This window comes from Quercus robur, chromosome 2 (assembly GCF_932294415.1).
Source record: "Quercus robur chromosome 2, dhQueRobu3.1, whole genome shotgun sequence".
Classification (NCBI taxonomy): Eukaryota; Viridiplantae; Streptophyta; class Magnoliopsida; order Fagales; family Fagaceae; genus Quercus; species Quercus robur.
The window spans coordinates 86,584,950-86,643,332 of record NC_065535.1 but is presented as its reverse complement, the minus strand read 5'-3'; the positions used below and the strand labels follow the sequence as shown (position 1 = coordinate 86,643,332).

General features: G+C 34.2%; 3 protein-coding genes and 2 long non-coding RNA genes across 6 annotated transcripts; 4 read left to right on the top strand and 1 right to left on the bottom strand.

Annotated features, from left to right (window-relative positions):
* The first annotated feature begins 8,427 nt into the window (after window positions 1–8,427).
* On the top strand, window positions 8,428–10,277 carry LOC126704809 (uncharacterized). The gene is made up of 2 exons (XM_050403812.1): window positions 8,428–8,530; window positions 9,799–10,277. The coding sequence occupies exons 1-2, from the start codon at window positions 8,428–8,430 to the stop codon at window positions 10,275–10,277; spliced, it is 582 nt and encodes a 193-aa protein (XP_050259769.1).
* An 11,955-nt stretch (window positions 10,278–22,232) lies between these two features.
* Window positions 22,233–24,759, top strand: LOC126715571 (uncharacterized). Its single transcript, XR_007651875.1, has 3 exons — window positions 22,233–22,498; window positions 23,436–23,502; window positions 24,467–24,759. It is a non-coding gene; the product is annotated as an uncharacterized LOC126715571 (long non-coding RNA).
* Window positions 24,760–36,459: 11,700 nt separating this feature from the next.
* Window positions 36,460–36,915, top strand: LOC126704801 (class V chitinase-like). The gene has a single exon (XM_050403805.1). The coding sequence runs from the start codon at window positions 36,460–36,462 to the stop codon at window positions 36,913–36,915; it is 456 nt and encodes a 151-aa protein (XP_050259762.1).
* A 121-nt stretch (window positions 36,916–37,036) lies between these two features.
* LOC126704793 (cysteine-rich receptor-like protein kinase 34) lies at window positions 37,037–50,345 on the top strand. Its single transcript, XM_050403797.1, has 5 exons — window positions 37,037–37,525; window positions 37,584–37,587; window positions 49,614–49,851; window positions 49,937–50,087; window positions 50,205–50,345. Exons 1-5 carry the CDS (start codon window positions 37,037–37,039, stop codon window positions 50,343–50,345), a joined length of 1,023 nt encoding a protein of 340 aa, XP_050259754.1.
* Window positions 50,346–55,279: 4,934 nt separating this feature from the next.
* On the bottom strand, window positions 55,280–58,197 carry LOC126715565 (uncharacterized). Of its 2 annotated transcripts, none has more exons than XR_007651873.1 (3): window positions 57,865–58,197; window positions 56,731–56,792; window positions 55,280–55,490 (listed from the first exon to the last, which is right to left on the bottom strand). It is a non-coding gene; the product is annotated as an uncharacterized LOC126715565 (long non-coding RNA). The 2 variants fall into 2 exon arrangements; XR_007651874.1 differs by having other exon boundaries at window positions 56,704–56,792; window positions 57,865–58,179.
* Window positions 58,198–58,383: the final 186 nt, after the last annotated feature.

Here is a 58,383-nt window from a genome sequence, read left to right as displayed (position 1 = left end):
ATTTATTATGCAATTAGTTTTTAGTTTTGTTGATATTCTTTTTTTTTTCTTTTTTTCTTTTTTTTTTTTTTTTTTTTTTTTTTATAAAGACTTACAATACTTAAACCTTCAAAATGATCTAACTCTTGAAGGCTTAAGCAAGGCTTTTTAAACTCACACACACAACTGAAACTAAACGATGTGGGACAAGAGCCCCATAGGAGACTCCTGGATTAACTCACCACTAGTTGTTCACAGCCATTTGTTTTTTTTATTATAAAGACTTACAATACTTAAACCTTCAAAAGGACCTAACTCTTGAAGGTTTAAGCAAGGCTTACAATACTTAAGCCATTTGTTGATATTCTATTCATGCATTACAGTAGTAACAGTACTAGTGTCCCACAATATCACTACTACTACCACAGTAGTTTTAAGTTTTATCAACTGTCCTCTTTAATATTTTATATTAGATTTAAAATTGATAACAATGGTTTATGTAGGGTCACAATTTGGGGCCCAAGCCCAAAAAGTATGGGGTCTTAGTCTAAGAAGGCCAGAAACAATGAATTTGTAAAAAATGGGCTATAGAACTAGGTCTTAGCGAAGTGGACAGTGGTTAATATTGGGCTATACAACAGTTGAACACAAGTGAAGCACGTTAATATCCATAGATTCTCAGTCCGAAGGAATAAGATGAATATATGCTGGTCCATGTTCGAAGATTACGGTTGTTTGTACTGTTCCTCTATTCTCCTTACTTTTTTCTATCCTCCTTTCCTCATGGGGACTTCCTTTCTTATATAGTCTTCTTGAAGCCATCGTGACCTTACACTTGTCGATCATCTGGACTCTTACTTGAGTGCTTGTCCCATCGGACACTCCCTTTCAACCTTTTGTGAGTTGTGGTGGTCAAGACAACACTGTTCACAGGTCCTCTCCACATTAATGTGGCTAGAAAAGTAGCTGCAACGCATTTAATGCAACAGCAACAGCCTCTCCTTGGACATCTTATGTTTCCTTCTTTCCTACGGGTCTGTGAGACTCATCCTTACTACTAATGTCTGTTGGGGTGGGTCCTTCTAGTAGACAAAGTGCATATTTGAGTCATACTCATCACGACCGAGGATGCATTTCTCCTCGGACCGTCCTTTAAATGTCTCCCTATCCACGAGAGCTGGGTTGGGAGCCCTTTTGGCATCCACTTCCTCTCTTCGGGCATAGCTAATCTTCTCATATGGGGCGCAAGGCCCATTTCACGATTTTGGGCCTTTGTCCCTACAGTTTACTATATAGTTTGCTTAGTGATTTAAGTAAATCAACTACGTTTTTTTAAATCAGTAAATCAACTTTGACATTGTTATGCATTTAATTACAAATTTGTTTATTTATTATGTTTTCTTTGAATTGAATTTTTATTATTTATCTTATGAAAGTTATGATATAAAAAATGCATTTGAAATATAGATTTTTATATTTATTTAGGGTCAATTTTAGTCAAATTTTGTATTTACATTAATTTAATATATTTAAATAAATATTAAATTAATTATGACATCATCACGGTTCAATTTCAAGACCTTGATCTGATCTTAAAAACCAGAAACCTTTCTTTTACAATTCATTAAACGGATCGAATCTAAAAATTATGACATTAGTTAGTTCTGGTGATTAACCCAATCGTACTATATATGAAATCAAATGCATTAATAGTCTTTCTATATTATTATCACAGAGAGTTGTTGTTTTTATTTATTGGAACTAAAAAATGTCAGCATAATGGGCTCTTTGATTCTCATCTCTTTATTAGGGCTAGGTCAAGGCCTTGGCCACTTTGGCCCTGGCCACTTTGACCCAGGCTTAAGGTCCCTTATACTCCCAAAAAAATTAGAATGATCCCAAAATATTGTAAGATGATAATTAAATTCTTTTATTTTTATTTTTTAAAAGTTGGTTTTGGATTCTTTCTCACACCTCCAAGATGGCTCCCAAAATAGTGTACAAATGTAATTCTAAACTTTTTTTTTTTTTTTTTTTTGAGAAAGAATTCTAAACCAATTGAAACGCATAAATTGTTTCATTTAAAGAGAATTATTATAAATGTGTTGATTAAGTGGATTAGTTATTATTAAATGTAAAAGAGATGTTAATAAAATCTAAATACAAAAACTAAATTAGTAATCTTTCATCTAAAAAAGAAAAGGAATGGTTTTTAAACAAAAAAAAAAACGATAATAATATAAAATAAAATAAATATCATTTGATTTATATTTAAATATTTTAAAAAATTCCACTTATAATCATTGCCTGTAAGCCTTAAATTGTATTAAGCCGACATTGTCTATCATGTTGACGGCTGTCTCATGTCTCATTTTGTCGCTAATTGTCGTGAATAATGTTGAAGGAGACAATGGAAATGCATAAGAATAGTAGGATAAGTAAAATAAGGAGAAATATTTAAAATTGTAGCAACTAGCATGTAGGGTTGTTTACGTGGCAATTAGCTTTAAGAGGAGAATTGGGAAATGGCCACTGCTGAACACCTTTTACCAACACATATACATGGGCTCCATTAAGGTTAGCTCAATGGCTGACTCAGTATATAATGTTGCGTTGGAGTGAGGAGAAGGAGATTGAAACTTGCGAAGGCACAACAATTACATGGAAGAGTGTACCTACGGACATGTTTATAGACGAGTGAATCATACATAGTGAATTTTGTGGAAAATCCTCCATTAGATTCACATGAGCAAAATACGACATGTGCATGATACGTGAAAGAAATTCCACATACAATATCTCATGTAACCCATTTTCTTTGTCAACCACCAACATTATCCATAATGGTGGTGGATCCAAACAAGTAGACCTACATCTAACTTTCTATAAAATGAGTGAATTCCATTTACTCAAGGTAAGTTCTAACCATTTCACCATTCTCTTTCCTTGTGTCCTAGAGAGAAAATTGACTTAACTTTCAAAGGGTCCTTGGCCGGGTCATACCAGTCACTTTTGACAGTACTTTCCTTCTTTTCAGGATTCACAACCATTACCGTAGTTCGAAGTATTTCAAGCTATTGATTTTCGTGCATCATGATAGGCCAAGAATGTATTGACCCATTGTGATGAATTAATTAATTAATTAGCCAAGTTTATTAATTAATCAAATTAATATGCAAGATGCGTGGTAGCACAAACAAATCACCAATTAAACTAAATATGCAACGGAAAATAAATTTACATGGTGATTTGTTTACTAATAGGGAAAACCTACATAGCAAAAACCTCACTAGGTGATTTTAAGGTCACTACTCCCGAGAATTCACTATTATCAAAACAAGTGGTTACAAGTAAAGGAATCACAGTACTTTATACCAACTTACAGTTGAACCCTTACCCCAATACCTAATTGGACTTATTCTGTAGTGACAATCTCTTCTTTTCAATGCATGGCTCCCAGTACGTGACTAACCAATTGCACGGATCCCAGTACGCGACTTAATCACCAACTTGATAATAATGTTGGCTGCAAAGTTCTTCAGTTCATCACACGATGAAGATCAAGAAGCTCATTGATCACAAAATCCTACGGTGTACAAACAAAATAGCTTCTTCAAGAGAAAGATGAATTAGGACAAACTAGGTTTCTGGTCACACTTTTCTTCACACTTGTGGAATTGTACTCTAGTGCAACTTGTGTAACCTTTGACGGCCCTCAAAATAATCCTTATATATGTTTAGGATTGTGGAAAAAGAAAGCCTAAACATATACCCACGGATTGGATGAAAAACTGAGTTTCATAAATCTCGATAGATAGCCATCTATCAAGATAACTGTCAAGCCACGGGCTTCAGCAGCTTTTAAATCTCGATAGATACTAGCTGTCGAGTTTTAAAATCTAGCACTTCATTACTTGATTCTTGGACAGACTTACATGACTTTAACACTTGAACTTGAAACTTTATTTCTTGAAGTATTAAACACATCCTAAATCTACCCAATTACAAGTAAAGTGCGTTTTGTCAAAGGATTAATCAATTACATAAAATGTTGACATATGTTCCTAACATTGAATCACATATGTCCTAACACATCATCAGTTGGCGCCGTCTGTGGGAAAAAGATAAGAAAAAGTTTCTAAGTATTAACTTATCTGATTTCCAAGATGTTAGGACATACGTGATTTGATATTAGGAACATATGTCAACTTAGAATTAGTTAATTATTTAACAAAATGCACGTTACTTGTAATTGGGTAAATCTAAGATGTGTTTAATACTTCAAAGAACAAGAGTTCAAGTCTAGTATTGAAGTCATGCAAATATGTCCAAGAAACAAGTAAAAAAGAGCTGTTCATTAAAGTTGGACAGATTCTTGATAGATAGCTATCTATCGAGGTCTTGACAGCTGCTCGACAAATAGTATCTATCAAGGTTTAATGAATCTCAACAGCTGCTCGACAAATACTATCTATAGAGAATTACGAAATTCAAATTTCCAAATCTGATTTTTAGCCCATACTTATGTATTTGTGTAGGGTTTCTTTTCTCACAACCCTAAACATATATAAGGCTTATTTTAAAGGTCGTCACATAAGAGAATACAAGGAAAACACATGCAAAAGGTGACCAATGCCTTATTCTCTCTGAAAGAAGCTATTGCGTCTTTGTACCTTAGGGTTTTATAACCAAGTGCTTCTTGATATTCATTGTTGATGAAGTGAAGAACTTTGTAGCCAACAATCTTCTTCAAGTTGGTGTGTTAGTCACGTACTGAGAGTCATGCATCATTGGTTAGTCACGTACTTGGATCCGTGCAAAAAGGTTGGCGTTCATATATTGAAGAGTTCAGAGGTTCTGAAGCGGTAGAAGGTTTCTACTGTAAGTTCATCTAAGGGGATTGTAGAGTCTAGGGACAAAGGTTTTGTACTAGATGTGAAACTTCTCTTTACTATAGTGGATTGCTTTTCGGGAAGGTTTTCCCCCAGGTTTTTTTTTACTGTGAAACTAGTTTGTTTCATTGGTTTTTTTAGGTTATCATATCTTGTCTTATTTACTTTTTCACTGCATGATTTTGACATGATATTGATGTTTGTTTGTTTTAACAAGTTTTATTAATAATAAAGCTGATTAACAATTTGAGTTTAAAACTTGTTAATTATATCAACTAGGGTCTAAATTTCCCAACACAAGACAAAAAGGCTACATGGTTCGATCTAGGTCAATGGCTACTAGTCCAGGGCACCAGGAGAGTGGAAATGCCTCTAGTCTCCCAAATTGCACACCACCACCCCCCATGACCGTCCAGCAACAATTGCAATCTATGGCAGCATTAATGGCAAAACTGACGCAATAGAACCGAGAGTTAACTAGAGAAGTTAACAGGCAACATCAACAGCATAGTGGAGAACGAGGCCAAAATTCAAGATACGAAGGTGATGAGAACAATGCTGAAGGGGACCAGTCCAAAGGTACTGTCACTTGTATGGTACCACACTTGGAAAAAGAAATGGACCAGATGAAGAAAATTATGGAAGAAATGAAAGACTCCATAAGAAGAGTTAACCATGTGGATGATCTCTTCCATAAGACAGATTCCCCATTTACTGCGTCCATCACTACTCTTCCCTTGCCTTCCAAGTTCAAAACGCCCACTCTAGATTCATATGATGGGACGCGTGACCCCTATGATCACGTTGCCACATTCAAGACAAACCATGCATCTAAAAGGTGTTTTAGATGAAATTATGTACAAAGCCTTTTCTACAACCTTGAAAGGACCGGCCATAGTGTGGTTCGGAAAGTTACCACTGAACACCATAACTTCGTTCCAGGAGTTAAGTAAGTTGTTTGTTAATAACTTTGTAGGTAGACAAAGGCAGAAAAGTTCCTTGTCCAATCTATTGAGCATAGAGTAAGGAGAGAATAAGAGTCTGCGCTCATTTATCATCCGCTTCAACAGAGAAGCCTTATTAGTAAATAATGGACGACAAGATCCTCTTGGAAACTTTCTACAATGGATTTAGTTCGGACTTGTTCATTCATAAGCTGTATGATCAAGAGCCATAGACAATGGCTGAGTTGATACATTCAGCCCAAAACTTCATGAACGTAGAGGAAACCATTATTGCCAAGAAGAAAAAGAAAGGTGAACAACTAGAGAACAGTTATATGCACCACTCGGAGCAAGGTCCTTGTCCAAAGAAAGTCAAAGTGGGGGAGAAAAGAGAGCAGGACAGGAAAAAGGCAAGGTTGTCCTCAAGACGGTATTCCAACTACACTCTTCTGAACACTTCACTTGATCAAATGTTGATGCAGATAAAAGATGATCCATCCTTGAAGTGGCTAGAAAGAATGAAGGGAGATCCCAGCAAGAGGAATAAAAGCAAGTATTGTCGCTTTCATTGTAACCATGAGCATGATACAGGCGAGTGTTATGACTTGAAGCAACAGATTGAAGTTCTCATCAAATAAGGGAAATTGGAAATTTCCTTGGACGAGATCATAAGGACGAGAGACAACCAATGAAGGGTAAAGTGGAGGAATCAGTACGTCCACCATTTGTAGAAATAAAGATGATTGTAAAGGGCAGTTCTACAAGAAGCTCATCCAAAGCTAAGAAAACCTACTTACAGGTCATCCAAAATGTTCAACTGTCTGGACGACCACCAAGGATGATTAGAGAAGACAAGCTGGACATTGTTTTCATGGACAAAAATGCCAGATGATTGCGCCATCCTCATGACGATGCGATTGTCATCACCTTGGTGATTGCAAATTATACAACTAGAAAGGTGTTAATAGACAATGAGAGTTTAGCAAACACCCTTTATTATCCAACCTTTCAACAAATGAGGATGAACAAGGAGTCACTTCGTCTAGTGAATGTGCCATTGATTGGGTTTGGAGGAATGAAGGTTCTACCATTAGATACAATCTCCCTACCAGTTGTGGTTGGCTCTTATCCATGACAAATCAATAAGAAAGTAAATTTCCTTGTTGTGGATTGTTCGTCTTCATATAATGCCATCATTGGACGACCAACTCTAAATAGTTAGAGAGCTGCAACGTCCACTTACCACTTGTCTGTTAAGTTCTCAACAGAGTATGGCATCAGAGAAGTACAAGGAGATCAGTTAGCTGCTAGAGAGTGTTACTTAGCAATGCTTGCCACGGATGAGCAAATACAGACAATGAACATTGAAGAAATAAGAGTGCTAGCTGAACCAATTGAAGTGTTAGAAGATATGCCACTAGACGAGTCCAACCCGAAGAAGTTTACTAGGATTAGGACAATTATGAAGGAAGAGACCAAGCAAGATCTTGTTAAATTTCTTAGACGAAGCATAGATGTATTCGCTTGGAGTCATGAAGACATGCCTGTGATTGACCCAAGTGTGATTACTCATCATCTAAATGTATCTCCATCTTACAAGCCTATTCGTCAGAAGAAGAGAGTGTTTGCCCCAGAACGTGATAATGCCATCAAAGAAGAAGTCCAAAAGTTAATCACTGTAGAATTTATTCGCGAAGTATACTACCCTGATTGGCTAGCTAATGTAGTGATGGTCAAGAATGCTAATAGCAAGTGGAGGATGTGTGTAGATTTCACAAATTTAAACAAGACATGCCCCAAAGAAAGTTATTCTCTTCCACGCATTGATTAGTTGGTAGATTTAATAGCTGGACCTCAACTGTTGAGTTTTATGGATGCATTCTCGGGGTATAACCAAATCAAGATGAACTAGGCGGACCAGGAGAAAACATCCTTCATCAAAAGCCAAGGTTTTTTTTGTTATAAAGTTATGTCGTTCAAGTTGAAAAATGCAAGAGCTACCTACTAGAGGTTGGTTAACCACATGTTTCGTCCACAGATTGGACGAAATGTTGATTATATATGGATGATATACTGGTGAAGAGTACGAAGGATAGCAGCATTTGGATGAACTTCAAGAGACCTTCGATACACTTAGATGGTATAAAATGAAACTGAACCCAAGCAAGTGTGCGTTTGGAGTTACATCAGGGAAATTCCTCAATTTTATGGTCTCATAGAGAGGGATTGAGGCAAATCCTGATAAGATCCAAGCAATCTTGAACATGGAACCTTCGAAGAATATTAAAGACGCCCAGAGCCTCACTGGACAAGTGGCAGCCCTTAATAGGTTTGTTTCAAAAGCCACTGACAAGTGTTTACCATTTTTCAGAATATTAAGGAAGGCATTCGAATGGACGGACGAGTGTCAATGAGCCTTTGAAGACTTGAAGACTTATCTCACTTCAACCCCGTTGCTAAGCCCATCCAAACCAGGAGAGGAGTTGTATCTCTACCTAGCAGTGTCTCCCCATGCAGTAAGCTTATCCTTGATTAGAGAAGAAGGAAAGATATAGAAGCTCGTCTACTATACTAACAAAGCCTTAAGAGGAGCTGAAGGATGGTATCCACCAATGGAAAAGCTAGCGTTTTCACTGGTAACAGCAACAAGAAAGCTCATACCTTATTTCCAAGCTCATGTAATCAACGTCCTGATAGATCACCCATTAAAGAAAGGTATGAATAAGTTAGAGGCCGCTAGACGATTGATCCAGTAGGTAGTGGAACTTAGTGAGTTCGATGTGCAATACCAGCCAAGAGAAGCAGTAAAAGTACAAGTCCTTGCAGACTTCATTGCTGAATTTACTCCTACTAACGATCAGCAAGATGGAGACCAGGGGGCAAAGTAGTGGGTCGTCCATGTTGATAGGTCATCCACACAACATGAAGGAGGAATTGGGATCATCTTCCAATCACCAGAAGGAGATCATTTAGAGTACGCCGTCCGTCTACAATTCCAAACAACGAATAATGAAACTGAGTATAAAGCCTTCCTTCAGGATTTGGAATTGGCGAAATCACTTAGGGCGGAATCAATCCTCGTCTAGGGAGATTCACAGCTAGTGATAGGACAAGTAAATGGGATGTGTGAAGCCAAAGAAGAGCGAATGAAGAAATACATGGAGAAAGTTAAGCAATGCATCAAAGGCTTTACAACAACCCAATTTCAACAAATACCAAGGGAAGAGAATACAGAAGCTGACGTCTTAGCCAAAATGGCGTCTTTGGACGAGATGGTAGGTGATCAAGTTAAAGTCTAATATGTTCCGAGCATAGATGTTATGAAAATAAATCAAGTGGATGGAGTTGTCAACTGGACCACCCTAATTGTGTCTTATCTCAAAGACAAACTACTCCCTAAAGACATAGAAGAAGCAAGGAAGTTAAGAATAAGAGCTGCGAAGTTTGTCCTCATGGTCGAGGTGTTATATAAAAGACGTTTTTCTCAACCTTACCTGAGGTGTTTGATTCCAGACGAGTCCCATTAGGGCCTGAAGGACGTCTAGGAAAGAGCTTGTGGAAATCATTCGAGGGCTAGATCACTAGTCCATAAGATAGTCCGTGTAGAATATTACTGGCTGACCATGCAAGTAGATGCCAAAGCTTATGTCAAAGTGTGTGATAAATGCCAACGCTACAACAACATCCCTAGACGACCATCAGAGTATCTTACCCCAATGGTGGCTCCATGGCCTTTTGCCAAGTGGAGACTCGATATCCTTAGTCCTTTTCCCAGGGGGACGAGACAAATGAAGTTCTTAGTGGTAGGGATTGATTATTTCACCAAATGGGTAGAAGTAGAGCCCTTGACAAAAATCACTCAGTAAAACATCAAAAGCTTCGTCTGAAAGAATATCATTTGCTGTTTTGGGATCCCTAGGGTACTCGTCTCAGATAATGGATGACAATTTGACAACACACCTCTCAGGGAATTCTGTGAGCAGTTAGGAATCAAAAATCATTACTCCTCGCCCGCCCACCCACACAGGCCAACGGAAAAGTTGAAGTTGCAAACCGATCCTTGCTAAAGATCATCAAAACTCGGCTTGAGGGGGCAAAAGGGATATGGCCAGATGAATTGCCTAGTGTCCTTTGGACATATAGGACGACTGTAAGGACTCCTACTGGTGAGATTCCCTTTAAACTAGCGTATAGAAGTGATGCAGTGATACCAGCGAAGGTTGGATTAACTAGCCATAGGGTAGCCCATTATAAGGAGGAGGAAAATGCAAAACATCTCCGTCTAAACCTTGATCTCATTGATGAGGTTAGAATGGACGTAGAGCAGAGGGTGGTGTGTTATAAGAACCTGATGACTAAGTACCATGATGCGTTGGTAAAGCCAAGACAGTTCAATATTGGGGACCTAATCCTAAAAAGGGTATCCTTAGCCATTAAGGACCTTGCTCATGGAAAGTTCTGACCTAACTAGGAAGGACCATACAGAGTTATCAACTCCAAAAGGTGAGGATCATACTACTTAGAGGCTCTAGATAAATGGAAGCTAGAACACCCATGGAATGTGGAGCATTTGAGGAAGTACTACCAATGAAAGCAACTTGTGAAGAAGGTCAGCATGGACGAGATTAAGAAGTTTGTTTATATTATGTTTTCAATGTTTATATTTTAGAACAGTGTGTTATGTTTTCAAGTATTTGAATTCCCTAAAAAGCACTAGCTAATGGCATGTGTTATGGACGGTGCCATGAACTAAGTCCCTTTGTACATAAAGTAATTTAAATTCCCTAAAAAAGGACTAAGTATTAGCATGGACAAGCTATTTGGACGATGTTATATACTGTCCTTAATGTCCATGGACGATGCTGTGTACAGATGTTGTAAGTCCACAAACAATGTTGTGTATAGATGTTGTATATAAAGCAACTTTAATTTCCTAATTTAAGTGTTTATGATTCTATAAAATCAACATCCAAATGAAATGATAGACGTTTAAAATCTCTGGATGTAGAGGATGTCTCATCATAAGCTATCATTTATAAAAAGGAAGTAAATTGTCATAAAAGACAATAAACAAGGGAAAGAATAGATTTCCCAATGAAACTTGTCCAAAATAGATCAAAGACAACATTTCTCATGGATGACATGTCCAACCAATCTAAATCATGGATAACATAACCAAGTTAATTTCCAAAGATGAGTCTAAAGACGAGAAGAATAGATGGAAAATACTTGGAAATCAACAGTACAGATAAAACATTCATAAATTAAAGGTAGACGACTATCATCCAAAAACCCTTAAGTTAAGCCTAAGAAGGCAATTGTATCAAGACTCATCTAAGAGCAAGGACGAGATAAATGTAATTAAACAAATTCAAATGATCCAAAAAAATGGACCATACACATAAAATAAATATTAAAAAAAAAAATACTACAACAAGATAAATAAAAGCTCCAAAATCCTTTCATCAACTACTGGGGGGGGGGGGGATTTTCTCCAGAGGTAGGGTCATCTTGAGCAGGCTGAGTTGTGACATCGTCCTAAATATTAACATCCTCAGAACTCGTCTAGAGGAGAGAGCTTGTAGTGCCAATGTTAAGCTTAATAGAGCTAAAGGCAACCCTAGGGAAGCGTTCCATGGCGTCCATACGAAAGTCCTCAAAACTAGCAGCGTAGTTCTTATCCAAAAGATTAGTGAACTCGCTAGATGCCCTAAATTCTTTGATGGCTTCTCCCTTGGCTTTCTCAAGAAGGATGCAAAGCTCGTTACTCCTCTTTTGCAGGTGATCAAGACGAGTGTCCTTTTCTATAGCATCCGCCTTAAGCTCTTCGACGAGGTTCTTTATCTCCTTCACCTCATCCATGGCATTAGCCACTATCTCAGCTCTACCCCTACAGTCAGCCTGCACTTCACAAACCCTTGCTTCTAGACTAATTCTTTCTTGGTCCATCTTAGTAGCTTTCCTGGACGTTGCCATGAACTTTGACATAGCCTGTATAAACAAATAAGTTGCAAAAGGTGATTAGACAAATAAATGAGAAATATGATAAAAAAAAAATAACAAAGCATACCCTGAAGAGATCAAGAACAGTAGAGTGTTCAAATTCTTTCAAGGACATGTCATAACACGTAGCAGTGTCCTCGTCAGTCACAACCTGTTGAAACATTTCCCAAGTAAGATCCTCAGTCTCAAGTAGGTTCATAGGAACTCTTTTGGAAGGTTGGGATAAGCTGGTTACAACAAGCTTGGACCGAGTGACTCCAACAGGGATGGACGAATCCAAGTCATGTATTTGAATAGACGGCTGTTGAAAAGCAAGAGGGACAAGAAGACCTAGCTTGGAGACCCTAGATTTGGACAACCCATGCTTCGCCTTCTTGTGACCTCAACAACTTGGAAGATCTCCCAAGTCAATTTTCTTGGACAAGGTCTTTCTCTTATCTCCAGTAACTGGACGAGGCTGAGATTGGGTCTCTAGCATGGTCTCCTCATATGCCGGGCCCTTTCCTTTGTTTTCTTTCATAGTTTCTATCCCTGCAAAGAAAAAGAATGTTAGAACTTGGTTCAAACAAATAAGAAAAAAGTTTCAAGTAAAAAGCTTATGTCTACGCGTAGTGAGCTCGTGAGCTAAAGCTTTAGTAGACGGTTTAGGCCCGAGTCCCTAAGTGGTAAGACGCTGAAGAGTAACTAAAGAATGAAAACTTCTATCAGCGAATTGATGAGCTTGCTAGACGCACTCAAGATAAAACCTATTCAAAGAAGGTTGTCCAATAGCTAAAAAAAGGGGGAGGTTAGACAAATACAAAAAAGATAGAAAATATTGAGTAGAAAAGAAGCATACCTTCAAGACGAAGGCTCCCAATTTCTCCAATATAAGGGGGAAATGCATCCCTGCATACTTCAACAAGGTTCCCAGCCCAAAAACCAGAGACGAAGAAGAACTCCATCTTCTAGTTCCTATCGGATGTGAGAAGGGACTTAATCAATCTACAATCTGTACCCCTAGCTGAGATTGATAAAAACCCAGGGACTGACTGATTTCAGAATGTTTGTAGCAATAGAGGAACTCGTCCACAGTAAAAGGATGATCCCCCTCAAACACTTCTTTCCATAAAACCTGCATAGAGACGATAAGCCTCCATGCATTGGGGTTAAGCTGACAAATTCCTAAACCTAACCTATATGTAATTCTCTGGTAAAGGCATTGAGAGGCAACCTAAGTCCCCCCAAAAGGTAGGCCTCATAAATACCTACTCCGAGATGAGGATCACAACACCACTCGCCATGGACGGGTAATCTAGGGCTAAGGTCGTTTGGAATTTGGTACCAACTTCTAAGAGAGGTAAGTCTTCTTTCATTCGTCTTAGAAGAGACACCTACAACACAACTATAAACAGTTTCTACCTCTTCTGGGTTGATGGATGAAGGAGCACTGGATGAGGTACCAACACGCGACCCTGAAGCAACCCTCATCCTTAGCTCCTCCTGAAGGACTTTGAAAGGAACCCTAGGAACTCCGGACATATATTAATCGTCTGTAGTATTCCCTCCACTACTACCACTGTCACTACTTCTACTGTTACTACTACTAGAACCGTTATCACTAGTGCTATCGTGATACTCGTCTATCTCCCTATTGTCACTATTACTAGACGACGATACTATGATTTCAGACATTTTGAAAATTGAAGGAAAACCTAAAGACGAGATGGAGAAGATACTTGGCTCTAAATGAAGAAGGCCTAAGGTCGCGAGAAGATTTCTAGACGAGGTGCTGGACGACAAATGTCAAAGAAGAAAATATTGGAAATGTGAAAGGGTAGGAGAGGAACTTTACTATTTATAGGCAACGAAGCTAGTCATAGGAAATGATGCGACTAATTAAAAGGAAACGCATGGCATTTTCCCCGAAGGATGAAACAACATGATAGACAAACTTCAAGATCACACCATGTGTCGACATTCGAGTAAAAAATTCAAAAATTTCAAAAAAAAAAAAAAATTGTAGACAACACAAGGACAAGGGGGCAACTGATGGGGATAAACAGTAAGTGTTACTCGTCCTTGTGTCATTGTCCAAAACACCAAAGAAGTTACATCAGCTTGTCCAAGCACAAAAGACATAAAGGTGCTCGTCCATGAACTACCAAGTCATGCGATGAAGGAAGCTCTCCATAGATGAGTGTATCTACAGACGACATGTATATAGACGAGTGAATCATACTTAGTGAATTTTGTGGAAAATCCTCCATTAGATTCACATGAGCAAAATACGACACATTGCATGATACGTGGAAGAAATTCCACATACAACGCCCCATGTAACCCTTTTTCTTTGTCAACCACCAACATTACCCATGATGCTGGTGGATCCAAACAAGTAGACGCACGTCTAACTCTCTATAAAATGAGTAAATTCCATTCACCCAAGGTAAGTTCTAACCATTTCACTATTCTCTTTCCTTGTGTCCTAGAGAGAAAACTGACTTAATCGTCGAAGAGTCCTTGGCCAAGTCACACCAGTCACCTTTGACAGTACTTTCTTTCTTTTCAAGATTCATAACCATTACCGTAGCCCAAAATATTTCAGCCTACTGATTATCGTGCATCATCAGATATTAAATTAATTATGACATCATCAAGGTTTGATTTCAGTTTGACCTTGATGTAATCTTAAAAACCTTAAACCTTCCTTTTACGATTCATTGAACAACTCGGATCTGAAAATTATGACATTAGTTAGTTCCGATGCTTAACCCAATTGTACTATATATGAAATCAGATGCATTAAAAGTCTTTCTATATTATTATCACAGTGAGTTGTTTTTATTAAAAAAATGTTAGCATAATGGGTTCTCTAATTCTCATCTCTTATTAGGGCCAGCTCAAGGCCTTGGCCACTTTGGCCTAGGCTTAAGGTCCCTTATACCCCCAAAAAATTTAGAATGGTCCCAAAATATTGTAAGATGATAATTAATTTCTTTTTTCTTTTTTAAGAGTTGGTTTTGGATTCTTTCTCACACCTTCAAGATGGCTCCCAAAATATTGTACAAATGTAATTCTAAACCTTTTTTCTTTTTCTTTTTTGAGAAAGAATTCTAAACTAATTGAAGCCCATAAATTGTTTCATTTAAAGAGAATTAATGTCAATGTGTTGATTAAGTGGATTAGTTATTATCAAATGTAAAAGAGATGTTAATAAAATCTAAAAACAAAAACTAAATTAGTAATCTTTCATCTAAAAAAAAAAGGAATGGTTTTTAAACAAAAACAAAACGATAATAATATAAAAATAAAATAAATATCATTTGATTTATATTTAAATATTTTTAAAAATTCCACTTATAATCATTGCGGTAAGCCTTAAATTGTATTAAGCCGACATTGTCTATCTTGTTGACGGCTGTCTCATATCTCATTTTGTTGCTAATTTTCGTGAATAATGTTGAAGGAGACAACGGAAATGCAGAAGAATAGTAAGATAAGTAAAATAAGGTGAAAGATTTAAAATTGTAGCAACTAGCATGTAGGGTCGTTTACGTGGCAATTAGCTTTAAGAGGAGAATTGGGTAATGGTTATTGCTTAACACCTTTTACCGACACATATTTATGGGCTCCATTAAGGTTTAGCTCAATGGCTGACTCAGTATTTAGTGTTGCGTTGGAGTGAGGAAAAGAAGGATGAAACTTGCGAAGGCACAACAATTACATGGAAAGGCCTTAGGTTAAGGTGTTAAAACGGAAGAGAATGAGCGAAGACATGAAGAGTTGTAATTTAAGCAAAGAAAAAGAAAGAACAGGAAAAATGACTGCGTCTAATGATAAGCGAGAAAGTTGTATATAAAACGTTGTCGTTTCTCATTGAAAGGGAAGCCACTCCTGGTTAAAGACAACAACATTTTGCTTAAAGGAAATAAGATTGCCATTGGTTTAAGTTAACACATGACTTGATTAACGCACCAATATTCAAAACTACTTGTAGAAGTGCGCTGCAAACTCATCAAAATCAACCCAATCTAATCCAACCTACTAGGTTGGATCAGTCTTTAGGGGTTAGCTGGATAGATTAGGGTTAGTGGGTTAGTTGTACCTACCTTATGTGGGCCTTGGCCTCAGGCCTGTACCCGATTTATGAACCGTACAAACCCAAGAAATTTCCACTTTAGTCCCTATCTTTTATTTTCACCGTTTTTACCCCTTATTTAGAAAAACGCATTTCGTTTTAGTCTTTTCTATCAGTGCCCTAACGGAAAAATCCTACATGGTAGACAGAACTATTAAAATAATAATAATAAATTTTATTTTGACATTAAAAAATGCCATGTCATTAAAAAAATTAATTTATTAATTTTAACTAAATAAAATAATTAAAAACGGAAATAAAAACAAAAAATTACATGAATTGAGATCTAAGTGTGTCTTGAACAAGAACAACAAGAACTCAAACCTAGATCTAAGAACACAAAATTAAAATTCAAAAATCACAAACCCAGAAATAAGAACATAAAATTAAACTATAGATCTGCATCAAATTAAACATGAACAAGAAATTAAACATGAAAACAGAATTTAAAACCCAAAAAATTTGAACCTCAAAGCCGAAACCCAGAATTAGAATTCATGCCAACATTCTTGACAAACCCAGATAAAATTGATAAATTAAACATGAACACATTAAATATTTAAACAAGAACATAAACCCAGCAAATTTAAAACCCAAAAAATTAAATTCAAACCCAGATTCAAACCTAGATTCAAAAATTTAAATTCAAACCTAGATTTAAATCCATATTTCAAACCCCCACACCACCAAAACATCAAATACAAAAAATCAAGTCCAGATTTTTGACCCCCAAACACTAAATTCAAACCCAAATTTTCGACCCCCAAACTCAAAACTCAAAACCCAAATTTTTTTTATACTTTCTGAGAAACCAAACACAAAACTCAAATCTAAGCAGCGCGTCGTATAACCTCAGGCAGATCTGGTCCTCCGCTCCACTCTCCACCAATGGGATCGTACACCAACACAAGCCCTTCTCTCAAACCTCACAAACTCCTCCCACTCTATCGCAACAAGTTGTCGATACAACCCATTACTTGGACCAAAACCACTTTGTTCTCTAAACAAGAGCTCCATGGCGTGGCTCGCAAGGACATAGAAGTGTCTGGCAGCGGAACATGCTGTGACAACGCAACCTCCGCTCGGGACAACTCGGCTTCGAAGCCACATGCGTGCCACCACGTCGTATAAGTCTATCTAGCTCGCGTACACGTGAGCCTCCACGTTCGCTGTGGCTTGTGGAGGTTCAATCCCGACCGCGGTGCCGCCGATTTTGAGTTTGCTAATCATGTAGAAAATGTCGTCAACCGAAGTGCCAATGCAACTGTATCTCCTCCTCGGTGTTTTGTGGTGTGGGTTGTTGCTAGGTTGTAGAGGTGGTCTAGTGATGGTGGTGTGGTGGTGGGTCTGCCTCTCTCTCCTCTCTCCAGCTCCTTCAACTCTCATCGTCTCTCACCCTCTCTTTTGCTTTGATTTCTGAATCTCAGCTCTATTGGGGTTTGATATTTTGTTGCTTTTGCTAGGGGGTTCATGTGTTGTTCTATATGCTTAGATCCCTGTTAATAGTTTGAGAAAGATTGTTTTGAGCTTGGAATATTGATCTTGTTCTTATTTAATTCCTTGTTCATGTTTATTCTGATGTGGATCTTATGTTTAATTTTGTGATTTTATTTTTTGAGTTATTTGTGATTTTTGGATTTTAATTTTGTGTTCTTAGATCTGGATTTGTCTTCTTGTTCAAGACACACTTAGATCTTAATTCATGCGATTTTTTGTTTTTATTTTTGTTTTTAATTTTTTTATTTAGTTAAAATTAATAAATTAAATTTTAAAAAAAAAATTAGATGCTAACATGGCATTTTTTAATGCCAAAATAAATTTATTATTATTATTTTAATAATTTCGTCTGCCACGTAGGACTTTGCCGTTAGGGACTGACAAAAAGGACTAAAACAAGATGCGTTTTTCTAAATAGGGAGTAAAAGCGGTGAAAAGAAAAGATAGGGACCAAAGTGGGAATCACCTAAAAATGTAGGGACGAAAATGTGTTTTTCGCCATAATAATAATAGTAATTAAAAAAAATTGTTCAACCCATTGGTCCCACCCACCCTATGATAAGTTGGGTTGGGTTGGGTTTTTTTTAGCACATCATGGTTTGTAACTATAAAATTTTGTATGGCCTTTAGAAAGAGGAAGGCAGGATTTATTCTTATAAAATTCTTATTTTTTTATAGGTACAAAAAAGTTTTGAGCTTGTACCTATAAATTTTTTTATGGCCTTTAGAAAGAGGAAAATACTAGAGTTAGAATTTTTTTTACAAATTGCTAACGTGTTAAGTGGTTATAGCTAAGTAAAAAAGTTATGTAAGTGATGAGTCTAGATGCAAACCAATAAAAATTTACTACCTCAACAGTTTGTAAAAATATTGTAGAAAAGTTTGACTATATCATTACTTTTTAAATAATCAATGATATTATTAAGAGGGGCAAAGTGTAATAATTTTATAGAACAAAATTGCTAAAATTAATAGTGTTATATATATATATGTATGTATAGACACACACTAATATTTTTTATTTTAAAAAAAAAAAAAATTTAGGGGGACAATGTCCAAGTCTACCTCCGTCCATGATGCACTTGTTTGACTTATTTCACAACATTTACACTCATGGTGTATTTATAGAGTATATGTGTGTGTTGGACGGCATTTTGATAGAAATGATCATGGAATTCCACAATTCAAGATCTCACTTTCAGTGGATGCTTGTTAGATCTCTTTGAATCTGGTCGAGATCTCACTGAATTTGGCCAGGAACTCAACAGATCGGCCAAGATAAATGGCACATAGGGTAGAATGTTGAAGAACAGCGAAGGGACAATGGGCTTTTGGGTTAATTTTTGTTTCGCCGCAAATCAATCGTTGAAAGGCTGAACATGTAAGATACGTACAAGTTTGTTTTTGACAGTTAAGCTTGAAACTCAATACCATCCCAAAGAAATCCGATGTCTATCAATGTACTTTTAAGATTACAAAAGATATAAAACCCGAAATTCAAGACAAAGAAAATAGAAACAATAAAGAAACTTTGATTCATATTCATATATAAAACAAATAGCAAAATAGCATAGATAGCAAAAACTGTGAATCTAGTGGTGGAGAAAAAGTAAAGAAAAATAAGTTCTTCCATGATTATTTCATATTAAAGGGGCAAACTTGAGTTTGGTGGAGGCTGAAATTGTGATGAGCTGCGATGGGGGTAATTGATACAAATAATATAGTTTTAGTTATTAATTACCAGCGTAGATTTGTGAAAAGATAAAGAATTTAATTGTGATGTTTACAGTATATAAGAAAAATAAGTTAATTAAGTAGTTCGTGAATAAGTTCAAGCTTGTTTGATAAGAAAATGAACCAAGTTTGAATATATAATCTAGATATTCACGAGTTCCAACTTAGTTTGTGTTCAAAATAAAATTTTAAATATTTACTACATAGCTTGGCTTTATTGACTTTTTTACCACCTATATGTTCACAAGCATATATTTGGAGGCGAGGTCACAATGGTCTTGCACTCCATGCTTACCAGTAACAATGATTTAAGACCATGGGAATGCCACGGGACAAAATGGGCTTCTACCCTTTTTAGCCAAAGTAATTAGCCTTTTGCCCTTCTTCCCAAACTAAATAGGGAAATGCCCCTCTTTTGAAACTCAACTTTTTCAAAATCGAGTTAAAAAAAAAAAAAAAAATTCTGGAACCCTATAGTGACGTTTTTAAGGACCTATAGTGACGTTTTAAAAACCTATAGTGACGTTTTGTAAGTTGATATCCATGAAATTGAGTTATAGGCAATTTTCTCGATTTCATGGATATCAAGTTACAAAACACCACTATAGGTTCTTAAAAACGTCACTATAGGTCTTTAAAAACATCACTATAGGGCTTAACTCGATTTTGAAAAAGTCGAGTTTCAAAAGAGGGGCATTTCCCTATTTAGTTTGGGAAGAAAGGCAAAGAGCTAATTAATTTTCTTGAAAATGGCAAAAGCTCATTTTGTCCGAATGCCACGTAAATACTCCAAAGAAACTATAATACCCCCAAAACAAAAGGGGGGGGGGGGACTTTAAAAGGTGTGGTATTTTGGTAATTGGATTTGGAACAAACCCTAATCACTTTTCCCCTTTCCAATAGCCGTAACTCCCCCTCTTTTAGTTTTGCCGTTACTTCTCTCTCTCTCTCTCTCTCTCTCTCTCTCTCTCTCTCTCTCTCTCTCTCTCTCTCTCTCTCTCTCTCTCTCTCTCTCTCATTGTTGTTACGCTACTTCTCTAAAGTTCAAACCCCCGAAGAGAAAATTGGACCACGCCACCACAACTACATTCTCAACACAACAATTCTTAGCCATTCGATTGCTTCAGTAACTCAAACTCGAAATTGGGTCTCCAACAACTCAAGAAACTAGCTTTTCCTGGAGTTTCAACTCTAGGCCTTGCACCTTACCAATCCTCTACTTTAGCTTCCTGTTCAGAATTGAGAAAGGTTGCATTGACAGTCTTGGCTTGCCCAAGTCTAGGTAATCACCCTAGCCTTTTTCCATTTTAAGCATTTCTTAATTAATACTGTACACACCAAATTTTATTTATGTGTTTGAGGGGACAAATTTGGAGTATAACCTGTATATTTTTACGTGGTTTGATATATTTTGTTGTTTTTGGATCAATTTGTTGGATTGGGAATGGTTCAAGTGACTTACTTGATAATAGAAGAACTTGGGCTAAATGGATAAAAATTATTACAGTGAAGGGATAAGGGTCTGGACTAGTTGGACTCTAGGTTGCTTAGTGAAATTAGTTACTCTATTGAATATATTTTGAATTGAGGTTTCTAGAGAGGTATAAATTAAGTTTAGAAAAAATAGGCTTAAATTGAATTCTAGAGGTATAAATTAAGTTTAGGAAAAACAGGCTTAAATTGGACTATAAGTAGCTTTGTATAAGTCTATGAATTATTTTACGTATTGGATTGTAATAGGTTGAACTCCTAATTTTGGTGTCCTTTGGTATGGCTTTTGGAGGTAAGTAACATTTCTCCTAATTGGTTTTATTTTGCTTATATCACTATAATTTAGCTACTAAATATTGGTTTACAAATGTTACAATTTTATTTCAATTGTTTTAGCTACATTGACTTAAAGTAAAGAATAAAGAATTGTCATAAATATATTTGATAATTGAATACATGATTTTATATATGTATTTGAATGAGATATATTTTTGTTTGAACTATGATTTGATATATATGATTTTGGACAATCTGACTATGTTTTGACTCTGATACCTAGCCAATGGGGGTTATTCATTGGTACTGATACTAGTTCTATTTTGGGCATTACGAGCCTTTTGTTTCTGGACCCAGCTAGTGGGGGATATACATTAGCACAAAAAAGTTAAGAATATGAATTATTTTTTAGTATTTGAACTGTTTTGAGTCCTTGAAACTGCTTTCATGTTTTTGGAACCTATTGTAAATTACAGCTTTTGATATATGGAAAACTGCTTATTTTTTAATCCATCTATGATATATTTGTAAGATTAAAATATTCAATCTTTTTACAACTTATTATTTACAGATCTATTTGGTTGATAGAACTTAGTACGACTTTGGTTACTTATTGAGTTGTCATCTCACCCCCTTTTCCCTCTAGTTTCAGACTGTGAAGAATAGCAAGTTTTGGAAGTTTTGTTGCTATGTTGTGAGCCAGGAAAGAAGCTTAGTGATTTTGGGATTTGATGGTCTTGTAATAGTCTTATATCTATTGGCCAATTGGCATTATGTACATGAGGTTTGGATTTTGTTCCTTTTGAATTATTGAAGATCTATTCATAAAGAAATTGTTGAGGTATTTTGGATTTATTTTGATGTAAATTTTTAGGATAAATTTTAGTTGCTAAGAAGGCCTTACACACTTGTAGGGTGCTTATTTTATAAGCATGCATGTGCCAATCTTTGTAGTTGGGTTCAAGGCGTGGCGGAAACCAAGGGCAAAATTGTAACACCCCAACGTAAGTGCCTAATTAATTTTATGAGTTTATATGCATGTCATTATTTTAATTACTTTTAAGTGCATGAAACTTTGATTTTTGTGACATTATAGAACATGCATGCCATTTTAATGTGTTGGATATAACTTTATAAAATTAAGGATATATATTTGTGTGTGTGGGAAATGTGTTATTTATTCTTTGTAGATAGGTGTGAATGCAAAGAAAAATAAAAGTAAGTGTGAATGCAAAGTTTATATATATATATATATATATATATATTTATATGTGTGTGTGTGAATGCAAGAAAATTGGAAAAGGTGTTTGTGATATTTGTTTCTCCCTAGCCATACACGTACCCAAGCCCCAAAAGTCTTCTTACTTTTCTGATTTTCTTGGCTGCTTCTGAAGTCCAGCAGCTGCTTTTCTTCTTTCTCTATTTCCCCTTTCTTTGTTCTTCTTTCTTCTTCCTTCCTTACACGGCAACATCTCTCCCTCCCTTTCTCACCAAATAATTCTAGTTTCTTTGAAGAAGAAATTAGACAATTAACCCTAAGATTTTATCTTCAAAGTGTGTGGGTAAGTAAGTTAAACCTCATCTGATTTTGTGTATTTGGATAGTAAAATTTGTTTGTTTATTTTCCCTCTTTGTTCTCTACTCTGTTTCTGGAAGTTGATTTGGTGATTCTGTTTTAGTTACTTGAAATATTGATGATATTGTGGTCTATTGAATGCTTATTAGGGTAATTTAATATGTATACTATAGGTATAAAAATATCCAAATGAAATTAAGACCTATTGCTATTTGTTGATGATTTTGTAAGAATATGTACTGAAGCTGATTCTGTGACAGATTTGATGTTTACTACAAGAAAATTCTGTATTAAATTTTATTTTGTGAGTTAGGATGCAAGGAGTATTTTTTATGAATTCTAAGACACATATGGTTGTTATAGAAGTGGTTTCACAGTATTTGGATGAACATAAAATTAGTGGTTTAATTTGAAAGTTGCAAGAAATTCTGTCAGGACAGATTTGAGTTTACTGTCTTGTGTGATTTTTAGTAAATCATGGGTTAATGCTTTGACTCCGAAATTTTTATGGTTTATACTGGGCATACAGGGGAGTAGTCCTGTAAAATTTCATGACAATTGGAGGTGTGTAGACAGCCCGTTTGTATTTTTACAAATGGAGCATACGTGGCTGTAATGAGCAGTGAACAATATATATTACACCTAACTTTGTGGATTTAATTCTCAAGTTAGGGTGTATGTTTTGAGCTATAATTTTATACACTCATCCTTTGGTGTGTTTGAAGCACATATAAATTTTATGGATTGGTTTTTCTATGGTTTGGCTGCAAAATGTGTTTGATGATTGTATTATATGTTTTGGGGAAACTCTATGTGATGGGAATTAGGATTTTCTTGAGTTTGAGAGTTAGGTGGTGATTTAGGTATAAGTTTATATATTAGGAAGAGTTTGTCCATAATAAGTTTTGGTTCTTTTCGTTTAGGTGGCGAGAACGAGAACACGGATACTTGAGCTCCCCGCGTACAATCTCTCGCGCCTTCTGTTTTCAGGTAAGAGACTTGTGACGTGTGCTTTTAATAAGTATAAAGTTTATTTCGAAAACTAATATGCATTAAAACTTGTCGATTTGAGATATTACATATAAGCATGATTTAAGTAAAGTATATGTTCGTGAGTTGTTCAATCTTATGTATATGATAATTTTGCATATTAATGCTAGTACCTATGTCACGAACATAATATTTTAGAATGAAGTGGATATGCTACTATTATGAAATAATTATGTAAAAGTATAGCTATCAGAAAAATATAGCGTTCGGGTTATTCCACTGTTATGTTCTGAACTCAGCCAATAGGGGTTAATTATTGGCTTTCCATGGAAAGATGTTATCTGTTTGGCCATTTAAAGTAGAGGAAATGGGGTTGCCCGTAACTCTAGGCCATTTAAAGTAAAGGAAATGGGGTTGCCCGTAACTCTAATCTGAATAAGGCCTTCTCCCCAATGTGTACGGACGGTGGGGAGGAATAAAACCTTGAGGAGATGTGCCATCAGCCCTCTCAAAGAGGACAATATCATGCACACGAGGTTACCCAAATGTGATGAGGCCTTCTCTGTACAGACTTATCAAAGGTGGACTAACCAATCTGTTATGAATAGCTACATTATGTTATTGAGCATGAGAGAATGATTTTGTTAATATGCATTATGAAAATTAAAAGCTCTCATGAAAAGAAGTTTATGATGAAACATTTTATAGTCTTTGTTTTAAAGATAAGGTTATAGAATTATATGTATGTTTCTTATTATGTCTTTTTATTTTTATATGAAAGGAACATGAAATATTTTTAATCTGAAAAGTTCATAAGTTATTTAAGAGCAATATGAATAGTATGAAGGCTATTTGATTAAAGCTAGCATATCCATAAACTATTGGATTTACATGCATTCTTATTAAAGGCCCATGGAGCTTTAAAACCTTACTGGGCTTCGCAGCTCACCCTATTATATTTCAGTGCACAGGTTCTTCCTGGAAGCAGCGAGAGTATGAGAGGTGGCAAGGATTCTGTGTTTTCTCGTTTTGTTAGAATGTAGAGTTTTGTTGTATAGCAGTTAGCTCTTTTGTTGTATAGAAGAAATCAAGATGTACTTGATCCTTTGAGCACAGATGTAATTTGGTGCTGTAGTTTGTTTTAAACCCCTATTGTATGTCTTTGGGGTTAGGTTTGTAATAAGAGTTTTGCTAAACGTTTAGCTATGTAAATTTTTACTTGAATACCTTAAGTTTCAGCCAGGTGTTATTTTCCAAGTTCGAAGAAAATGAAATTTCAGGGTTTCCATCATTTTTGTTTATATATTGACTTTTATGCAAGAAAATAAGCAGGAATTCAAGAAACAATTCTTGATAAGTACCTTCAGATTAGGTTGGTTCGTGTTAATATTGAGATAAACTTGATATTAACATGCCGGTCATGCTCTAAACTCTGAAATACAGATTTGGGTCGTGACAAAAATTGTCAAATAAGACACCACTTCATGCATAGAGCAGCAGCCATGCACAAGGCAATGTTAGTACCTACACAGTTAACACACAAAGGCCAGGAGTAAGGTACGTAATTACTCTCTTAGCATCAAGAATTTGCTACATACTCCAAATACATAATCAACCCCAGTTTATATAAACTCTAATAGAAACTGCAGGTCATTTGCCAGACTTAAACAACAAATCTATTGACATATTGAGTTGTAGTTTATGAGCAATAGTTGATTGTAAATCGATTGAGATCGGGAGTTGGAGGATTGAGATCATGGGCTTGTTGCTGTGGCTTTATATCAGGTAGCTTACAATTTACTACTTGGAATCTATTGGTCATTCAGTTTCTTTTCACTTTAATTTGATATGGTCGGGTCATCTCAAAAAAAAATTGATATGGTCGTGTAAATGAAATTGGTGTTAATTGAAAAATCTACCCAGCTTTTAACCCGTAAAATAATATGTGACTAAGAAATTTATTTATTATGTTTTTGATGTGACATCAATCGCATTTGTTAACACGTTTTAATTTATAAGTTTCTTTTTGTAATTAAAGTCACAGTATTTTTAACATTTTTTTCATGGTTTGTGTTTAAATGTTGACACCAATTTTTAAAAGCTTACATAATAAAATTTTTGGTAAATTATAAATTTGGTCTCGACGCTTTATACCATATATCAATTTTGCCCTTAACTTTTTAATTGTATCAATTTGGTCTCTAACATATTCAATGATGTATCAATTTAGTCCCTACTGCTAATTATTGGATGGAAAAAATTAATTTTTCTTGTCTCATCAACTACCAATTGTACTGCCATGTCAGACCTTTTTTTTTTTTCTTTTTTTTTTTTGAGAAAGTGCCATGTAAGACTTAAAAACAAGAAAAACAAAAACAAAAACCCAATTTTTTTGTTCCCACGTTAGTTCAAGTTTGGGGAAAATTCTAAAATCCTCTCTCCCTCTCTCTCTCTCTCTCTCTCTCTCTCTCTCTCTCTCTAAATTACTTCTCCCTCATCCTCATTATGATGCCATTAAACCAAAAGTATATAAATAAAACAAACTAGCACTTAACTTAAAACATAAAAAGTATATTGGACTGGTTCACACACTAGCTTTGATGTTTTGATTTATGATTCTTGCCCTATTAATTACACATCATACTCAAATTTCGAGAATCGTGTTGGATGAATCTAGGAAGCTTAAACTTTAGTCATAATTAGAGGAAGAGAAAAAGTGGAATTCATCATTACAGTTATCTAGGTGTGGGGATTATGCTTTATGTGGTGCTTTTAGCATATGCAATAAGACTACCCAAGATTGCAAGAACCATGTTTGCCGAGAACGTGTCCAACGGCTATGTGAGGAAAACTACTCTGTAGTGCAGTAATAATTTTGATGTTCAGAATGATGGGTTTCTTCTCATGTCTAACATTGATTGGCTCCATAATTCGCTGCCAAAGAACATTGACAGCGATAATGGTGCCAATCATCTTGCTTAAACAATTGTTCTTGTATTGCTTATGCTTTTGAGCAAAATTTTGGTCCCAATAAGACCAAGCGCACTCGAAGAAATTAGGTCTTTTAGCGACGGTATATAGTCATTGCTAATGCTATAAATATCATTGTTAATTATATTGGTGACAAAAAATGTCGTTGCTAACTTTTGTTGAACAAAAATTGTAACAAAAAAGATTTTTAGTGACGATATTTATGTTGTCGTGAATACAATACTATTCATGACGACAAAGTCGTCGATAATAGTGACAGTTGTCGTCATAAATAACTCAAGAACCCAATGTGAAATGTCGTCGCTACTAGCTCATTAGTAGTGACGAATTTTTTTGTCGTCACTATTAGATTATTATTAACAATGACATTTTTGTTGTCGCTAATATGTCATTACTAGCGACGACGCTTGCTGTCATCACAGATAATGATATATTAGTGACCACAAACATGCCATCACTAAAAATTGCATATTAGCGATGATATTGTTTGTCATCACTAATGATATGATAAAATATTAGTGACGACACTGTCATTGCTAATAACATTTTACAACTTTTTTTTTGGATTTCTTTAAAATTTACTTTCTGAATTTTACATGGGTACCTAATGGGAAATAATAAACCACAATCATATACACATCACAAATTTTCAATCACAAATACTCATATAAGCATAACAACTACTCAATCAACAACTACTAATAAGAGAAAATAATACCCAAGTTCAATATCATATATATAATATAAGTTCCAATTTATTCACTCAAATACTAATCAAATGATAACAAATTTCTCATGAAGATATGGAACCAAGTTGAAACTTGTTGCAATGAAATATATCTCCTCTCAACATCAGATGACCTGGGTTTGAACCCCACCTACACAAAAAACCAGCACGTGTCTTTGAAGCAAACACCAAAGGTTCAAATCCCTTTTCATAACTATAATCTTTTTCAATTTCCCTTTTCTTCCTCGTGGTCGTGGGTAGCCAAAGCCATCTTTAGCGACCTTCAAACTCAAGCCAAAAGTCTCTGGAAAGGTTATGATGTGAGGTGGAGATTTGGAGATAATAAATAACTAAAAAAAAAAAAGTTTTAAAATTTGAGTAGAATCACAATTTAAAAAAAAAAAAAATTAAGAATAACATTTTTCGATTTAGAATAATCAGTTATTACCTTCTAAAATATAACTCCAGCTCCTAGCTAACAAATATAACAGTAGCCATCCCAACACTCTAACAAAATCAGTAAAAATAATTGGTTTTGGCTCCCCTCCCTGCCTGTTACAAAACCTCTTGTTCTCTCCATTTTTAAAACGGATGAAAGACACAAGTTAAGTGAAAGATCCAAGGTCAGAAAACAAAGCCATGTCAAAATCCAATTTATCTCTCTATCAACCAAACCTTTCAACATAGAAAAGGGCCGCTCGTCTTCCTCCTCAACGCAACACAGATGGCCTTTTTTTTTTTTTTTTTTTTGCTTTTAACTATAATTTGTATTTTTAAGATTGTGTTTTTTAATTTGAATTTTTTTTTTTTTTTTTACTACAGTTTGTATTTTTTTTTTTTTTAGTTTAGAGATCTTTGAGAGAAAGGATTGTTGTGTTTGTAGCTATTGTGAATATTTAAATTGGTTGTGTTTTTGGTGGTATTAATTTGGTGTTTGTATTTGGAGGGAAAATGGGTTAGGGATGGACCAAAAATTATATTTGGAGGGAAAATGGGTATCAAAATTCTTTTTTTGGTATTTTGAAAAATGGGTATCATCATATATAAATTTTGAAGAGTTTAAATTGAGTGTTTTTTTTTTTTTAATCCCCTCATTTTTTAATCGGTTGTGTTTTTTTCCCCTCATATGAAATATTTAGGTTATAATTGAAAATATTTTGTCACAATAACTCATGAAATGTATAAATGAATTTATATATATATATATATATATATATTAAAAAAAAAAACACCTAACATAATGGATTTGAAGTCCCATGAGCCATGATCCCCATCTCTTTCTCAGTCATTACCGCCAATTATATATCACTCATTATCTCTCTCATTCTTTCTCACATACTCGCTAAACCTGTAGATCCACTGCCACTATTCAGGTATTTTCTTTTTTCTTTTCTTCTCTTCTGGTTTTGTTCTTAGTGTTTATCATTAAATCAATAAATATGTCTTTAATAAATAATGTATTAATTAAAAGATGTACTGAACGGTTTGTTTCTTCTATGGTAGCGTAAAAGTCATTCAATTTCTTTGTTACACCAAAGAAATCACACTCTATCAATTTTTTTTACTTGGATTTGAGTAGTGTAAAAGTCAGTCAATGACTTTAATTGTACTCTAATCCCAACTTTCCTTGGTTCAATGTACAATTTCACACATCTGTATAATTCTTTCTCTTTAATAACTAAGAAATTTCCATTTTAAGGGAAAAAAAAAAAGGTAATCTGAAGTCTTCTTTGCAGTTGACTTTGGACCTTCAAACCTCCTTCTTTGCAATTGGAATTTAACCTCTAGGTTTGGCATTTTAACTTTAAAATCTCTGTATCTTTAACCCTGTTCTTTCTTGCTTTAGTTTGTCTTCTTTTATTCTTGGTTGTTAGTGGTAGATTCTAATTTTATTTTATTGCTTGATTTTTTGGACATATCTAATTGATAATTCATTACACTTTTTTTTAGCACACTATGAACAATATATGGCTTAAATTGTATATTGAATTGTGTATTGTACACTTTCTTTTTTCTTTTTTTGGAATGCTAGAACCCAACACGACTATTGTCCTTTTGGTTTGGAGAGAAAAAACATTTCTTGTTTGCATGCTTCACTCTTTCTAGGATTGCTTGTAATTGTTACATTTCTTCCATGCCTAAGAGGGAAAAGGGAAAGGCCTTTGCAACTGTAATTGATGAATGACATAACTAGCCTTATAGGATTGGTTGCTACATGGTTATATATGTATAGTTCTCTATGTGGGCTAGCCAATACCCTTGCATATGGTTTAGATCTAACTACCAAAATTGGAAGTGTGGAGAAATTCTAAACTTTCTTTTTATGTTGGTTAGATTCAAATTCCATTTTGATAGAAAATTTGTTTCAATCCCCCAATCTGCTTCTCCATTCTCAAATCACACTCATCATGAGAATGGTGAAGTAGACAGGGGGATTGAAACAAATTTTCTATCAAATGGAATTTGAATCAAACCAACATAAAAAGAAAGTTTAGAATTTCTCCACACTTCCAATTTTTGTTGGCTAGAACTAAACCATATGCAAGGGTAATGGCTAGCTCACATAGAGAACTACACATATATAACCATGTAGCAGCCAATCCTATAAAGCTAGTTGTGTCATTCACCAATTACAATTGCAAAGGCCTATTCCCTTTTCCCACTTAGGCATGTAAGAAATTTAACAATTACAAGCAATCCTAGCAAGAGTGAAGCATGCAAATAAGAAATGTTTTTTTCTCTCCAAACCAAAAGGACAATAGTCATGTTGGATCTCAGCATCCCAAAAAAAAAAAGTGTACAATATACAATTTAACCCATATATTGTTCATAGTGTGCTACAAAAATTGTAATCAATTATCAATTAGACATGTCCAAAAAGCAAGCAATAAAATAAAATTAGAATCTACCACTAACAACCAAGAATAAAAGAAGGTAAACTACAGCAAGAAAGAGCAGGGTTAAAGATAAGGAGATTTTAAAGTCAAAATGCCAAACCTGGAGGTTAAAATGCCGACTGAAAAGGAGGTTCAAAGGTCCAAAGAAGACTTCAGATTACCATTTTTTTTTTCTCTTAAAATGGAAATTTCTCAGTTATCAAAGAGACAAAATTATATAGATGTGTGAAACTGTACATTGAACCAAGGAAAGTTGGGATCATAGTACAATTAAAGTCATTGAATGACTTTTACACTACCCAAATCCAAGTAAAAAAATTGATGGAGTGTGATTTTTCAGCTTTGGTATAACAAAGAAATTGAATGACTTTTACACTACCATAGAAAAAACAAACCGTTCAGTACATCCAAAATATTTTTTTTGGTTTTTCCATATGATTCTTTAATAATAAAAGTTTGGGTGTTAATTAATACATTATTTTTTAAAGACATATATTTATTAATTTAATGAAAAACACTAAGAACAAAACCATATGAAAAGAAAAAAGAAAAATACCTGGACAGTGGCAGTGGATCTACATGTTTAGCAGGTATTTGAGAAAGAATGAGAGAGATGATGAGTGATATATCATTGGTAGTAATGATTGAGAAAGAGATGGAGATCATGGCTCATGGGACTTCAAATCCGTTATGTTAGGTGTTTTTTTTTAATACATTTCATGAGTTATTGTGACAAAAAAAATTCAATTATTACCTAAATATTTCTTTTGAGCAGAAAAAAAAAAAAAAAAAAAAAAAAAAAAAAAAAAAAAAAAAAAAAAAAACCCAATTTAATCTCCTCAAAATTTAAATATGATGATACCCATTTTTTGAAATACCAAAAAAAGAATTTTGGTACCCATTTTCCCTCCAAATATAATTTTTGGCCCATCCCTAACCCATTTTCCCTCCAAATACAAACACCAAATTAATACCACCAAAACACAACCGATTAAAATATTCACAACGGCTACAAACACAATAATCATTTCTCTCAATCATCTCTAAACTGCAGTAAAAGAAAAATACAAACTGCAATAAAAAAAAATACAAACTAAAAAACACAATCTTAAAAATACAAACTGCAATAAAAAAAGAACATAAGCCATTTGGGTTGCGTTAAGGAGGAAGATGAGTGACCCTTTTCTATGGTGTGGTCTAAGCCTCTAGTCGTCTACTCAAATCTGCCCCAATTTTGTGCAAATCTACCTCTTGCCCTTGCTGTTTGCATGGTTCTAAGTGGTATGGTTAAAAAAAAAAAAAGAAGAAGCGATTTACAGACTTGGGCAACAAAATGAAGAAGAAGATAGGTAGAGAAATGAAAAAGTAAATTACAAAGTAATAATGGGAGAACACATGGGAACTTCAATAATTCCTTGAGAACATAAACTATAATGCTTCTCAACTGTATTTCCATTTTCTAGACTATAATGCTATAGCCTATAGGCGCCTGATATGTTGCAAGCTTGGTGACTAATAGTCAAACTATTTTGCACTTTCATAAATATTAAATAATCAATCAAAAAAAATATTTCTAAATTAAAATGAATATTATTTCTATAAAACAATAATTAGTCTTTGGTTGAAAGATTTGAGAAAACACTGTGGGAAACCAAAAAAAAAAAGTAAATGGTGATAGCCTCTACTAGCCTATAGCCTGTACCATTTTATTATTATTTTTATATTTAAATATGATGATAGTGAATATTTTTATAAGAGTAAGTTTACTCCCATACAATAATTTTCACAATATTGTTGCAACTTGTTCATGCTTAATTTGTGAGCTGGTAGAAGTGTAAACCTACCATTTTTTTTTTATATCAATTTACAATTCTCCACATAAGAAAATTGTGAAAATTATTGTGGTAGTAAACTTACTTTTTTATTATTTTATAATAGTGATATGGTATTATAATTTAGCATAGCATAACATTGCATATTCAAATTTTAGCCTATTCTCAACGGCTACAAAGGACAACAAAACACAATCAAAACAAAATCACAAAACACAATCTTTCTCTTAAAACTAATAAAATCATATCAAATTTTAAAGAAAAAAAAAAAAAAAAAAAAAAAAAAAAAAAACCAAATCTGACCCATACGAGCTGCATGCCGTTGGCGATAGATAAAAGTCACTGTTCACTCACCTACTAGTATCTTCCCTTTAAAAATGAATTTTCAAAAATTAAATATAATTTTAAAGGTAGTACTTTGAACTAAAACTCCTATCACTTTCATGTGTGATCCTGGGAAAAACATAACTTTAAAAGAAGTACTTTGGGGAACATAATTTTAATCAGACGATCAAATAATGAGAACAATGATAACTGAATCTTCATGGGGCCACATGGCACGTGACCATCATGCTCCAATTCATATTCAAATCTTGATCATTGAGATTGAAGAGTATGGTGACATATTGGTGTTGATGAAATTTGAGACTAATTGGATGGTTAGATTGAGAGAACATAGCTATACAGGTACACAACACAAGTCCATCACGCGCCATACTTATATTTGAAATCTAGCCGTTGGATTTGAAGAGTGTAATGAAAGGTTAATTCTAATAAATTATGGTCACAATCAAACAGTTGGATTTGGAGAAAGGTGCGGTCAAAGTTTAGTTAAAGTTGGTCAAACTCGATTAAACTTAATAGATTGTCCCGAGACCATTGGACATGGTGAAATTTATATTCAAATCATGGTCATTGGTGTAACGACCCAAGGAAAAGTGCTAGCCACATCTGCGCTATACCTCAAAAGGACTAGTCACAATTGAGGCTCCTTGCAGTTGTTAATAAAGCCCAGTTCAACCCAATAAATATCCAATGTGGAACTCATCACACACCCACACACATCACACAATCAATCAAATTGGGGCATCACAATTAGGATTAAAGAATATGGTGACATATTGGTGTTGGTGAAATTTAAGACCAATTGGATGGTCAGATTGAGAGAACATAGTAATATAGGTACACAACACATATCCATCATGCACCATACTCGGTTTGAAATCTAACAGTTGGATTTGAAGAGCGTAATGAAATGTTAATTTCAGTAAATTATGGTCACAATCAAACAGTTGGATTTAAAGAAAGGCACGGTCAAAGTTTAGTTAAAATTGGTCAAACTCGATCAAACTAAAAAGATGGTCTCGAGACCACTGGACTTGGTGAAACTGGTTTAGTGGAAAGATTTTCAGTTGATTATTGGGTATTGGAATAGTTGTTAGAAAATGTCAATGAAGAAATAATTTTGAAAGATGATGAACATCATGTTAACATTGACTTAGATAAAGTTGATTAGGTAAAATGATGAAAACATTTATTATTTTGGCTCATATATCATGTATTATTACTTCTAATTTTAATTAATTTGAAGATGTATGTTATAAATATATTTTAATTTGATTTATTTACTTACTTTTGGTAAATATTATCACATAATTGATGATTGAATTGGTTATTAGTTGAATATATTATGAATTTATAATGAATATACCTTTCATATATTTATAATGAATTTATTAGTTTGGTAAATATTGACTAATACCTTTCTTATGACACATGATACAGAAATATTAAAAATTGATTCATAATACGATTCACATTTTGATAACTATGGGTATTAGTCAGTATTTTGAGTGGAATCAAAACTTTCTCAATTTTTGTTATTTTATCGATTTTGAGTTTCAAATGGGTAACATTATTATTTGAGAGTATTTTGAAGCAACAAGCCCTCCCTTGTCTCATTTTTTCTTTTCTTTTTTTTTTAATGGATTTGAGATTTTAAATTACTTTGGAGGTTTCAAAGTTATTTTGGTCATTATATAAGTTTGGGGTATTTTGGTCATTTTGACGAGGTTAATGGTATTTTAATATTTCAAGTATTTTAAAGGAATTTATGTCATTTTGAATATTTTAAGAGACATTAGGAGGATTTGATTAAAAATAAAAATCATATTATATCAAAATTATTTTGGCCCGCATATTAGTGATGACAATCTTTGTCTTCATTAAAAGATCCCTTATAGCAACAACCTAATTCGTTGCTAATAAATAGTCTGCTTCCCTCCAATAATTCCTACCACTTTTTGAGAGTGAAAATTTTCCCCTCCAATATATTTAGGTCGATATATTTGCAACGACATGTTGTGTCATTGTTAAAAGGTGATTATCAAAGACGACAAATTATATCTTCGCTAATAGCCTTCTAATAGCAACGACCAATGTGTCATTGCTGATAAATAAAGCATATATATATAATATATTTACTATATATTTTTAGCTACATATTTGCAATGAAACACAAGGTCATCACTAAAGATGATTATTAGCGACAATAGATGTCATCGTTAAAATAAACCTTATTTTAGCAACATAAATGTCGTCGCTACAAAATTAATTGTTGTTGCTAAAAGTTTCCCTTAATTTTCCAAAAGTAAATAAAATTCCTTCCATGACGTTAGCGATGACTTATTAGCGACTACTTTAGTGGCGTCGCTACTATACACTTATTAGCAATGACCATATATTATTGTTGCTAATGTGTGCCTAATAGTGACAACTTTTTGGTCGTCGCTAAAACATGGGTCGTAAAAGACCAAAATTCTTGTAGTGAAGTCTGGCTATTTAGAATGGCATGATTCTTTTTCATATCTGAAGCAACTATCAATGAGAATGAGGATGAGGGAGAAGAAAGAGAGATATAATCTAATGATAGTGAGAAAGTTAAGGTTTTTAGAATTTTCCCCAAACTTGAACTCATGTGCGAATAAGAAAATTTGGATTTAAAAAAAAAAAAAAAAAAAAAAGAATTGACATGGCAGTATAGGTGGCTGTTGATGGGTAGGAAAAATAATTTTTTATTACTTCGTTTGACATATCAAATTTTTCTATCTAATAGATAACAATAAGGACCAAATTGACATGACATTAAAATATTAGTGACCAAATTGACACAATTGAAATATTAATATTATAGACCAAATTGGCATTTGGTGTAAAGGATAGGGAACAACTGTAATTTACAGTAAAAATTTTAATACCTCTAGCATATTTCAAAATTAAAGAATTGGAAAAAAAAATGGCCCCATCACATATTACTTAAATTTAGTGATGTCGAATATTCCAAATTGCATTACATAGATTTTACAAAATAATGAGTGATTTTTTTTTTGGGAAAAACAAATGCACATAAACAAGAGAGAGGGAATGGGTGAATTTTTAAACAAGGCACAAAGAGTAATTAAGAAAGTCGTTTATTTTTAACGTGGCACTCATTGCATATACATCTTATATTAAATTGGAGAAGTAATACATCCATAACATTTTTATAACAAATCTTAAATGGTAAGTTATTAATTGTTCTAATTTGAACTCATCACGAAATTTTTTTTTTACCCACCAATAACAGGCAATAATAACTTATTACTTATGATTTTCTGTAAAAGTGTTATAGATATAACATTTCTCATTAAATTTAGTAGTAACTTTAGCATTTTTTTTTTTTTACCTAAAATTATTGGTCTTAGAGAGTTGTAAAGAATATCATCCTCAAACGAAAGAGTGATGTTAATGATAGTAACTATTAAATTTTTTTACTTCATCTTACAAATGTGTCAATTTTTAAATTAAAAAAATATTATTACACACTTGTATTGCACAATCCGTACGTACTCTATTTTGATCCTGTTTTCAAAATAGGATTTCAGTCATTTTGACAGTGTGTAAAATGAGTATGTTATAACTAATAATAAGTGTATGTCTTTCATTACTTTTTTTTAAATATAAGAAAAAACTAATATTCTTTTTTAGATAATATGATGATTTGTGGGTTTTAGTTAGCTCAATTAAAAAAGTTTGATAGTTGAATAAAAAACTTGGGGTTCAAACCTTGCTTATATTAAAAACCGATTAGTATCTTAACCTGATGATAACGAGCACAGTTAACAGAAGCGGATATCGTAGAGTAAAACACTAAAAAGAAATAAAAAGAATATAATACGATGATTACAACATGTACGGGACACAATCATATTTCTAAATAAACTTTTGACCGTTTGACATATGCAGCCAAAGCATGAGATGCCACGCCATTCTTCAATGGCCTCCAAACTTGTCACCTTCTTCGTCCCTTCTCCTCCTTCTCCCTATTAAATCCCACCGATCAAAGGTACTCACAAAATCCTCTCGTTGGCTCCTTGCACAAACGTGTGTGGCTACAAATTAATATGAGATGCTGTCATTTTTATATGCACCTTTAATTTGCTCCTGAGGATCAAGTACCCACATATACATGATGTCCAAAATTATCATTCTTCTTTTCCATATCCTTCTCTATTCAAAATTGAAGACTTCAAATGCACAAACTTGGGTCAAAGCAGGTTACTGGTTCTCCGACACCAAGTTTCCCATTTCAGATATAAACTCAGCTCTCTTTACTCACCTTATTTGCGCTTTTGCGGATGTAAACTCTTCGTCCTACGAGCTCTCTGTATCGTCCACTGATGAGCAATACTTCTCCACCTTCACAAAAACTGTTAGACAAAAGAACCCATCAGTCACCACCCTTCTTTCCATTGTAAACCATACCACCCTTGCGTACATGGTCAGCAAGGAAACTTACAGAACATCTTTCATTGACTCTTCAATAAAGATGGCCAGGCTTTATGGCTTCCAAGGTTTAGACCTTTGTTGGGTTTCGGCACACACATTCCTCAACATGAAGAACATGGGATTACTCTTTCAAGAGTAGCGAACCGCTGTAAATTCTGAGGCCAAAAATTCAAACCAGAAACAATTGATTTTGACTGCTGCTGTTCAATACTCACCAGACATAGATGTTAATGTTTCTTTCCCTGTGGACTTTATTCGGAATGACTTGGATTGGAATTTGGGTGCATGTTCTGGCATATGACTACTATACGCCCAAGTTGTCAAATTATACGGGTGCTCATGCCGCCTTATATGACCCATCGAGACAGGCTCATAACACGGATTATGGTATTGGTGCATGGATTGGGAGCGGCTTGTCAGCTAGCAAGTTGGTTTTAGGATTGCCTTTCTATGGTTATGCATGGAGGCTAAAGAACCCAAACGACAACGCAATAGGTGCACTAGCTACAGGTCCAGCTGCCATTTCAACCGATGGGGGAGCCATGTGCCATAATGATATCAAGGGTTATGTTCTCAGACCCGGGGCTGCTATAATGTATAATGCTACATATGTAGTAAATCTAATTGGATTGGCTTTGATGATGTTGAAGTTGTCAGAATTAAGGTTTCTTATGCCAGGGAGAAGAAGCTACTTGGTTACTTTGTGTGGCAAATCCCATATGATGACAATTGGGTACTTTCTTCAGCAGGTAGGAGATGCTGCACTCTTGCTATATTCTATATTATTTTAATTTCTCTTTTTTTCAGAAAGGTAATATAATAGCCCTCATTTTTAAATAATCAAATAATATCAGTAAGACTTGAATTAAGGAAGAAAGATTATTGACTAGGTAAGCATGTTGTTTTCAGTGCATTGATAACCAATGATGATGGAGTCAGGGATTTGAAGTCAGGGGAGTCAAAGTATAAGCTAAAAAAAAAAATGTTAAATAAGCTTTTATTTAGTATTAACAAATTACAGTTAATTTTTCTTTTAATAAAAGTTGATTCAATTTGATTCTTAAAAAAAAAAAAAAAAAACAAACTATTAACAATGACAAAAATACAAAACATCATTTTTTTTTTTTTCCTTACCACGTACATTAGAGCATCTACATAAACTCATACAAAATTTATTGTCTATTTTAGCATAAAAATTTATTTACTTTTTCTATTTTATATACTTATTTTTTAAAACATCTCACATAAGATTATTGATTTTATACTACATTTTATTAAGATACTATTTCATTATTATTTTTTTTTATTACTATCCCAAATCATATATCTCTCTTCCTCTACAAAAAAAACCACTACCCTCCATCTTAATAATTCTAAAAACTTCATTTGCATAGCTACAATAACTGTATAAATTTACACAGCAACTATAGAATAAATATATTTTTGTACAATAATATATAGACTGATGTGAGCGTATTTTGTAGTCAATGGGCCAACATTTGGGGTTTTATACTATTTTATAAAAATTGATACAAATGTTCTTCCAATGAAATCAATGTAAAACTATAGGGGACGGGGACCAAGATTTTTGGAACAGGGGCCCCAAATATGAAATTGTAGAGAATACAACTACTTGATTTATTTTTTTCTTAGGGTCCATTTGGTTAAGGGATGAAAAAGTGGGATGATAGAAAATGAGCAAAGTGATGGAAAAGTGGAGGAATAGAAAAGATTTTAATTTTCCCTCACATCGTTTGATTAATTGGAGGGGTGGAAAAGTGGAGTGATGGAAAACTCTTTAGTTTGGTTGAATTGGAAAATAAGAGAATAGAAAAATATAGTTTGTATAAATTTACCATATGTCCCTATTAGATAAAATAATAATAAAAATCATACATTATATTTTTATTAAAAGATTATATAAGAATGGGCATTTCATTTATAAATAAAAAATTAAAAAAAAATTAAAGCACAAGAAATTCAATAACCCAATATTGTTTTTTTTTATTTAACACAAAAACTGATAAATAAATTAAAAAACAAATAACGCCTATAAAAACAAAAAAGCCAAAATTGATGGGGAAAAAAGAGAGAAAGGAATAGATCATTAAAAAATGAAACCAAAACTGATGGTTAAAAATAAAAGAAACAAATGGACCAAAAAAAAAAAAAAAGCAAAGCAAGAAACGTTCAAAGAAGTGAGTGTTGGCCGGTCAGTATTTTAGTCCAAAATTTTGCTCATCATTTTTGTTCTTATTTTTTCCCCATTTTGGGGAGATTGAGATTGGTGGGTCCAGAGAGAAAAAATAGCTAAGCATCACCATTTTCTTCATCTATCTCCCTCCCAATTACCAAACACGCTATTTATCCATCTTCTCTCCAATTTTTTTTTTTTTTTTTTTCATTTTTTATTCTCACTATTTTCACTCTAATCAATCGAGGCCTTATAAGGTCAGTGGAGCCGGGGCCCTTTGGGCCTCCACCTAGCTCCGTCCCTAAACAAGGCTAATGTCCAATTTTGGCTAAGGCTTGTCAAGATGTCGATGGCCTACCCTGTTCAATCATTCATATAATCTTTATCGTTTCTTCTCTTTTTTCTTAGTTGCAAATAATTGAATTCCAGTCAAGTGAAGTTTATCATGAGAACTTTTAGAAAAGGTCCACATGAGCTTAACTATTGATCTTTTGTTTAATAGTAAGGGTTCGTTTGGATACAGCTTATTTTGTTGAAAATTGAAAATTGAAAACATTGTAGCAATTTTTTTTTTTAAATGTGTGAATAGTATCGTGTGACCTATTTTTAATGAAAAAGTTGTTAAAAAGTGAGATTTGTAGGTCCCATGAATAGTACACCGGACCCATTGACAAGCCAATTCCCACATAAAATGCTTGCTGGTCAAAGAGGTGGTGGGTCCGTGCACAGTGCATGGAACCCACTAACAGACACAACATGAAAGTAGCATGTCAAAAAAAAAAAAAAAAAAAAGGCTGAAAATGCAGACACGCAGGAAATAAGCCCAATCCAAACGGGCACCAAGTCTATGAGAATGGAAAATTTCTTGAAAATTTCACTCTCTTCTTTGTATTGTGGTGGGCTCAAATAGATGGCGGGTTGTAATTCTATGTGAGAAAAGACGTGAAATGGTCATTCATGGATCATTGGCCTGACTTGGAAACAGATTAAGACTTCAATTGCTAGTTCTTCCAGTTAAAGATATATGGGTTTATTTGTAAATTATGTGATGGCCCAAGTATGCTGTAAGCTTATGTACACCTAAGCCAAGTTTTTAATCTCTATATTTCCCCTAGTATCTATCGAATTGATCATATGGTAACAATGTAGCTGTTAGGAGCTTCCTCAGAAGAAATAGGCATTCAGGCCGAACTATATAATTTTGTGTATTCGAGATCTTTCACTTTTGCTTCCGCTTTCACTACAATTCTCACTATAATATTTTCCTATTTCACTTTAATTAACTTTCATGTGGCCAATTGCTTCTATCTTTCACAAGTTTTGTTATTATGTTCCACAAACATAGCTGTTGGAAATACATGTGTAAATAAAATCTCACATTCAATATAAATGTCAAGAAAGAGTGGCTAATATAACATAGTTGGGCTCAAACTCAAAGGCTTACGTCTTTTGGATTAGGTGGTGTCCCTATATATTATATTAACTACTCAATTGGAGGATCTCCAAGGTGTTTTCTACCTTTCAAGTAGTATTAGAGTTCAAGTAATGTGCAGCGAAGATGGCAAGGTGTTCAAGGTCCCTTTCCTTATGGGGACATAGCAAGCCTAAAGGGCCCACACAAATAATCAAGGAGAACAACCCAACACAAAGGAGTATTGTTAATGGTGCTAGATTACGGTGAAGCATGTAGTTCCAATAGACAGGAATGTACAGGCCGACTCCCATAGATGAGCATATGGGGTTGACATGTGGTTCCCATGGATGGCATAAGAGAGGTCGATGGATGATGTGCTGGTGATAGAAAAAGTCCATAGGCATTGAAGGAGCAAGTAAGACTTGATCAAAACCCACAAAGAGGAAAATACTCACGCGTAAGGGAGAGAATATTGAAAATACATATATGAATAAAGTCCTACATGGAATAAGAATTTTAAGTGACAATGGTTGATATAATATAGTTGTGCCCAAACTTAAAGGCTTAAGTCTTTTAGGTTAAGTGGTGTTCCTATATATTATTTTAATTACTCAATTGAAAGTTTATCAAAGTGTTAATCTCCCCCAACAAAAGCCCATCTCAGTTTCCTATCAATCTCCCAAAAGATTTTCCAAATTCTTCAACTACACAAACAACTCCATCACATTCCTCCATAGCACAACCAAATTTGGGAACCCAGGCAAGCTACAACATCATCACTGTCTCTCCAAACATATTGGCGACTCCATTCACTCCAACATTGTCGCTAGATCAACAAGCCACAGTCGCTCTCATCTTCGTCGACGAAGCTAACATCACCATCTACCATCCCAGATCTAAAGCTAGCTCTCTCAAAAACCAACGTCCAAAGTCCACGAGCCCCTCACCGCCATCACTATAAAGAATGCCTTGAACCAATTTATAAAAACTAGAAAAATTAATCTCAACCAACCTTCCACTAGCGGCCAAGAGTCTCGGAGTGCCAATGCACATGCCACACGCACTTTGATGCACCACCACGTCTTCCCACGCGCTTACACTAATAAATACAATAGATCCCTTATCACGCACTGTCTTTCCTACTATGAGCCTCAAGCGCTGTCAAACTCTCTGTTCGTGCTATCACACGGAAAAGTCTAGGATCATATCATTTTTCACAATTTCTTATTATAATTGTGATTTGGTAGAGTGTGATTGGTAAAAAAAAAAATTATGAATTCTTATTTAAGTGATAGTTAATTTACAATCTACCATGTTAAAATTGTAACAAAAAAATTATAGAATAATTTGTAATCCTAAAACTACTTCTCTCACGTACACACAACACACATTGCATGCGTTGTTTTAGATATGTGATGTCACCACAAAAAGCATTTTGCCATGTGTCACTCTCATGATCAGTCACATCAATTACTTCTTTCCTCTCTTGAGTCGACTTAGAGCATCCGTATTAGTAGTGCTAAATAGCTATATTGTTATTTTTAACACCACCAAATACCAACATGTGTCTTACAATGGTGGAGCCAAAACCATATTTTTTTACTCCACAACTACAGTGCACAACCAAAAGTGATTATGCACTATAGCTAAAAAGTATTAAAAAAAAAAAAATTATTTGTGTGCTTTTGATTATTTTACTAAGTTGTATTCTTTCTTTTATTCTCATTTTTCTTCTTCCTCTTCTTCCTGCGTTTCATTTGTTTCTCCGTGTCTCTCTCCTCACTCCCTCTCCATCTGCTTCTCTCTTCCTCCACGCCGATCTACACTAGCCCAGTCGCCACAGACCCATCGCCGATGACTCATGCTTCAATCAGCCATTGCCATTGACCCATACTCCATCGCATTTTATTTTTCTTTCTTCCTCCACTCCTCACCGGCCCAATTCCCCTGCCCCATGCCGCCGACCTACGCTAACCCATCTCACCCTCGCCGCCGACCCAAGCCCGAAGCCCCAAGTCCCAAGCTTACCCACGTTGACCCATCTCGGCCTTTCTTCTCTGTTTTCTGCGTTTGTGCTTGTGTTTCGGCATGGATTTCGGGCTGAGTTTCTAGCTGTGTTTGTGTTTCAGGTCTGCGTTTCGGGCTGAGTTTGTGTTTCGGGCATGAGTTTTGGCCTCTCTCTTATGTTTTGGACGTGGGTTTTCAACCCCTCGGTTTGTGTTTCGGGCTGGGTTTTTGCTGGTTGTTGTTGATCTGTGGGTTTCGGCTTCTCGATTTGTGTTTCTGATCTAGGTTGTTGTCGATCTGCTTGTTTTTTTCTAGTTTTTCTGCTTTCTTTTTTTGTTCTTCTTCATTGGTTTTTTATGGGTACTGGTTACAGTGGTGGGGTTATGGCTGTGCAATGATTTCTATGGCTTTGATGGTGGTTGTGATTGTGTTTTGGTAGTTGAATAAAATATTATTTTATTGTAGTGTTTATATTATTTTATTGTGTTAAAAGCTAAAATAAAACCACTAATATTGAATGTTTTGTAATGTGAAAATGTAAAATAAATAAAGTGACTTTTTGTGGTGTCAAATAACTAAAAAAGTAGCTCCATCAATATGAATGCTCTTAACCCAAATACATGACTCGATTAGATCTGAATCCTGAATCTGCTCATTACTAAACCATTGGACAAAATCGTTGAACCAAGATCAAATTGTTGACTATACCATTGACTTTGACTTTGACCAACATTGACTTTTTCCAACCTAGCCTATCAGAATCCATCTTGCACTTGGAATTTGATATTAGAGCATTCTCATCAGCTGTTCTATAAAAAATGCCATTTTGATATACCAAAAACCTACTATATTATTTTAGCACATCATTTTACAACATAACATTTATCAGATATTCTATTCTCCAATTCTATACATTAAAATAATATTTCCAACACATTAAAATAATATATCACCCTCCTCCTCCTCCTCCTCATCATCATCATCAACAACAACAAACAACGACATAACTAGCACTGCCACCAACAACCACTGCCGCAACAACACCAACAGCCACCACCAGCACAAACCCACGTCCACCAACACCACCTTATAAAAAATAAAAATAAAACACTACTAGAAAAATTGTTGCGGCCACAACCACCAGAAAAAACAAAAAAACAAAACCACCAAAATCAACCCACAACCACCACCACCCACCAACATCAGCCCATCACAACCTATGAAAATCAACCCACAATCACTCGAATCACAACCACCAAAACAAAAAAACAAAAACAAAAAACACAACCCACCGCATCCCACACACCCACCCACTGCCGCCGCCAACCCACCCACTTCCGACCCACCCACTGCCATTGCCAACCCACCCACCGCCAACCCACCCATCCACTACCGACCCATCCTTTGGAACCCATCCATAGGCCGGCCCTCCTACCACTGAATTCGCACATCATAACCCACCACCACTGATTCGCCCATCACCAGCCGACCCACCCACCATTGAATCTACTCATCGCAACCCACCACCACTGATCCGCCCATCACTATCTCAACCCACCCACTGCCGAACCGGGTATCAAATCACTGCAAAAAAAAAAAAAAAAAAAAACAAACAAACAAACAAACAAACCATAGCAACAAAGATCAGCATCAAGTCGAGGAGGCGGCGCGGCGAGGCTGAGAGGAAGAGAGAAAACCAACAAGAGTGAGAAGAAAAAAGAGTGATTGAAGTGGGTTGGAGAGGTTTGGTGTTTGAGACTCCGAGGCAAAATGAGAAAGAAGAGAAAAGAAGAAAGTGATGAGAGAGGAGAGAGAAAAGAGAATAAAAAATTATAAAACTAAAATAGCATTTCTGTCCGTACGCTCTCATATTTGAGAGCGTACTGTAGCATGTCTCAAAATTTTGAGACATTTAGCACACCTGATGAGGGTCCGTTTTTGTGTTTGGTGTGCCAAATGTGCCAAATATTTAGCATTTGGCACATTTGAGAAAGCTGACGAGAATGCTCTTAGAGTCTATTTGTTCATTTAAGGCTCAAAAGAGTAATACTACCAATGGCATAAGCTTGTAAGCTTAGTTTTTAGTTTTAATGTACATTTTTTTAAAGCCTCATTTTTTTCATGTCTTTTTTTTTTTACATTTTCAATTTTTTTAAGGTACAAGCATACTTTAGCGCATTTTCAACAAAAAATTTTCAGATTCAGCTAAATAAGTTGTTCTCAAATGGAGCTTATGTCAACAACATTTTTATAACAATTTTGCAATAAATTCGAAGTAGCAAGTTACAACTAATTCTAATTTGTGCCCACCATTGATATTACTTTTATGTCAACTAGTAATAGTCAGTAACAACTTATCACTTAGAATTTATTGTAAAAATATTGTAAATGTAGCAATTCTCATATATAAATGAGATAGCTTTTTAGATCTTAGCATATTAATCTCTCATTAAATTAATGAGTTTGCGTTGTCAGCTCAAGAGGAAAAAAATAATGGACGACCCAAGTCCAAGTGGCGACTATTGGTGATCGCTTTGACTACAACTATTACCACTTCTCTATTACTAGGCCTTGCAATACAGTACTTACGAATGAGAATACTCACATTCAAAGGTAACTTTTCTCTAGAAAGTGTGTTACCATTTACCATCTATAGTTAAAACAGGGGTGGAGCCAAGAATTTTTATTTAGAGATGCTGAGTTGCGACGTTAATATATTAGTCAAGACAATCCCCCCCCCCCCCCCCCCACACACACACACACACACACACACACACACACACGCACATATACACACACTTTTTTACTTGATAAGTTACATACCCACAGACACACAAAAAGCTTAATATTATCTATCAAAATTATATTTGATGACAATCTTTCATAGAATAAAATAAAATTCATCTTTTACCATTTCCATAGTCAAATTCTTTAAAAATTTTGATTTTCAATACAAATGATCAAATTGTATACCAAAGTGAGTAAAAAATATTTCAATTGAACTAATGAAATTTTCAAAAACATGAATGATCTAAAACATGGAGGAACAAATTTGGCTCCAAACATATTTAAAACTATCTTGCTCTAACCTATTATGTGGCAACTAAAGAGACATTTTTTGCATGGTTTTTGTCACAAGATTTTTTTAATAAGTTAATGACTTGTTTAATCACCACATAATGGGTTGAAAAAGATAGATCCAAACATGTTTGATGCCAAATTTAAAAAAAAAAAAAAAAAAAAATTAACAGATATAAGAGCACATTTTACAATAAAAATTTGAGAAAAATAAAAGATTGTTTCTATAACTATTCGACCAATTATTTTTTTAAGAAAATGATTGGACTAAGTCAAATTTTTTTTGAGGGGGGGGGGGGACTCCTATTTTTGTATGCTAAATTTTCAAAAATGTTAAAACAATTATATATAAAGGAAATTAAAAAAAAAAAAAAAAAAAAAAAAAAAAATTGGGGGGCCATGTGTGTAGCTCCCCCCTTAGTTAAAAGGATTTTCTTATAATTAGCTAATTACCATGATTGAGGAATTGAAATTTCGGGGCCTTTTCTCTGTTCTTATTCTAATTTTTTTTCAATTTTGGAATGGTGGTTACAGCTAAAGAATTAGAGTCTGAAGTTAATTGTATAGCAACTACAGGGGATTCGGAGAGTAGTGTTCTTGATTTGCAAGTCTTTAGTTTAGTCGACATTGAGGCAGCTATAGATAAATTTTCAATGTAAAAAAAAACTTGGAGAGGGAGGTTATGGCCTTGTATATAGACATGGCAATATAGGTTAAAATTTTCTGACCCGACCTGACTAGACCTGAAAAAACCTGACCCGAACTCGATTTTTTTTACCCGAAGCAAAAACGGGTTGACCCGTGACCCGACCTGACCCGACCCGACCCGACCCGGATAACTCGTGACCTGACCTGTTAAAAAAATTCGCTAAAAAATTATTTAAATTACGTCCTGATACTAAGTGCATAAAGCACAAAGTACCAAAACTAATAATCAATATATATTATATATTAGTGAGAATGACTACCAATAAAAGCTAGCTAGCCTAGCTTTTTTTTTTTTTTTTGAGAAGCTAGCTGCTAGCCTAGCTTCAGTGCTTGCCTGCCAAATCAATTGCCATCAGACAAGACAAAAGGTCCTTAACACATTACACAACATAAAGGCCAAGGCTATCAAGTGACTCAAGAGTCAAGACAAGTAGACAACCATTAAAAAAAAAAATTCTCATTCAACTAAGCTGAACTGTAGTCCATTGTCCAAACTCCAAAGCCTAAAGCACAAACAAATGAACAATGTTACAATGCACAAAGCCACAAATGGCAAACTTGAAAAAGTTGAGTCAAACCAAACCAGTGAACCACAAAGCTTCCTTTCCCAGTTGGGAAAAAAAATTCTTACTCCGTATCGATCATATCTTTTACCTGAGAATGTGGAAGCTACATTATGTACTAAAAGTTGGTTATATGGATTTGAAGCTACGTTTTTTATAGTCATAATTATACAATTTTAATTCTTTATTGATTTGCTTTCATGGTACATTAAGTTATATTAAAATATTTTATTATAGATGAAGATGCTAACAAAATTGGCCAACTTGAGCTACAATTTGCAAGTATAAATATTTGCAATGCTGAATCTGCTACCAACGTTGAGTAGATTGAGATTGAGGTGTAATTTTTATAAAATATTTACTTATTCTTCTTTACTTAATATGTTATGTTTATTTTTAAATCTTTTTTTTGTTTAGTTTATCTTTCTAAGTAATCTAACTTTACTATTATTTTAAATGCAACAAAAACATGTGCACTTAAGAAGACCGATAACTTTCTACTTTGCTGGCTTACTTGTTTTGTTTGTTTTATGATCTATCTCTTTTTGAAGATATAAACTTGTAATCATATGCATTTTGACAGTGAACTATTAACATTGAAGATTTTTTCCATTATGAATTTATGACTATAAATAATTTTTGTCATGCTCAAAACTATCAGAATTGGAAGGATATTAACAAGTGGCATTAAGTGCAATTCATTTGCTTAATTAATTTTATTCTTTCTCTCTAAACAGGTTGTCATTGATTTGTTTTTGTAATTGAAAAAAAAAATTGTTTGAAAAATACGGGTAAACCCGACCCGACCCGCAACCCGATTAACTTGTTTAAAAATGACCCGTTTTGACCCGCAACCCGTTTGACCTGCAAACCCGATTGGCCCAACTCAAACCCGATCCAACCCACCCATTTTGCCACGTCTACCCGTATACAAGGTAAACTTTTGTTAGACTCTACATTGTGGCATTGCCCAACATCACTACTGGGGCTTCATTTTTCACACTAAACAAATTGGCAAAAACATGAATCTATCTATAAAATCATTGGTCTATATAGAGACACTTGGATGCTGGGCTCAATTAGTAGCTGCTCTAGAATTATTTTTTTTTCTAGAATAGCTGTTAAGACAACTTAAATTATACAAAATGAAATAAAAAAAGAACTTAAATATATTGACATCACAAAAAAAAAATTACAAATACATTAAGTTTTACAATTTCATTCTACTAAGAATATGAAAAGGCAAAAAATGACTAATGAGAGATAAGGTGAGCACTGAGAATGTTGAAATGACGGTAATAAAGTGAGAGAGATTCTGAAATAATGATAGAGAAGAGAAAAACGGAGAGAGAGAGAGAGAGATGCATAGAGCAATGAATCATACCTACTACCATTATGAGTTGAGCTGCCAAGAAAAGCATAGCTACTACGACAACAAAGCTAATAAGAACAGAGTTGCCAGTGTTGCTGAAGAGAACTCACGACCATAGTATCTCTGTTAATACCTTTCTTAGGAAAAAAATTATTATAAATTATTTTTATGGAATGGATTGAATGAGTTATGAATCTGAATGATTAGGGTTTTTATTTTTTGTTTTTGAATGAGCATTATTGTTCAATGTTTTGTTCATTTGTTGTTGTTTGGGCTATTTTAGCTATTATTTGAGCTAATTTTTATTATTGTTATTTGGGCTTTATTTATTTTTATTGTTTAAGGGGATAAACATTATGTTTGGGGGGACAATATTATTTTTGTTGAACCCAAATTCTTGGGATTCTTAAGTCACGGTGTTCAATATTTTTTTAAGGTAAAGAAAACACATTAGTTTTAAAATAAACATGTATATAAATCATTTTTCAAGTCAGGTTGTTCATATGAACATTTTGAGCTCAATGTAAAGCCACCCTTCAGCTCAATGGACTTAAAGGACATGTCTTATATCCAGAGGTTCCAAGTTTCATCCACCATACTATTGGTCTACGGGATTTCCAATGTGTCCCATGGGTAGGGAGTAGAATAGAGTCGCCAAAGGTTGGGACCACCGGTTTCCTATATGAAAAATTTTTAAAATAAAACCATTCTTATGGTATATTTTAGGCAAAATTATCCTTTTGATTTCTACATTTTTGGGTATTTTCAATTTGGTCAATACTTTTTCCTAATAGTCAATTTGGTTCCCATATTTTGGGATCAATTTCAAAATGACTGTTAAGAAAATGTAGGGACCAAATTGACTGTTAGAAAAAAGTATTGATCAAATTGAAAATGACCCAAAATATAGGGACCAAAATGGTAAAAAGTGGACCCCAAAATGGTAATTTTGTCTTTCCCAAAATTATAATATAAAAGGATAAAATGATTATTTTTTAATTGATAATTATATATGCAAAAAAATTTGCTTAAATTTGTCCCCTTAGGCTTTAAACTTTATTGAGCTGGCATTGTTTCTAGCATTACTCTTTTATCATCATTAAATGTCTTGAAGTTTCTTATTAGGTGAAAGATACCATTCATAGGTGTCTTTGTTTTGTCAAGGTGTGTTACCAAATAGAAAAGAAATAGCTATGAAAAAACTTTCAAAAACGTCCACACAAGGAATTAAGGAGTTCAAGAATGAGGTTATGCTCACTGCAAAACTACTACATGTAAATCATGTGCAAGTTTTAGGGATTTTGCATTGAAATGGATGAAAAAATGCTAATCTACAAGTACATGTTGAACAAAAGCTTGGACTTCTACCTCTTTGGTTTGATATCTTTCATCTACCAATTATAGTTACTAATATATGTTAAATGCAATGTTTCACATCTTAGTGCTTTATTAGCCCCAATATGAGTGTATAACTAATTGTTCTTTATCTAATTTGTCATAGACCCTGACAGACGATACCTATTGGATTGGAGAAAATGCATTGACATTATTGAAGGGGTAACTCAAGAGCTTTTATATCTTCAAGGGTATTCAAGAATGATAATAATTCACCGAGATTTGAAAGCTAGTAACATTTTACTGGATGAAGAGATGAAGCCCAAGATCTCAGACTATGGCATGGCTAGAATTTTCAAGAAAGATGAACAAGAAGCAAACACAAGCCGCATTGTTGGAACCTAGTAAGTACTCTACTTAAATAAAACTTTATAACCCAAGATTTCTTGTAAAGCAATTAACCATGTTGTTCATAATCCAATAATGTAGTGGTTATATTCCACCTGAATACATGCAAAAAGGTTTATACTCTACTAAATATGATGTTTATAACTTTGGAGTTCTACTTCTACAAATCATAAGTGGCAAGAAGACTGCTTGTTATTATGGCTTGGATGAGAATCTAAACCTCCAAGAGTATGTAAGTTACTTTAACAAACATTGCTAGAACAAACGTGGATCAAAGTCTTGAATTTATTTTCTCTTGCTAAGTATTATTTCTGCATTTCGAAATGATGGTTAATATTCTATATTTCAGGCATATGAGCTATGGAGAGAAGGCAAAGGAACGGAATTTATGGATCCAACTCTAGGTGATACAAATTCATCGTGTAAACTAATTCGATGCACGCACATAGCTCTTTTATGTGTTCAGGAAAACGCAATTGATAGGCCGTAAATGTTGGAAGTTTCCTCAATGCTAAAAAATGAAACTGTGGCTGTGACAATTCCTAAAAAGCCTGCATTTTCAACGAAAAGAGATGAAGATGATGAATACAACTCCAGATTGCAGCTAGAAATTTGTTCGGTTGATGATTCAACAATCTCCCAAGTGGTTGCCCGTTGAATATGGAGGCCTTTGTCGGACATATAAATATAAGTTCATTGATGATTGTTAAAATAAAAATAAAAATTTTTTTCTCTTAAAAATGACATTTATGCTTATTTACAGTCATCTTTATTAAAGTCATTGGTGCTCATTCACAGAAGTTAGTTCTGGTGCTGAACCCAATTGTAATACGTATATATTAAAGACAGCCATTCTATATTATTAAGACACCAAACTATTAATTGCTTTATATTTTTGGAACTAACAACTTTCACATAACAGGCTCTCTGGTTCATAGCCAAAAAAAAAAAAAAATGCTCTCTGGTTCTTCTCATCTCCCATTCTGATGTTTGTCTCATTTCTCATTTCACATTTTATCTTTTATTGTTTTCAGTAATCTTGAAGGAGGCAAGGAAAATGCAAAAGTGCAGTTAGATAAAGAGAAAGATTTAAAATTGTAGGATCTAGCAGGTAGAGGGGTAAACAAGCCAACCACAATTACGCATTAAATTATCATTATTAATCTAAATTACATGTTCAAATTTAGTTTATTTTCTTGTCAAACAAGCTTGATTTTGTTCAATAGCTACTTAATTAACTTATTTTTCCTCATATAAAGTGAACATCACGATTAATTTTTTTAGTCTTTCGCAAATCTATGTTAACAATAGATAACTAAATTATAGTTGAAATTATATTATTTAAGTTTATTAACCCTTCACAACAATACACAATCCCGCCCTCCATCAAACTCATGTTTACCTCTTTAATCTAAAATGATCACAGAAGAACTTATTCTGGTTTACGTAATCTACTACTTATACACATTTCTCATAGTTTTTGCTACCAACAACTTGTATGTTTTATTGATATTTCTCGACTTGCAACTATAGTAACTACTTTTTTTTTTTTTAGAAGAAGCAACTACAGTAATTAGTAACTTAGTAAGTGTGTGTTTGGTAAAAATTAAAAAGTCAACTTATTTTACTATTCAATTTATTTTTGCTACTATTTATGGACCTCACTGCAGTTTTTGGTACTATTCATGGGTCTTACTGTACTATTTCAGCTAACTATTACCTTTATCTATAGTACTTTCAGCAAAAAAAATTTCAATTTCAACAAAATAAGCGGATCCCAAATAGACCCCAAGTCAAAACCATTTTATGAACATACATTATTTTGTTTTAACCTTCTTCTTTTTTTTTCTTTTTTTCTTTTTTTTGGCTGAAAAAAAAGACTTTATTAACAAACAAACAGTTCACAAAGAACAAAGACCTTAGCCGAAGCAGCCTCTAAACATGGAGGACAACAACCCACACAAACGGACCCCACAAGTTACAATTCAAAGACCATTTTGTTTTAACTTATTGTTAACACTCACTATTCTATTTTCATTTTGTTGTTGGACCTATGCTATTTATTTTATCGTTGAATATAAATCAAAGTTTCTTTATTGTTCGTACTTTCTCTCTCTTGAGTTTTGGGTTTTTATTTCTTCTGTAGTCTTAAAGGCATTGATAGACATTGGTTTTACTTGGAAACGGTATCGAGTTTTAAGGCTTAACTGTCAAAAACAAATTCGCATCTAACATGTTAAAGTCCTCCAACGACTGACAAGTGGCTCAACACAAATTAAGTCTCAACATATAGATTAGGCATTTTTCTAAAACTAATGCTATAATGCAAGTGAGGATAATAACTAATCTTCCTACATAAGTTTGCGAGCAAATTTATGGATCTGTCTTTGTGCGCGCGCATACATGTGCATGTGGAATTAATGCTCTGATCCTGTATAGTTGTAATGAATAATTGCACTATATGAGTTGAAAGGAATTAATGACCATTTACTAACAATGAATGCAAGGATTGAGGAATTAGCTATAAAATAAAAAATAAAATAAAATAAAATAAAAAGAGAAAAATGGTAGAATTAGGGTTGTCTATCCATAACCTAGACCCAAAAAAATCGTCCATCCCGAAGGGATCAGAACAGAAAAATAATTGATTCAATTAATGCAGCAGTGGATGACGACTTTGTGCCATTAGGTAGGATTGAGGGATATATTGGGCCACTCTCAAGTTTATGTAGCATTTTAGCAAAGCCCAAGCCACCACAAGGTCTAAAGCCGATACAGCCTTTTTCCAAATGATAGTCTATAATAATTGATTCCTTTTTTCTCTCCCGACTTGCAAAACTGTTTTCTCACTATTAAGATTCAAAGAGTCTTCCCCCCTCTCTTCCTGGGGTGGTTTCTCAAAAAAAAAAAGATTCAAAGAGTCATAAACAGTTGTCATTCAACTAATATTTTAGGTATTTTCAACGTTGACGTATGAGATGCAAATTTTATTTCTTTAACTATCAAATTATCAAAAAAGAAATATAATTCCAATGGAACTTTTTTTTAAGAAAAAAATTCAAATGAAACCTTGTAACTAAAAAGAAGGGAACTTCGTATTATGGAATTTCATATTTTTATTTAAATCAAAATGCGCACCGAACACACACATATATGCTCTATTATAATAAATCATGAAAGTTAGGCATGCGAAATAATTAATAAGTCAAACAGATGCTGGAATGCATCCTTATTAATTGACTAAATACTTTTTTATGTAATCTTTGTTTTTGGCTAGAAAAATTAATTTTAATCGTAAGCTGTCATTGTCCATATAAATATATAATTTCCTGATGCCAGACTCGGTTGGATTTATCTAAGAAGATTCAACTAATTTGAACATGAACCATAATATTATAGTCTAATGACATCACCAATATTGGTGATTTAATTAGCTTTTCAATTTCAGCAAAAGACGTAAGTGAAAAGCCGCCTACATACTTTCAGATGTTTGGAACGAAGACCAGATTGCCTAGAAATTGCCATGCGTCAAGTATATTAATGACTACATGATGTTTTGAATTCAACTTGAGTTTGAAGATAGAGGAATTGAATTTGAACTTGAGGTAATTATTTACAAACAAGATCAGCAGACCTGGAAAGAGGTTGAGATTTTTTTTTTTTTTTTTCTCATTTTTTTTCTTGATAAATTTTAACTCTGGCTACTTGTATGGTTCTTTGTATTGATCTACTATTTATTGAAATTGACAACTTTTAAGAGAGTAGTCATTTATTATTTATCAAATATATGATTTTCACTATTACGGTTATATATCTGTTCCATCGTGCTTTATTGTCTATATATACTAAATTGGTATTCGTATTACTATGGAAATGTATACTAAATTTTTTGAGAAGAACTGTCTATACCAAATTGATATTCATATCATTTCTATCAAAAAAAAAAAAAAAAAAAAAGTTATTCGTATTACTATGGAAATGTCTTGTAAAGTATAATATATTGCTTAAATAATACCTATTCTACCAATCACCCAAAAAGGTTCATAAAAAAAGATCACCCAAAAAGAAAATTTTCAAACATTATTTATTATCGTCGCCGCCATATCCACTGCACCTCATTCCTATCTATCTTTCACTCTTCATATATGTGGATGAGGTGACACCAATTAGCATCATATGATTTATATTCACTTCCATGTTAGCTTGTAATTTTTTGTAGCTTACATTTTAGATATTTAGTTACGACAACTATGTAAAATCACAAGTTCCAATTTATTATCATCAAATTAACATCAAGCTGAACTTATTGATATATGTATCCTAAATCCTTGACATTTTTTTTTTCTTCTCTTAAAAAAAAAAAAAAAACATGTTATTTTCTTTTTTTCCTTTCTTTTTCTTATAATAAATCCTTGATGTGCTTTTTTTTTTTTTTTTTTGATGAACAACGATAGCATTAAAAACTAAGCACCAAAGCAAGGTTCAGGACATATCCTGTTGAAGTACATCCCATTGAGGTCTCCCTCAAAAACATCTAAAATGTCCACAGGCGGACTATCATAAATAAGGAAATCAGCAATCAAACTAAAGCTCATCCTAGCTAAGCCATTAGCACATTGATTAGCTTGCTGGAAACAATGCTTAATATGGACATTTTGAAACCGTTTAATCAGTTGCCTACAGTCATCTAAAATATGGGATATAACATAGTTAACATAACCTGCATTCTGAAGCACCTCAACAATGGACTTGGCATCCATCTCGACTTCAAGATAGCGGACATTTAGGTTGCAACACAGTTTGAGGCCCTCACGCAGCCCCCACAACTCAACGGCAAAACTACTAGTGATCCCAATACGCTTGCTAAAACCAGCTACCCACTGCCCATCCTCATTCCTTACCACTCCCCCACAACCAACCAGACCATGAAGCTCATTGCAAGCCCCATCCACGTTCAGCTTCCTCCACCCATGCTCAAGTCTCTCCCATCGAATGCTTCTTAAGACTCTACGTGTTTGCAATCTTGGAGTAGCCACACAATGAAGATACTCCTTAGCTTGATACACAATATCCAATACCAATTTAGGACTCTGACCTTTCCTATTGAAAACGATATCATTTCTACTCTTCCAAATGATCCAAATAACAAAGGGAAACACAATTTTCCATGGGGTACCTGAACCATGCAACTTGTCATTCTTCCTTACATTCAGTGACAGCCTGTCACGCCCCAAACCCGGTACCCGGATTTGTGACCATGACCGGCATGCTAATATCAAGCCTAAACCTGATATTAACAAGAACCAACTTAACTTTTTCAAAACTTTTACAAAAACTTTCTTCTTTCTTTAAATCCTTGTTTCTTTACTTAAATTGTATAACATTTCACTTGACATTCAGAGCATCTACACTATACTCGAAATATAACATAATCCACCAATCATTTAATTTCCACACTTTCACATAAAACATCTCTTAATACTTTAAGGTATACAACTTTCCTTAGATCCTAAAATACACAATACTAAAAAGCTAAACATCAAATTGCTAATTTAGGATCTATACATATAAAACTAAAACCAGCTCCTTCCAAACTCGACTAAGGCTCCCTCTGCTCCAAAATAAAACCTGTTAACTGAAAGAGTGGAAGGGGTGAGCTACACAGCTCAGTAAAGGTAAGATATATGAGAATTCAATAAGGATGCATGTAAATCAGATCATTTCATTCTATGAATATTTGAATAGGAGAACATCTTTTCATGCATAGTATTTTATACTGTTCATAATAGCTTATACGCTCTTCATAGAAAATAATTGTTCTCCTTTTCTTATTAAGTTAACATTACCAAACCTTTTGGATTAAATTTCTTTCATTTTCTACAAAGTCACCACATATATTCTCATTACAAAAATAATCATTTTAACGTAAATCAATTATTCGGCAACTTTGTATTAAACTAGAAACATCTTGACCCAATAAGAAAACCTTTCTTTATAAACCTCTTCTCATAGAATACTATAACTTTCATGATCAGAAAACTTAACGTTTCATAAAAACAGATATCTAATACTTTTAAACATAAACTTGTACTTTTATCAGAAACTTTACCTTTATAGCATAACAGAACTTCAGAAACTTTTATCTTTAATGAACAGCTTTTCTTTTCATTAGAAACTTCTTCTTACCATGAGAGCTTTCACTTTTCACAATGCATTTAAACAAAATAATTCTCTCATGATTAATAACATAACATAGCTGTTCATATCATATTGGTTAGTCCATATCTGATAAGCTGTACAGAGAAGGCCTCATCACATTTGGGTGCCCCCGTGTGTATGATATTGTCCCCTTTGGGAGGCCTGATAGCACATCCCCTCCAGGTTTTGTTCCTCCCCGCCGTCCGTACACATTGGGGAGAAGGCCTTAATCAGATTAGAGTTACGGGCAACCCCATTTCCTCTACTTTAAATGGCCTAGAGTTACGGGCAGCCCCATTTCCTCTACTTTAAATGGCCAAACAGATAACATTTTTCCATGGAAAGCCAATAATTAACCCCTACTGGCTGAGTTCAAATTATCAGAGGACATAACCCGAAAACATTTCATACTTTTACATCATACTGAAACTTCTTATTTTGCATAACATTTCATAATAATAACATTTCCATTCTTTTCATTAAACATCATGTTCGTGGAATCAATAATAGTTTCAATATGCTTAAATCATATACATAAGTTTTTCGAAAGCTCACGAACATAACTTTGTCAGAATAATGATTACATGCCATATCTCTAATCCAAAAACATTTTAATGCATAATATACTTTAAAATAACCTCATGACTTACCAAATGCTCATATAACTTATCCCTTACCTGAAAGCAGAGGAACCGAGAGCCTAAAGTCGAAGGAGCTTAGACTTGGATACTGGTAACACCTAAACCATAATTCAAAACTTATTACTATCCATAATTCCTTGTCATAAACTTCACATTCATCCCAAAGCCTATCTCTTAGAATCAAGGAAGTCCTAATCCCACCTCAAAGAGGTTCCCACAAACACAAAATACATTCATCAGACCACATGATGTACTAAATCATAGAGAAACCAATTCATAAAATTTACATATGATTCTAACATACCAAAGGATGAGCATATAAAATTATAGCTCAAAACATTCATCTTAACTTTAGAATTAAATCCTCAAAGTTAGGCATGTCCCTTACTGTTCACTGTGTTATCCCAGCAGCATATGCCCCATTTGTAAAATACAAACGGGCTGTCCAAACACATCCAATTGTCATGAAATTTTACATAACTACTCCTATGTATGTCCAGTATAAACCATAAAAATTTCGGAGTCAAAGTATATACCCATGATTTACTAAAAATCACACAAGGCGGCATACTCAAATCTGTCCTGACAGAATTTCATGCAACTTATAAATTAAACCATTATTTTTATATTAATCCAAATGCTGTGAGACCAATTCAATAACAACCACAAGTGTCTTAGGTTTCATAGGAATCATCCCTAGCATCCAAATTCACTATATACAATTTAATACATAATTTAACATGCATGAACACAGAATCTGAAACAGTGACAGCTTTGTAACGTTTTATCGTAAATTCACAAACAATTATCAAACGATGATATTCTCATATGGGGATTTTTTATACACTCATAAGACATGTTATAAAACACTTAGACACAGTCATGTAACCATTTAGAGCAAAATAAGCACAACCAAAAAAATCCCAGCAGCAGCATCAACAATACTCCTCCTAACTTTTTCTTACTTCCTTAATCATACGAAATCATTAATTAATAAAAACCCTAATCTACCTTCAACAAATCATCAACACAACTTCAAAGCTTCTTAAAACAGCATATATATATATATATAGACTTACAAGCTTTCCAATTTTACAAACCACAAAACCAACTTCTTAAGATTCCATGAAGAAATTATGGATTCTAAGGTGAGAGTAGCTAGACCCTTACCAAATTTCTGATTCCAAGGAGAAATAGAATCACTCTTGCATGGAAGAATTTCCCCATTTCCTAGTGGCTGGACCCAAAATTATGAGAGGTGGAGAGCTTGAGAGAATTTTCTTTCTTTTGGTTTAGGACCCGTGGGAATGAAAGGGAGAGAAAAGTTGAGAGAATTTTCTTTCTTTTGGTGTGTGAACCCTTGGACTCAAGAGAAAGACTCAAGGGAGCTTCCTAGCACTTTCCTTGAGACAAAAGAGAGAAAAGTGCGGTGCAAATTTCTGATTTGCATTGATCCGTGGGAAAATGGGAGCAAAAGAGTTTCTTGAGTCTTCTTTCTTTGAGAAGGTCAAAGAAGAGATAAAGGTGCAACCAATAAGAACAAAGAAGGAATAAAACAAAGAAGTAAAGCAAGAATGACCAAGGGAAATTTCTGGTGCAGCCAAGAAGTCCAACAAAATATCTTGGGTGATTCACGTGTATTGCTAGGAAAGAAAGGATAACTTACCTTTTCAACTTTTAGTATTTATA

Excerpts from the sequence above, each read along its gene's own strand:
- LOC126704809 (XM_050403812.1), top strand. The coding sequence starts at position 8,428 with ATGGAAAAGCTAGCGTTTTCACTGGTAACAGCAACAAGAAAGCTCATA. Across the intron at positions 8,531-9,798 it reads AGATCACCCATTAAAGAAAG|TTAGGAATCAAAAATCATTA; the intron begins GTATGAATAAGT and ends TTCTGTGAGCAG.
- LOC126704801 (XM_050403805.1), top strand. The coding sequence starts at position 36,460 with ATGTCCAAAATTATCATTCTTCTTTTCCATATCCTTCTCTATTCAAAA.
- LOC126704793 (XM_050403797.1), top strand. The coding sequence starts at position 37,037 with ATGACTTGGATTGGAATTTGGGTGCATGTTCTGGCATATGACTACTAT. Across the intron at positions 49,852-49,936 it reads AGCCGCATTGTTGGAACCTA|TGGTTATATTCCACCTGAAT; the intron begins GTAAGTACTCTA and ends CCAATAATGTAG. Across the intron at positions 50,088-50,204 it reads ATCTAAACCTCCAAGAGTAT|GCATATGAGCTATGGAGAGA; the intron begins GTAAGTTACTTT and ends TCTATATTTCAG.